Here is a 72089-nt window from a genome sequence, read left to right on the forward strand (position 1 = left end):
TACAGTGCCTTTTTGTCCCTTGTCACAAACGGTTTCAATGAAGGCAGTTCCAGACTGAGTTTGTGAAGTGAAACAATTCAGGTTGGATTGGAGGCTAGGCATTATGGGTAACACACTAGCTCAAGCACACTCCTCTTCCCCACCATGCCACTGTAACACCTTCTCACTCTGGTTCACCTCCTACTCCAACCAGAAAGCAACTAGTGGAGTGTTTTTATATTCATGAACTCCTTACACACGATGACACATAACGTGATTATCAGATGCTCAGTGATGCTGAAATCCTTTAAGAGGTCCTTTGGTGGATCTTTAGATGTGAGAGCTGCAGCTGCACACAGGCTTTGCACACTTTTCTCCACACTGCCCTTTCCCACCTGGACAAAAGGAACACCTATGTGAGAATGCTGTTCATTGCCTCCAGCTCAGCATTCAACACCATAGTGCCCACAAAGCTGATCTCTAAGCTAAGGACCCTGGGACTAAACACCTCCCTCTGCAACTGGATCCTGGACTTCCTGACGGGCCGCCCCCAGGTGGTGAGGGTAGGTAGCACATCTGCCACGCTGATCCTCAACACTGGAGCCCCTCAGGGGTGCGTGCTTAGTCCCCTCCTTTACTCCCTGTTCACCCACGACTGCGTGTCCAAGCACAACTCCAACACCATCATTAAGTTCGCTGATGACACAATAGTGTTAGGCCTGATCACCGACAATGATAAGCCTATAGGGAGGAGGTCAGAGACCTGTCAGTGTGGTGCCAGGACAACAACCTCTCCCTCAATGTGAGCAAGACAAAGGAGCTGATCGTGGACTACAGGAAAAGGAGGGCCGAACAGGCCCCCATTAACATTGACTGGGCTGTAGTGGAGCGGGTCGAGAGTTAAGTTCCTTAGTGTCCACATCACCAACGAACTATCATGATCCAAACACACCAAGACCGTTGTGAAGAGGGCACGACAACACCTTCAGAGGGTAGTGCATACGGCCCAGTACATCACTGGGGCCAAGCTTTCTGACATTCAGGACCTATATAGCGTCAAGTCTAGAACCAAAAGACTCCTTAACGGCTTAAAACTGGCATAACTGCTGAACAATTAATCAAATGGCCACCGGACTATTTACATTTGCCCCCCCCCCCCCCCCCCTTTTGTTTTTAGACTGCTGCTACTCGGTGTTTATCTATGCATAGCCACTTTACAAATGGCCTCGACTAACCTGTACCCCTGAACATTGACTTGGTACCCCCTGTATATAGCCTTGTTATTGTTATGTAATTTTCTTTTTGATTTTAGAAAAATGTTTTACTTTAGTTAATTCAATAAATATTTTCTTAACTCTATTTCTTGAACTGCATTGTTGGTTAAGAGCTTGTGAGTAAGCATTTCACGGTAAGGTCTACACCTGTTATATTCGGAGCATGTGACAAATACCATTTTATTTGAGGTAATCAATTACAGAGCACACCCACCCGTGTGTCATTTACTCCTCCACTCTACCATTCCTCCATCCTCTTTTCCTCCAGGGCCCAGGCTTCCATCTCTCCAGAGTGAAGCGCTGCCGTGGTAACGAGGGTGAATCAGTCTCGCCTGAATCAAATGAATGTTGAAGTGATTATGTGTTATATAAAAATGGATGTTCTCTAGCCCTCGTCCAATATTTCCCTGTGCTCTGTTGAAGTGAAACACTCCCCTCGCCCCCTTCACATTCCCTCAGATTACTTAGTGTATTCGGCTAATACGGTCTGTCACCTCTCCACTAGCAGAGAATTAATCTGGATTTCGTTCACTAAGGGAGAAAATGAAGACAGAGTGTAAATGTAGACAGGTAGAGCATATGCAGAGGAAGCTCTGCTCTTTTTTTCTCCTCACTCACCATCACGCTCTATGATGTGATGTTTTATTTCTGTTTGAATCCCAGGAAGAGAAGCTGCTGCCTTGGCAACAGCTAATGGGGATCCTAATAAAATACGAAATACTCTCGATTGCTCCATCTGTCCATTTGTTCCTCCTTTCCATTCTCTATTTTGACGTTCCATCCTCTCTCCCTCTGTGTGTGTGTGTGTGTGTGTGTGTGTGTGTGTGTGTGTGTGTGTGTGTGTGTGTGTGTGTGTCTGTGTGTGTGTGTGTGTGTGTGTGTGTGTGTGTGTGTGTGTGTGTGTGTGTGTGTGTGTGTGTGTGTGTGTGTGTGTGTGTGTGTGTGTGTGTGTAGAATGCATATGATATGGCCGAGCTACAGAAGTCTCTCCAGCCCAGTCCGGCCCAGTCTGTCCAGTACAGCCGCTCCAGGGCCATCCACCAACATCACCACCCCCACACCCAGCACCAACAGCCCCAGGACACTCTTAGCAGGTTGGGCGCCAGCACCGCCCCTTCCTCCTTCACCACCACCCTGCGGAGGGATGTGCCCCCCACCAGGACCCCCGCCCAGGGCCAGAGCAGGCCCCTCCTGCTGGCCAGAAAGAGCCTGTCCTTCTCCAGCCAGGACCTGGCCCGCTACCTGTGTGAGATCATCCGGGACGCTGACCAGGCCCCAGAGTCGGCCCCCTTCGACTCCCTGCAGGTGTTCTCCACGGAGGGGGGAGGCTCGCTGGCCGGGTCCCTCAGCTCCTTCAGCTCAGCCGGGCTGGAGGAGGACACGGCTAGGGGCCAAGACTCCCTGAAGGATTGGGGCCCACGTTTTGAGAAAGTCAAAGCCCTCTACGAGAAGACAGAGGCCAGCGACCTCTGAACGCTGAGGGAGACCGACCAAGCTACCGTGCTGCAGAGACCACCAAACAGCAGGAAACTACAGAGCTACAGGAAACTAATTGGAAGCATAGGAGGAGAGAGAGAAGTTCAGGAAGGAGAGAGAGACTGATAGAGAGCTTGGCCTCTCCTCTCTTGGAGTGACTTATTCTCCACAGGGTTTTTTCTCTAAACGGGCCTAGAGAGAGGCTGAGGCTGGGACTGATGTTAACCTAACCAGGCCTATAGCTGAGACTCACTGTTCACTGGATAATGGGAGCTGCCAATCAATGACACGGACAGATTAATTATGGCACTTACCGAGCATGGCACACAGACCTATTGCAGTGGCTTGCGGTTGACAATAATTTGGGTGAAAATGTTATTGTATTTGTCAGTGAAATGAATTGTGAGGATTGCCTCGCACCTCTTGGCCCTTGATATACCATATTCTGTTCTCTATGTCTGTGATACATCAGTGTTTTAAAAACTGCTTAGACATTTGATACAGGAAGATTTTTTCTGTGGCCTTCCAGTGGACTTTCTTTCCAAAATCTCTTTGCTGGTTGTGCAGTCACAGTTAACAGTTGTGCTCGTATGTTATACCTAAACTTCTCCTTACTTGATTTGGTTTTCTATTCACTTCACTCTCCCCTCCATTCATTAATATTCACCGGAGGAAGAGAGCTCCGAAATCAAGCTGGAGAGAAGAAAAGAAAGGACAGAGGAGCTGAGGAAAGGGCCTTTTCTGTTTCTCAGCTTTAACCTTCTTTCTCAGGAATACCAAACATTCTGAACACCACCATTGCAGCAGAGGACCATGCTATGAATACAAATGACAAATTCATCGTGAATGGCGGTCCAAGGTGAAAAAAGTGGAGAGAGGGTCGCGCCGAAGCCTCCTATAGAATTGACAGTGGACACCCTCTGACCCTCGCTGTTGTTGCCATGGCGTTGTGATAGTGGAGGCAGTTATAGTTGACTGTGTTCACTGATATATGTCTGGAAGGGAGTGTTTACCAGTTGTGTTAAAGAGGTGGTGGGGGCGTTCACAGTAAACAGTATGAGCCCAAGGGAAATGATCCAGCTACATGGGTATTCATACTAAGGATCTCACCCAGTGGGGCTCAGCTATTTATCTTCCCCAAAGCTGGAGGATGATGCCCCCACAAACAGTTCTCCCTCCCCTATCATATAAACCAGGACCAATCTGCCCAAACTAAAAACGCTTCAGAAGCCAGTGTTCACTGCATTTGTGTTGTTCACCTTTGAGAGAGGAGTGGAGAGTGGAGGTGAAATTAGCCAAAGAATGCAGAAGGGCGGAAAGGAGGGAGAGTTTGTGCTGAATCAAAGCACCTCCGGGACTCTGAGTTAAATGTGCTTGTGTGAGGAGCTGTGAAGCTCCATGGGGAGTAGAGAAGGGGACAAGAAAGGGTTTTGGAAATGGTTTGTTGCACAGCAAATGGAATAAATAAGAAGTAATGTTACCTTCCTCTGCGATAGACTAAACACCAACATTGTATTTAATGTATTTCGAGGTAGCATCAGCACACCCTTCTCATTATTTTGATTTAGTTTAAAAAAAAAATCAGTGCAGAGACGCTGCATGTTGAGCGTGACGGCACAACAGTAAAGGGTAGGAGTGTGTTAAAAACACATCAGCGCACTAATCCTAATGGGAGTTGATGGCGGCGCTGTCATGCTGTAAACCAAAGGATCACGGGAGTTTTAAAAGTCGATTGAGAAGTCGACATTCTGATTACGGATTTCAAACGTGCCAATTTTCTGAAGGCAGCAACAACGTGAGTTTAAAATAGGATAGGGAGGTGAGGGAACGGAGCGCTGCCGCAATGCAATGCTTTTTCATAGACATCAAAAGCTCCTCAAGGGATGGAGTTTTGATTCATCCTCCGAGCACGGTTGGCCAGGAACCTGGCTTATAGAGGAGCTAGTAAAAATAATAATGATTAAAATGTTAAGATTGTGTTTGGGATTCACAGGATTTCTCTCTGGGTTGGAGAGAAATGATTCTACTTTAATTTGTATCATAAATGGCTTCAACATTGTCTAATGGATACAAACATATTGTGGAATTTTATGTTTTTACCTCATTTGTATATTGGAAGATAAAGTCATTGCTTTTTTAATGTGTCAATGGAAGAACTATGGATCACGTACTGCTTCTTTAAGAAAAAGTGAACTTATCTTTTTTTAAATCATTATCATGACCGGCTTTGAATATAGATATCTTGGTGTTTTGTATTTGCATCAATCTTTTTTCTCAATAAAGATTCATTTATTTGAATTAGTGATTTTCCTGATTGTTTGCATTAAGCATGATGTGAGTTTATGGCAGGGTTCTCCAAATGGTGGCCCCCAGGCTGTATTTGGCCCGCGTGTGGTTTTATTTTTGTGCTCCAAGTTTTCTGAGCAAAAATGTCATTGTTTTACATAAAAAAAACTATAAAAACACCAGGAAATCAGCTCCAAATTATTTTAATTTTGGAAATCTATTCCCAAGTATCCCCACGCATAATAGTCTGTGATCGTATACAAATGTATGCAAGGTTTGAAATATATCTGTTTGGGCTTCTTGCAGTCAATTTGCAATTTACAAATTATTTGTCATTACGTTCCTGCCCCCTGACCATCCACTCAAGTATATAAATAAATAAAGTCCCGCAGCTGAATCTAGTTGATGATGCCTGGTTTATGCTATACAGGACTAGGAAAGAAAGTGAAAGCCTCAAGCAAGATATATTGTTTTTGGACTTCAAATAAATGCAATGACGGAGATTCTGTCTTGCAATGAATTTTTTGGTGTGAACATCAAAAGAACGGACAAATGATGACAGCAGAATACCACATGTGAATACATTTTTTTTTTCTTCACACAAAACAGAGAAAACAAAAAGTCCCTTTCGACGAGAAAATGGAACACTGATCAATGCCAAACTGCATTCACAAGGAAGATGAAACATCATAAAACATGATATGCTACCCCAACTAGTGCAATTTCTCCACTAGCACGTCAAACAGGACCAACCCGTTTACTGGGTGAACAGACAGACACAGAACAATAGGAAAGGAAATACCACAAACACCAGATTAGCAGAGGGGTGTCTTCTAGATTAAACACAGTGTTAAGTAATGAAGAAAATTGTCATCATGACTTTGAATGATTTCCAGATGGTACAATATCTGATGCGGTCGACAGAATATTGGAAACATTAATGTAATCAGTCTGCGTTCAATCCCCAAAATGATGCCTATTTGATATTTAAACCCCCCTGTAAGATTTTGCCCTGTAAAGTCTCAAGTTGACATGAAGCTTAAATCATGCAAACTACAACTATGAAAATGAGGTGTACATTTGTTGATTAATTTCCTTTTTCAGCACTACAAGCAACTGTTAGGTTCAATAACAGACACATTTGACATCAACACAGAGATGAAATAGACAACTTTGAAGGCACTTTCATACTCTAAAGTTGTTAAATATTTAAACAATACCATGATGCAATCCACATTGCCAATATGCCATAAAATAACACACATTAACCATTTACAGTATTGAATAATTTGACATTTCCCTGTTAAGTCTGAATTTTTTGACTACTGAATTTAGACTACAGTGCATAACATATCATCATTCCCCCCCTTGGAATTCTTCACATTTTATTGTGTTACAAAGTGGGATTCAAATGTTTTTTTTTTTTATCGACACAAAATACTCTCAATATATATACATATATACCTATATACACACACACACACACACACAGTTGAAGTTTTTAAACCACTCCACACATTTCTTGATAACTATGGTTTTGGCAAGTCTGTTAGGACATCTACTTTGTGCATGACACAAGTCATTTCTCCAACAATTGTTCACAGACTAGTTATTTCACTTATAATTACAGAGCATGGAAAACTCCAGAAAATTGTCATGACTTTAGAAACTTCTGATAGGCTAATTGACATAATTTGAGTCAATTGGAGATGTACCTGTAGATGTATTTCAAGGTCTACCTTCAAACTCAGTGCCTCTTTGCGTGACATCATGGGAAAATCAAAAGAAATCAGCCAAGACCTCAGAAAAAACATTGTAGACCACCACAAGTCTGGTTCATCCTTGGGAGCAATTTCCAAATGCCTGAAGGTACCACGTTCATCTGTACAAACAATAGTACGCAAGTATAAACACCATGGGACCACGCAGCCGTCATACCGCTCAGGAAGGAGACGCGTTCTGTCTCCTAGAGATGAATGTTCTTTGGTGCGACAAGTGCAAATCAATCCCAGAACAACAGCAAAGGACCTTGTGAAGATGCTGAAGGAAACGGGTACAAAATATCTTTATCCACAGTAAAACGAGTCCTATATCGACATAACCTGAAAGGCCGCTCAGCAAGGAAGAAGCCACTGCTTCAAAACCGCCATAAAAAAGCCAGACTACGGTTTGCAACTGCACATGGGGACAAAGATCGTACTTTTTGGAGAAATGTCCTCTGGTCTGATGAAACAAAAATAGAACCGTTTGGCCATAATGACCATCGTTATGTTTGGAGGAAAAAGGGGGATGCTTGCAAGCCAAAGAACACCATCCCAACCTTGAAGCACGGGGGTGGCAGCATCATGTTGTGAGGGTGCTTTGCTTTAGGAGGGACTGGTGCACTTCACAAAATAGATAGCATCATGAGGCAGGAAAATTATGTTGATATATTGAAGCAACATCTCAAGACATCAGTCAGCAAGTTAAAGCTTGGTCGCAAATGGGTCTTCCAAATGGACAATGACCCCAAGCATACTTCCAAAGTTGTGGCAAAATGGCTTAAGGACAACAAAGTCAAGGTATTGGAGTGGCCATCACAAAGCCCTGACCACAATCCTATAGAAAATTTGTGGGCAGAACTGAAAAAGCGTGTGCGAGCAAGGAGGCCTACAAACCTAACTCAGTTACACCAGCTCTGTCAGGAGGAATGGGCCAAAATTCACCCAACTTATTGTGGGAAGCTTGTGGAAGGCTACCCGAAACGTTTAACCCAAGTTTAACAATTTAAAGGCAATGCTACCAAATTCTAATTGAGTGTATGTAAACTTCTGACCCACTGGGAATATGATGAAAGAAATAAAAGCTGAAATAAATCATTCTCTACTATTATTCGGACATTTCACATTCTTAAAATAAAGTGGTGATCTAACTGACCTAAAACAGGGAGTTTTTACTAGGATTAAATGTAAGTAATTGTGAAAAACTGAGTTTAAATGTATTTGGCTAAGGTGTATGTAAACTTCCGACATCAACTGTATATATTGTTTAGATGAATTACTTTTTTTTAACCTTGATCAGATAAGTATTACAGCTGTGAGTCTTCTTGGGGTAAGTCTCTAAGAGCTCTGCACACCTCGATTTTTGAAAATGATTATTTTCTACAGTAAATTGTTCAAGCTCTGTCAAGATGTTGGTGATCATGGCTAGACAGCAATTTTAAAGTCTTGCCATAGATTTTCAAGCAGATTTAAGCCAAAACTAACTTGGCCACTCAAGAACATTCACTGTCTTCTTGGTAAGCAACTCCAGTGTATATTCGACCTTGTGTTGTAGGTTATTGTCCTGCTGAAAGGTGAATTCCTCTCCCAATGTCTGGTGTAAAGCAGACTGAAGCAGGTTGTCCTCTAGGATTTTGCCTGTGCTTAGCTCAATCTCATTTATTTTTATCCTGAAAAACTCCCCAGTCTTTGCCGATGTCAAGCATGCCCATACCATGATGAAAATAATGATACAGTTACTCAGTGATGAGTTATGTTGGATTTGCCTCAAGCATAAGGTTTTGCATTTAGGCCAAAAAGTGTATTCCTTTGCCGTGTTTCGGGTGGGTAGTCTGTAAAGCATCTGTAAATTTTCAACTAACTATCTACTAACCCTAACCCTTATTCTAAACATAACCCTAACCGCAACATAACACGAAGCCGCAGTTGCTTATCAACAGATAGTTTGACCTTGATAGCATATTGACAGTATGACTGTTTGTAGAGCATCTACAGATGGGACCATCCAAATAGGCAGTTTAACATGGTCACACTAATCACATTAGACATTTAGTAATGACAAATGCATTTGAAACGTCACGCACAGTAAAACATTTGTATGACTTAATACAATTATTTGATCAATAGGAGTGCGGGAAAAATGACTTGTGTTTATAACCACACCAAAGTAATAAAAAGACACCACTTCAAAAAGTCTATTGCACACGAAAGCCCGCTGAATTTATACCTTTTCTTTCATTTCGATTTCGGCACAAATGAAAATATGCCACCGACTTTCCCATGGATTGTTTCAGCGTTGTCTCAATGAAAAGTTTGGTGTTTGACTAGCCATGTGCAACACGCACACGAACTTTCAAGCCTGCTAGAGTTTGGTAGACGGACAAGCAATATCCCCCGTCGTAGTACAGACGAAGCCTGAGCTGGAATGGGAAAGTAACTGAAGCTGGCTAGCTTTAGAAAACCCTGAGTAGATCTACTGTAGCTTGCGTCATTGTATACCCCTCTGGTCTTTGTAGTTGAATCTGTACTTGAAATTCAATTCTTGACTGAGGGACCTTGTATGGGGGACAAAGGAAGGGGTAGTCATTAAAAAGTTAAGTCACAAGTTACATTATTTCACATGTATCTTGTGATTTGTTAAGCCAAATGTTACTCCTGAACTAATTTAGGCATGCCTAAACAAAGGGGGTGAATACTTATATGCAACAACTTTATTTTAGTCAATTAAATTTTATTAATCTGTATACATTTTATTTTTTAAATTCTTTTCACTTTGATGTTATTGAGTATTTTGTGTAAATCCATGACAGGAAAATGACAATTAAATCTATTTCAATCCCACTTTGTAACCCACCAACGTGAAAACATCCAAGGCGGTGAATACTTCTGATACCCACTGTATGTTAGCCAGTCCTACATAGACCAGTTGCCATGAATATGTTAACCATTCACCTAATTCAACATTGACCAGTGGTCATGGTTTACCCACAATGCAGTCCTTCTACATAATACTGTATGATTCTGTGGTGATGAGTTGTGAGCGAATACACACAGTTAATAAATTATCTGCTCTAGCATTTGCTCATTTAAAAAAATACTGTCGGTTTAAATGACCAATGCGTCTAAACTGAATTATTAATAAATATGAAAATGAAGAATGTCAATGCTCAAAAACATTACATTAGTATGCACTTATTAGACAAACATAATGAAATTAACTTCTCCCTGGTACATTTTTTTATTAGCCAATTCCTAAATTAAACATCCAATTTCAATGCAACGGAATGAACAAGCAAATACTCTTCACAGTGATAGGACTGTTATGCATCACAATGAGAACGCCACTTCCCCTTGATACACCACAACAAGACAACTTATGCAGAACTTTGTGTGTCTGTGAGAGAGCATCAAAAGAGGAATCCTCATTAACAAGTGGAGACGAGACATGGCACGGTTTAAAAAACAAGGAAATGGCACAGGGTGCAGCTGTGCAGTCAGGCTGCAGACGCAGCCACCAAAGAGACCAGACTGGCCTTCGCAATAATTACCCCCACTGCTCTATCTTTCAATCAGCTCCCTCTCAAAGGTCTCTCTCCTCTCCTCTCCTCTGCTCTGCCTTTAGTCTGGGTGAAAGCGAGAGAGAGCCGTGAATGTTGTTGTGATGTGCCGTCATCTCTCCTGTTTAAACATGAGCTTCCTGACACAAAGCCCTGGTTTGATATGCATGTGCTCATCTGCTCGCCCGCCGCAATCAGACGCTGCTCAAATCAGCGCCGTGTCAGCCGGCCGTGATTACCTGCCTCTGGCTGCCGTGGCGCAGGGAGGGGTGGAAGGAGGGAGGGAGAGTGCAGCCATGGTTCCAGATGAAGTCGAGTAGACCAGAGAGCAGGGAGCACAGAGCAGTCATCAGGTTATCAACATGACAGGGAGCAGGAGGCTGAGTCGGAGACGGGGCCGGCTGCTGGATATGGGTGGGCAGGGGTTGTTTATGGGGTCCCCAGGGTCTTATTACTGGTTTTTATCCTCCATGGCCACCGGCTCTTTGTCGGCCTTGGCTCTCTTCTTGCCCCTCTTCAGCTTGTAGACGTGGAAGGTCTTGTTTTGGAAAACGCGGGTGAAGAGGGCTGTGTAGGCAGGGCCGTCTGTCTTGATGGACTCACAGAAGCGAGGGTGGGAGGCGTGGACCAAGTCTGGGTCGTTGTCCCCAGGGCCATCCATGATCTAATCCAAAAACACATTAGATGCATTCAAATAGTACCCTCGAGTTAGATTTGTACCACAAGGATCCAGGGAATTCAATAATTGACAACAACAACAAAAATCTGTTTTTGTTATTCTCTCAATAAAGATTTCTGAGTTGAGCCAATCACTAGGTGATGTGGATGTGTGGTTCACATGCAGTGAAAGATTACTAACCCCACATTCACCACTCGGGAAGGATGAGACGGTATGCAAGGCAAGCATGCCTCCAGAAACCCAAATAACCAGTGACTCATTTATTCCTAGCATCAAAAGCGGGAGGAGAGAAAATACATCTTTCAACCAGCGGTGATACGCAGATCAGAGGAGGATGAATCTCCAGACCCGATGCTGCCTGTAATTGAGCCCTTTCAAAGCAATCATACTTTGATGTGTCTATGATTGACAGAAGCTGACAGACAACATGTGATTTAGAGAGAGCACATGCAAACACACGCACGCGCACACACCCAAAACAACCCTCCCCATCCCAGTCTCACAAACACCCAGAGAATCTATCCCTCCTTTCTCTCATTCTGAAGCAGTCCAATCAATGTTCCTCCTATCAGCTCTCGGTATTTTAACCAAACAATCTGCCTCCTGTTCAAACAAAAGCACATCAAAAACACTCACGCGTGTACATGCACGCACGTGCAGTCATACATTCGTGAAAGAGGTGGCATCACGTCGCAGAATCCCAACCCCTGCCAGAAACGACACCTACGTGTCCGTTGGCCAGGTCCAGCAGGTCTCGGAGCCTGCAGCCCCGGCCATGCCTCCTCTCGTAGCAGACGCTGTCCTCCATCACCACGAAATCAGCCCCCGCCGAGCGCAGGATCCCGTGGACCTCCTCCGGGGATTGCTGCGCGTAGATCTGATACACCTGAAACGACCAGGAGGAGAGAAACACACCCAGGGGACAATACACACACACACACACACACGCCTGTAAACATGGAGGGCACAGCACAACACAGGGCTCAGATAGACACACACACACAGGCAGGCATGACTTATTGATAGAGAGTTGGTTATGAGAGACCTTGTGATGAGTGTTAAGTGGGCCGTGCTGGTGCTGGGGGCTGACCCCTCTGTGGCGCTGAGTGGCAGACAGACGCGCAGCAGGGTGGTGTGGAGGGAGCATTCCGCTCACGTCCCCCAGGCAGAGCCAGAGCCCCCGAACCTGAGGAGCGAGCCCCTCCCCTCCCCTCTCCCTCCCACAGCTGCAGAGCTTCATTAGTCAGAGCTCTGCCTGCAGAGCTTCGTGAGGCCTCGCACCGCCGCACGGCACAGCATCACACGCCGTAGAGCACCACCCACAGAGTGGCAGAACGCTCTGTACCCAACCATCCAGCAGACGTGCACCATCTCCTCTCCTGTCTGCCTGCCTCCCCCGCACCTAGCCCCACGCGCTGCACTGTCTAACGAGCTTTAGCGACGGTTCACACCACCACAATTCATCTATGCATCTGACAAATTCTACTTGCCATCCCTGGGTGAGATGAAAACATGGCGTTGTCTGGCTGATAAAGTCGCACGCTTCTGTTAAACTGAGGGGAAAGCCAGACAGGAAATATAAGTGACTGATAGCATGCGCTCATGCTGAGGCTTATGGGACTCCATTTCCCCGCCGCGGTTGACGTCCCCTCCATGCTAATATCACAGCACAGGTATACGGAAATGGTGTCCTCTCCTTGATAGGATCATCACCCGAGTGGCGTCATGCCTTCTGAGTTCCATTACAATTGTGGAGACGATTTGAACACGGCCCTTTTCCTTTCCACGTGGACAGTTTTAATTCCCTGGTTGGACTGAATTTAAAACGGAATTGACCTCCGACCCTGGTCATCACATATTTACAGGTGTACCGTTTTCTCCATCTTACTCTCCTCTCAGGTCAGGTCTTGTGTAGACATACACTTTAGAAGAGAAGTGTATAGAAGCAGGAAAAGGATAAAAGGGTTTTGTTTTACCTGTCTGGTCCTCTCTCTCAGAGCTCGGTCTTCATAGTGTGGGTGATTAGTCAGGACTCTCCCTGTGCACAGTTTGATCCCAGCCAGCAGCTGCATGCTCCCAGCAAACACTGCCTTCTTGGGGGTCTTTGAGCTGGAAGACAAGGAAGAAGATATCGGCGTTTATACTGCTGTATGCTACACAGAGCAGCATTATCCACCACAGAAGATCCCCCGTCGGCATGCTACAGCCGCTTCTCAAACCTGGGTAGAAGATGTTAACATGCTGTAGAGCCGCTGCGTTTGTGTATTTATCAAAATGGGAAATGTGGTTGGTTTATCGTGACTCAGTAGCAGGCTAGTACCATACTGATGTCTGTACTTGGACACTGCAGGTATTCTTTACTCAATGCCATCAAGTTCTTTTACAATAACCTTTGCAGATGTCAAATACTTTTCTTCCTCACAGCTACAATGACACTTTCTTTTATTTATTTATTAAAGAACAAATACTGTACAAGCCAGCCGAAAGTTTTGCGGAGGAACAACTTCAAGGAGAGATTCTAAGGCTAGTGAAAGGACAGCCTTCTAAGGCTGCTCGGAACATAACATTGACCTCGGACAAATAAAGCATGTTTATCTTTCTTTCGCAAAGGAATCTTTCTCAAAGCGTTTCTAGAGAGGTGGTGAGTGAGGACTCACAGGAAGGACGAAGCCCAGTGTGGAATGTTTTACATTAGTACAGCCTAGAGAGCCTGACTCTAAGTAGAGCCTTGTTGTTACCACAGCCCAACCTCGGCCTTCTCATAATACTGATCTCTGCTCATCGACACAGTGACTCCACATGCCTGAGAGCCCCTCTGACCAGCTACACAACTTGGGGGCATTTTTTAATCTAACACGAGCCACAACACAGAGAACAGAACAATCGTTATGTTTACAATCTGGGCTGTGTACACTCTCCCTCAACCCGGCAAGTCTGATTGCATGGATACACTCGTGTGGAGAGAGAGCGCACGTTTCCACTCACGGCACCAATTTCCAGTAATAATTATATTGGTGGTAATTGTTGGTAACAACTGAGGAATCAGGTAATTTCAGGCAGAAACAAGCAGCACAGTGTGTGCATAGCTGGTTGAGAACCACCTGTCGAGCTGTTGTTCAGGTATTTCACAAATCAAGTAGGCAGACGAGAACAGCACAAAAGAGCATAAGAAAAAGGTTGTTTGCTCAAACACACACACACACACACAGGTAGAATTGAATTATTTCAGTTTAATTCCCTGAATTAAATTATTTCAGTTTCATTCCCTGGTGGAGGAGCCATTGTATTATCTATATTAGAGAAGGAAATCAAATCACTCTCTAACTCAGTAAGAGATCATAGCAGAGCCTCTTTCACAGCAGCTATTATTTTCTCCATTCCTCATGTTGATTTGCCCTTCAAATCCATGTTACAGAAAAAGGGGGATAGGTTGAGACTGCTGACTCCCTCTGGGCTATGGGGGGAGAGATAGGACGCCCCCGCTAGGAACATCAGCAACCTGCGGGGCTAATCGCCAGCCACCCGGGGCTGTGTGTGATGAGGTGATGGGGCTGACCTCTGACATGCTCTTCCGGGTCACTTCCTCCTCTCCGGGGGAGTGTGCATTTAATTACTGCATATTCAAGTGGGATTCCTCAGACCTCAGCTGATTTCTATTTCATTTCAGATGTATATTCTGGTAGCAAAATGCCTGTCGCCCCGGTGACATTACAAAAACATATTAATGCTGTTAATAGTGGGTGGAGGAGGATACGGATGGTGACTAAGCGTGAAATTGGTATGCATGAATGTGCCTGTGCGTTACTTCTGCTACATGCAGAGGTGGGACTATGTCATGCAGTAAATTAACAGCATTGTACACCTGTTGATGCACACTTTAAAGTGGTAGAGAGAGAAAGAGAACAGATAGGTGGAAAGTTTCAGTGTCTACCAATCAGAGACTGGAGGAGGAGGATAGCCTAGTAATGTCTGCACATCACGAGTCCAAGAGAGGCAGGTACGGGAGGGAGGTGGATGCTAACAGCTCTGAGATGCTAACGGCTGGGATTTGTAGGGAGCTCAGGTACGGCAGAGATGGAGATAGAAACAGAGATGGGCCTGTCACGTCCATCCTAAGATCCTACAGCTCCGCTCATCCTATCTGACTGGTCGATCTGCTCTGCTCCCAGCTAGAAGAGATGGATCACCACAGATATCGGCTGTTACACCAACCAGCCACTATAATGGCCAATTCAACCGCCACAGAGTTCGGAGACTGAGTGGAGGGTGATGATGATTGATTGACTGACTGATCGGTTGAGAGAGGGAAGGTTGGCAAAATTTCATTATAAGCAATTTCACAGTGGGCGAAGTTACAAGCTTTCTATCGATAATATCCTGAGGAGGGGAATAACTGTGGTTCATACGAGGATAGACAGAGTTTTACTTACTGCTACTGACATCCTCTGGAGACTATGTATAATAAGGGGGAAACTTCTAATTTCGACAAATTATAAGGAAGAGAAAAGTCAAGCTGACAGAACGACAATTAGCAAGGAGATGAAAGTAGAGGATATGAGAGTGTGAAAAGACACGAAGAAATCCACAGTTTACAGCGTGAAAACGTCCTCTTTGTTCCAGTAGTGAACCGAAATTACAGCCGCTCTTACAGCTACAGAAGTTTCCCTGGGAAAACAAAAGCGTCATTTGTCTTCATTATTCAAAAACAAGGCAACATTCTGAAATTACTCAGCTTTCCAGAATCAAAGGATGGCGCGACAATATTAACCACCGAACAAAAGAGGGGAAATGAATGGCATGGCAGCCAATGCTCTAAATGATAAGGGTGTCTGATGACGGTGCCTCACAACGCTGTCCAAGACAGTAATGACAAGGCACCAGCAGAACTTAAAGGGCACCATCAAGCGTGGAGCCAGCAAAGTCAAGAGAGAGAAATGATCAAGCATATTCACACACAATGGCGAGCTTCCACTGACATCTGAATGTGCATTTAGCAGGAGGAAGCTGGAGGGACTCACAATTACAGACTCAGCTTTAACTGAAAAAGAAACCGTCAGCAAACCAGTTTCATCAAGGAAGTCCAGGCTGCCAGAAGAGCTGCTAGACAAACCGTGATGCCCACGAATGTATTGATGTTTTAGCAGGAGTACATCAGTATTCTGGAGCTGTACGTTCTGTTGCTTCTTTTTCTCTCCTTAATGTCTCTTGATTAAATCTCCTGAACTCTTCAGATTTATTACAATGTAACTATTTAAAAAGCGCCCATGGACACATGGTATGTTCAAGTACATTCCCCGGCAAGATTACCATAACAAACCAATAAGTACTTCGTGTAAATACTGTGAATGAGACGGAAGTATATTTCCCCCGTTTTTTTGTTCACATTCCCTCTGAATTTGTGATAATCTACAAACAAGATCAGCTTTGCTATGCCCAAGTCTCATGAAACACGATCACTGCTTAACTCTTTCATGTTAAATGTAATTAGCGCATGGCAAGAGGCTTAATGCGCTAGCACCAGTGAAGGTAACTCGACACGCTAAACCTCCGAGCAAATTGGATTTTCTCTGGAGGCAGAGAGCCTGTGTTATTTCACAGAGTGTTTTTAAGGTCTGTCCTCCCAAGTCAGTCTCTCTCAAAGCCAAGGAGCCACGCCAAATTCACCTCCATCTCCGATCATCAGGACTGATTGGCTTGATAAAACCCTTCCACAGGGGCCCGGGGCCACGGGCTGAACCGCTGCCAACAGCTGGGTCCTCTCCAGACCTCCATTACTTATTCATGCGCCACAGCTCACCAAATCTACATTTCACATAAACACATGCAGTCACAGGCAACGATGGTGGAACTTGGATCTGTGGAACAAAGCTAACCTGATTTGCGTTTGTTTGACATCTACGCACGTGTGCATGTATGTCTGCGTATGTGCGCACATTAAAGCAGAAATACATCGGATTTTACCTAATCCAGGTCATCAGCTCAACGGTGTCAGGGTCGTAGAATTCTCTCAGTTCTGATACTTCCGTCATCAGTTTGGGCCAGAACTATGAAGAAAAAGACTCTAAATAACCAAACTCCACAGAAACACATCAGCTCACAATAATCACTTCCATATAAACCAAACACATCCATTCACACATCCCGATGACTGCCAATGTCTCTGTACAGTTGATAGAGAGAGCCAAAGTCCTTCACACACTAGTCACCAGCCGGTTGCTGCTTTCATTTTTAACTCCATTTCAGTTCACAGTTACTGCAATTTCTGTGGGTGAGAAAATATTGTACTGCAAATTGTGATGAAATAGCAAGGCAAATGTCTCACCTTGTAATATAGAAAACACAGAATGACAAGTGGAAGCGTGTACCTGATCAGCCTCAGCTGCAAAACGAGAGAGAAAATTACCAGGGTGAACATTGCAATCTGTTGTGATATTTAGTTTCTCTGTTCTGACATGTTGGTGTTAGTTGGTTGACACCACATTGCCACCTACTGGATGAGGTTGGAACTGTTCAGCGCAGTATAAGCAAGCTACCATTCCAACATGTTCCTACTGCCTCAGTGTAGGACTGGACCATCTCATGGTGGAACACAGAACCTGCTAACAGGTACTGTGCTCATACTTCTGTAAAATAAACCTTTGGGATCGGAGCTGTTGCCTTTACCTTTGTTTTAGTGTTACAGTGAATCATGTTCAGGCAGAGGGACCACAGCTCCTTGCCACACACGCCATAGGCAGCAAAGGCACACATATGGCCAGTCCACAGATATTTCATTCTGGAGAGAGAAGAACAGTGTCTTTAAAAGATCAGATCAACCTTATTTAAACTTATTTTCTGAACTTTGCTAAATGTACTTTGCATTATAAGGATATTATCAGCAGCGTTCTCCTCATATTATGGGGCAGCAAAATAAACATCACAAATTGGAAATGGTGTGTAATCAAAACATTTGACAGATAAGGAAAGAGCGGTTTGGAGAGAGCAAGAGTGGAGGGAAAAAACTCCGAAAGACCTGGGGAGGGCCACTCACACAGAGGACAGATGGGCAGATGAAACAGGAAGAATAAGATGAAGAGAGAGATAAAGAAAGTCGATGTTGGTTATTCAGCATAATTCCAGACCTGTCGGGAGAGATATCATCTTGAACAAGCAGCGGTGCTCACCTCATGGTGCCGAGCGCCAGGAGGCCGAAGAAGACGGTGTGTAACAGATTGTAGGCGACATCTGCCCGCATACAGATCGGCCGAGCCTCGCATCGGCCTTTCGGCGGCCGCCCGACCGCTGAAGAATCACTGAGAATAACATTGATGCATAATACATAAAGGCGAGGGCTGGAGACATTAGGCAGATTATTCAGTTTGTCTTTCGCTCTCCTCCAAAAGGTTAACTGGTGTATCTGAAATGAGCCTGTAATGATTAGCTTGTGCGAGGGTTGAGTGCCTGGGGGTCCAGACTGGGTTCTGATAACTGGAATGAGAACAGGACAAAAGGATAGGAGCAGGATTCTCTCTCTCTCTCTCTCTCATCAAACAGGGACAGAACCACACAGTGAGACATGACATGCTCAGATACTCACAGGGAGAGGACTCTGAGGATTGTTGTGATGCTGCCTGCCACCCACTACCTCAATACATTCTATTAGGTCTCCACACAGCTGGAGAATTACGGAACTAACTGACAGCGGTGGCATATGAGTGGCTAAATCATTATTATATGTGCAAAGACTGTGGTTGAGTAGTAGGTGGGCTCTAAGTACATACTGTACTACGACCCTAGAGACGGGGGTTCAATTCCTGGGTGGTGTTCAACCCTCCTACGGTGTCTCCTCATCTACCTCCCTGTCAGTTGCTAAACTGTCTAAATAAAGCATATACAAACACAAAAAGGAGATCGTCTTTACTAATTATTAAGAAGAATTAATGAATTACTAATTAAAAATAATAATGATGTGATAGATGTGTGGGCTACCAACAAGCAACCTCTTGAACTCTACTCTGTCTCAGTGTTTTGCCTTGATAAGACAGGCCTCAGCATGACAGATGGTGAAGGAATTTAAAGGAAACAGAATGAAGAAAATAAATGACATCACAACAGAAATGTGGATAAGGGTTGTAATATGCACATGGGATTAAGGCTGATGGCGCTTGAAAGCCAGAGACCCGTTATGTACGGGGCATGACTCAACCATATGTAGGCTGTATCTGAACGTCATTCTCAGTCCACAGCCACGGGAGGATATCCAACATACCAGAGGTTGGCCAGTGTTACCAGCGCCAGCATCACCAGGAGCACAATCAGGGTGACGAGGTAAGGGTATGCCAGCAGAGTGCCAGCCAAGCGGTCAAACGTGTCCAAGGGAAGCAGCCCAAAGGCTTCCTCACATAGGTACAGACTGGCATCGAAATCTCTGAGAGAGAGAAAGACACACACGAAGACAGAGAGAGAGCGAGAGAGATAGAGACAGAGAGACAGAGACAGAGAGAGAGAGAGAAAAAGACACAGAAAGAGAGAGAGAGATGTTGGCAAGCTCTTGTAACACTGGCTTTGAGTATTGACATAGCAGTTGTTTCCCTCAGTTTGTTGTATACTTAATCTGAAATACTACAGCACATTTCCTCTGTGTGTATAAATTACATTTAATATGCGATCAATGAAAGGGGTTTTATCATCTCAGGATTCTACACTAAGTAAGTGTCAGTTAGTGAATAATTAAAACACGATGAAGGAACTCAGTGTATACTACCTCGTAGGGCCCAAGCCAAATTTGGACTTTATGAATTTAAAGATGTGTTCATCAGAACGGAGCTGCAACGCTTGCTGTGCAAACATGAAGATACACAAGGAAAAGAGATGTCTGAGTCAACATGAAACAGCCAGACATTTAAAAATAACATTCCTTAGAGGCAAGTTAACATAAAGTACATTACAGACGCATAGTTATTCCCATGTAAATTTCAGTTATATGCCGTATTTTGAAACAGCTGGAAATACAGTACCGGTCAACATTTTGGACACCTTCTCATTCAAGGGGTTTTCTTTATTTGTGCTATTAAGTACATTGTAGAATAATAGTGAAGACATCAAAACTGTAAAATAACACGTATAGAATCATGTAGTGACCAAAAAAGTGTAAAACAAATCAAAATATATTTGAGATTTGAGATTCTTCAAAGTAGCCACCCTTTGCCTTGATGACAGCTTTGCGCACTCTCGGCATTCTCTCAACCAGCTTCATGAGGTAGTCACCTGGAATGCATTTCAATTAACAGGTGTGCCTCGTTAAAAGTTAATTTGTGGAATGTCCTTCTTTCTTAATGCATTTGAGCCAATCAGTTGTGTTGTGACAAGGTAGGGGTGGTATACAGAAGATAGCCCAATTTGGTAACCCAGAGTTACCTCTGCTACAGAGGATAAGTTCATTAAAGTTACCAGCCTAGCCTCCCGGGTGGCGCAGTGGTCTAGGGCACTGCATCGCAGCGCTAGCTGTGCCACCAGAGACTCTGGGTTCGAGCCCAGGCTCTGTTGCAGCCGGCCGCGACCGGGAGGTCCGTGGGGCGACGCACAATTGGCCTAGCGTCGTCTGGGTTAGGGAGGGTTTGGCCGGTAGAGATATCATTGTCTCATCGCGCACCAGCGACTCCTGTGGCGGGCCGGGCGCAGTGCGCGCTAACCAAGGTAGCCAGGTGCACGGTGTTTCCTCCGACACATTGGTGCGGCTGGCTTCCGGGTTGGAGGCGTGCTGTGTTAAGAAGCAGTGCGGCTTGGTTGGGTTGTGTTTCGGAGGACGCATGGCTTTCGACCTTCGTCTCTCCCGAGCCCATATGGGAGTTGTAGCGATGAGACAAGATAGTAATTACTAACAATTGGATACCACGAAATTGGGGAGAAAAGGGGGTTAAAAAAAAGTTACCAGCCTCAAAAAAAAGTTACCAACCTCAGAAATTGCAGCCCAAATAAATGCTTCAGTGAGTTCAAGTAACAGATACATCTCAACATCAACTGTTCAGTGGAGACTGCGTGAATCAGGCCTTCATGGTCGAATTGCTTTTTGAATTTATGAATCCAGGCTGTTTAAGGGCTAATTGACCAAGAATGAGAGTCATTGAGTGCTGCATCAGATGACCTGGCCTCCACAATCACCCGACCTCAACTCAATTGAGATGGTTTGGCATGAGTTGGACCGCAGAGTGAAGGAAAATCAGCCAACAAGTGCTCAGCATATGTGGGAACTCCTTCAAGACGGTTGGAAAACCATTCCAGGTGAAGCTGGTTGAGAGAATGCCAAGAGTGTACACATTTTTAAAATGTATTTAACAAGGCAAGTCAGTTAAGAACAAATTCATATTTACAATAACGGCCTACCCAGGCCAAACCCGGACAATGCCGGGCCAACTGTGCGCTGCCCTATGGGACTCCCAATCACGGCAGGATGTGATACAGCCTGGATTCGAACCAGGGACTGTAGTGGCACCTCTTGCACTGAGATACAGTACCTTAGACTGCTGCGCCACTCGGCAGCCCAAAGGGTGGCTACTTTGAAGAATATAAATTCTAAAATATATTTGGATTTGTTTAACACTTTTTTGTTACTACATGATCCCATATGTTTATGTCGTAGTTTTGATGTCGTCACTATTATTCTACAATGTGGAAAACAGTAAAAATAAAGAAAAACCCTGGAATGAGTAGGTGTCTCCAAACTTTTGACTGGTACTGTAAATGTTTTCACGATGTCCTCCTGACTCCTGTGAGCCTTCCTCCTGGCTTCTCCACAGCTCATAACACACATAGATGACTTGTTATTCATTCCTGGTGACAGGAGGGAGGGGGGGTTGGGGGGAAGTAGTACAAGTCTCAGGGCTCACCTTGGCTAAATAATGAATGGTGAATGTTAGTGCAAGGACGAGGACGGTGTGAAGGAGCAGCTTTCCCAGCCGCGCTGCGACACCTCCGGTCTTCAGCCCTCTCTCCATGGAACACAAAGACAAAGAGCTTTCAAAAATACAAACAGTATATCAGTGACCACTGATATTACACTTATCGACTATCAAGACTGTAAAATAAACCAGTCAAATCCCTGGGGTTTTAAGAGGAACATATGTTATGTGTTTGGTCTCACCTGGAAGTGCTTGACAAAGAGAGCGGCCACAATGAAGCTGAGAGCCAGAGAGCCTAGGATCATGGAGTTACAGAACTGCAGCAGCCACACGGACAGCAGGCTGCTTACCTGGACTAGGTACAGGCAGGTCACCTGGAGAGAGGAATCGGTAATAACATATGCCATTTAGCAGACGCTTTTATCCAAAGAGACTAACAGTCCTGTGCGCATACATTTTACGTATGGGTGGTCCCAGGAATAGAACTCACTACCCTGGCATTAAGAGCACCCTGCTCTACCAACAGAGCTACAAAGTCCATACCATGGCTCAACCCTAACCATAGCTCAAAGATTTGGCATGGGCCCTCAGATCCTCAAAAAGTTCTACAGCAGCACCATGAGAGCATCTCGACTGGCTGCATCACCGCTTGGTATGGCAACTGCTTGGAATCAGACCGTACGGTGCTACAGAGGGTAGCGCGTCCAGCCCTGTACATCACTGGGGCCGAGCTCCCAGCCATCCAGGACATCTGTACCAGGCGGTGTCAGAGGAAGGCCCTAAGAGTTGTCGAAGTCTCCAGCCACCCAAGTCATAGACTGTTCTCTCTGCTACCGTACGGCAAGCGGTACCGGAGCACCAAGTCTGGGACCAAAAAGCTCCTGAACAGCTTCTACCCCCAAGCCATAACACTGCTGAACAGTTCATCAAATGGCCACCCTGACTATTTCCATTGTAACCATTTTTTTGGGGCACTGAATCTCTTGCACTGGCTCTATGCACACTCAATGGACTCTACTCACACGTTACACTGACACTCCAAGACACGTACACACACTGCTGTTACTCCGTTTTTTATCTATCCTGATTGCCTTGTCACTTTTACCCCAATCCACATGTACATATTACCTCAATTACCTCATACCCCTGCACATTGACTCGGTACAAGAACTCCTTGTACATACTATGTTTTTAAAAACTTTTTAACTCTGCATTGTTGGGAAAGGGCTCACAAGTAAGCATTTCACAGAAAAGTCTACACCTTTTTTATTTGGCATGTAAAATTGTATTTGAACCAAAACCATGAACCTAGCTTCATGTGCACATCCCGGCTCAACTCTAACCCTCAATTGTGATTGCTTTAGCTGCCATCCACAGGGAACGTGGTCTCTCATCATGCAAAGGTCCTTAATCTGTGACGGATTGAATCTCGGCCCAGGAACAAAATAACACAACACACATACATATATATATGTCTGAATGCTGTGATGGTGATGTGCATGATGAGAGAGGAATGATGTCACAGACCTGTTCTGTGGAGATGAGGTCCAGACAATCCAGGGTGAAGATGATGAGAGCCTGAACCAGCAGGATGAACTGATTAAACTGCCAGGTGAGGCAGAAACACAACGTGGCCAGGAACATCAGCCACAACACCACCTTCTGCTCACAGGAAAGGAGTGGACGGACAACACAGATCCCATTATAACCAGCCACTAGACCTCAAAACAACTTATAAGATACTTAGTTTGATAGTGATTCATTGTCTATTTCCACAGATTTTCTCTTCATTCTCCTATTCTAGTCTAATTGTATGTGTGTGTGTGTGTGTGTGTGTGTGTGTGTGTGTGTGTGTGTGTGTGGAGAACAGAGGAGATGATGGTGTCCTCTGCTAGGTGAGTGTCTACCTGCTGGATGGGTTTGAGGTGAGGCCTCAGGTAGCAAGTGATGGCAGCTATCTGGAGAGCGAAGAAGGGCAGGGACCAGTTCTCCCTGAGCGAGATGGTGAACTCCACCCGCGTTGTGTCCACTCTGGAACACAATCACAGACCCACACCATTTAATTGTCCATTCAGATCTTAGGTCGAAGTGGGCATTTTAAGATTGGCCTTGTGACAGCTTGCAGTAGGACATCAAGTTTGTCCAGTAGCTATAATTGTATAACCTGTGATCGAGTCTGTTTCTGCTCTCTTGCCAACTCCTTATGGACTTGAGTCATGTTTAGCTTGAGAATGACAACGGAGCAGGCAAAAGCACCAACAGATCTGGGACCAGGCTAATACGTCTAGCCTTTCAATGAATCATTAGTTGGGTGTGCATGGTGAGATGTATACCTGTTGAGGATGTACCAGACTCCAGTGAGAGCCCCTGCTAGCCAGGAACCACTGAGCAGCCAGCTGGTGATGAATAGGGCTATGACATACACCGCTTGGAGGGAAAACACGGTGTAGATATAGAAATACACTGGCTCCAGGTAGGCCTGAAACAAACACACAAACCATGAAATAATGACCAATCATCTCATCAATCATCTCCATTATTATTTGAAATGGCATGTTAGTAGACGTGGGCTCTCTGTATTACCTGTATGGGTAGAATCCTATAGAGAACACCTAGGAACACCTCCTGATAGATGTTCATGCGTCGCAGGAGGTTGATGGTTCTCTTGGATTCAGTGGCATTATCATTGATGAGCTCTGAAAGACCTGATCACATACAGACAGAAATGAGGTTCTTTCTTAAAGTAACTGTCCCATGTTTCCAGATTTCTATGAATGATGACCTATAATTACTTACAATAGAAGTGAAATAGTTCTCCTTCCAAAAAAAAATGGTACTTAAGTATGTTAATAGGCAGCTTTTCTGTGTTGGAATGGTATAGGTGTACACTAACAACAGAACAAAGTGGTGAGGAGGAGGAGTCTACCGTGTCCGGAAGTGACTTCACCATTCATTTCTGGATTCAGGTTCAATCAAACATCATTTGAAGCTTTGTTTCACTATTGACAGTGACAGCTGATTCCGGGATTGTATATCGATTCGCTCTCCTTAAATATTTGTCATCTGATGTATTCGTTTCAGTCTCTGAATTGTTCAAACTTTTGGCCGCCAGCTCCTGATATCAGGGCATAAAAACTACAATCTGTGCCCTGCAACAGTATATCCTGTCCCGGGCTCGTTTTCCCCGGTTTTCCCTGGCTAAACTAGCTGAAGTACGCTACTAGTTTTTGTCCTCATTGCCAAATACTGCACCCTCAACTTCAAAACGTACAATCACGTAACTAAGAAATTCGCTGGAAAGAAATTTGAAACTGATTTATTGTTTTGTTGAATAGTCATGACTGGTTTGAGCTACCTGTTGTGTTGTAAAACAATGGCGGCGAAGGATATCATTGCTACTTCGCACGGATCCAAGTTAAATTTTGGCGTAGGGTTAGCTGGACGTTTCTGACTGGTCTTGCAACCGTGACAACGGGCAGCCTCTCCCCGCTTGGCTCGATGGGATATGTAGTGATTTTGCCAACACAGCCATATATGTATACAGTCTTGTACCCTTAACCTTTTCTAAAATGACTATCGTATTTGTTGATTAAATTTGACTTTCTTAGTATAATGAGTAATCCAGGAATGTCACAAGATAATTGACACAAGAAAATAGAGAAATCGCAACTCTTCAGAGTGCCAATGGCTACAATGAATGGCTAAATGACTTGGGACACGAACGGCCAGCGGAGCTCCTCCTCACTACTCTATGGTGTGTGTATAAACCGGTCATTCAAAATGTGAATGTAAGTAGACTACTGATTGGCCAGCTCATCCTCCTCAGGAGGATGTCATCATCCTTTACGAGGAAATAGCAAGCATTTTTTGGGACGGTCTAACTTTTTAAAAGTGAGATTTTCACTGGACAGTAACTTTAAACTTTCTGTGACTGGTCCACTTTCAGTATGTAGTCTAATACAGCAACTCATTCAAAAATAAATAGGCTCTAACTTCTCCAGAGTTATAGGGTCTGAGATACTAATGTCACATTTGTGATCTTACATAAACTCTGCTGAGTCATAATGCTGGGATAAGATCACTCTAACTTGGGCAGATGGAGTCATGTAAACAAAGTGTGATCATGTTTCCAGTCTGCTGGGCAAGAGCGTTATTGAATTATGTTTGGTTTCAGCAAACAGTACCTCGAAAATAGCAATAAAGATCTGAGGTTTCACTCCAGCCCTGGCAATGTCATCACAACTTTGAGTATGCCTTTTGATTAGAGCCAGGCAAAAATGACTGAGCTATATCCATGCATAAATACAACAGCACCCCATCCTGAGAGGTCCTGTTAAAAGATTAAAGTATGACTAAGGTCACTTACAATGCCATTTGCCATTTCATTGTCTCCATTTTAACTAGCTTTGTTACCATGGTTACATAACAAGCCATTGGTCAAATACCTCTCCCATTACATAATGATGAAGGGACCCGACCAGACAGACATGTGGATTGAGGGGTATGCCAATGCCCTCTGTCTCACTATTTAAGGACCTTTATTTCAGCAAATGCTGCATAATTAAAACAGGGGGAATTAATTTCATGAGGGCGAAAAGATGACTGTCCAGTTTCAGAGCGAAGGAAATGTTCGAAAAGTGAATGGGCTCATTTCCAGGGCATTGAGTTCTGAAAGAGCACTTGTGACCATAAAAGGTTATGATTCTCAGTGGCCTTTGTGTTCTTTCCCCTGAGATGACCAGTAGAATATCCTGAGGGGAATGTGGGAGTAGGGGGGGGGCTAGCCTATATCTACTGTGGCGTGCAGGGAGTAACGGTCATCGTACCATACCTTGCTGTATGGAGGGAGCTCTCAACATCTGTTTATAGTACGAGTAGTACAGGCCACATTCTGTCCGAAAGGAGATTTCACGCTCAACTTCCTGAAATATAAGTAGAGATGGAAATACATTTACAAAACATGAAACAATATAAAAAAAACAAAAGATGAGTTCCTCATATGAAAAACAGGTACAGTACATTTGGAAAGTATTCAGGCCCCTGGACTTTTTCCACATTTTGTTATGCCTTATTCTAAAATGGATTAAATAGCCCCCCCCCATCAATCTAAACATAATACCCCACAAAAACAGTTTTTTATAATTTTTTGCAAATGTATAGAAAATAAAAAACTGAAATATCACATTTAAAGTCAAGGGGTCTGAATACTTTCCGAATGCACTGTATATGGCAAAACTTTACAGAAAAATGTTCAATGCATGTACAGCCGTTAATACCGTCTGGGCCATAAACATTTTGACTATAATAGACAGGTGCAGTAAAAATGTTTGGTTAAGAATGAGAAAGTGAAATATAACGTCCTCCCCTGAGACATCCTGCTGGATACGCAACATTACTGCTGTCCTGTGGGAAATGACAGATAGTATGAGGCCTGCTAATGGACGCACACGGGAAGCATATAAAAGAACCTTATAGAATTCAAAAAAGAAAAACTGAAAACGTAACCACAATACAGCCCCTCCAACATTTGCAACATTGAAACAATCTCCAGCGGCCACATAGTAACGAAAATACTGGGAGTCGGGATGACAGACATGAGACAGCCTAGTTAAATAAAGGTTAAATAAAATACATTTAAAAAGACAGGCAGGGAACTTCTTTTTTTTTTTCTCCAGACAGTCGAAATCATGAATCAGCATCATGATTGTGGATATATACAAAGAACTATCAATAGAGTGATTGTGTTAGCTGTGTTGTTTGCTAGCTCCTCTAAATAACAGTGTCCTGAAGAGAGAGCACATTTTCTTTGCCAGCTGAAATCAAGCATCATTAGCTCCATGTTATATGATGTATCCAAATAAATGTCACTAGAAAACAGCTTAAACAAACGAAAATGCAGCTACTTTGCTGTTACTATGGCTACACTGTTTGACTTGACTGTAAATTTGCCGTAGTTTGCTAGCTAGCAAGAAAAGGATAAGAACGTTGCCAGCCAGTATGGCAACCGAACCGATAGAACAAACAACCAGCAGGCTTGAGTAGCAACCCTAGATTTGTGTCGGGACTATATCTTGTGGAAGGATGAAATAGTATGAATAAATTCATCAAAATAACATTTTAATGAAAATATGTAAAATTATTATTTGAATATGTTGGTAACCCGTTGTATAAAAGTGATAATGCCCTCAGAGCCGGTGTTTGGGGGGATATATTGGCACCGTTTGCCAGCCTTCGACTTCGTCTCGGGCCTAACAACACCCGTGCCAATATATCTCCCAAGCACCAGCTTTTCTGGCATTATCACTTAAATAAATGGTACCGCAGTCGAGTATCTGACCAAATCGAGCGTCTAACCACATTTCACAATATTTTAGTTCTGGGTTAACAAAGATTATCTTGCCAATGACCATTTCTTCAACAGTTTAATATTTTAAAGAATGTTAACCTGTATTGCAAGTACTTTTCAGAAAAGGCAACATCATCCCATTATACAAAAGGGGTGTACCGGGCTCCCTGTCAGGGTTGATGACATCAGCAGAGCACAGCTTACCTTGAGGTGAGAAAACCACAGCAGGTTCTCATGTATGGAGTAAACACACCAGGCATGAGCCAGCCCAGTCAGCACAGCCAATACCAACCCTGCTGCTATGACAACAGTCTGCCAAGGCCACAGAGGTGGAATGCTCAGACGGTACCAATTCTGGGAATCTCTCCCAGAGTCTTCTCTTTCACTGACCCTTAAACCCCCTCTTGCTTCACCACAACTTTCAGCAGACACATCATCCCGAGAGATGCCCCAGTAACTCGCCAGCTTGCTCAGTCCTCTCTTGCGTATTTCCATGTCTGGATGCAGGGTTTCTCATGCACGTCTTGTCTCTAACATTCAGCAGTCACCCACTGATGAGAACGTACCCAGGTGGAGTCACGATAAGAACCTCTCCATGTGACCAAGGTTTACTCCCAAGCTCACTCCTCTCACGGTCCAGCAAACAGTCTGAGAAAAACAGGCCACTCACTCTGTTTCTTTTTTCCCAGTCACTCTTTTTAACTGCCCAATCTGTCTAATAACCAGTTGATTTAAAAAAAATAAAAGAAAGCAATCAGATTAGTTTTACAAGGCCATTAAAAAGCCCTTAAAAGCAAAACAATCTGCAGCAAACACGTCAGAGGGACCAGCTCGGTCCGTGATCTAGAAGAAAACTGATATTGCCGGATAGGGAAGGCGAATCAACCCACAACTTGTGACCTCTCGGCACATCTATAAAAAAAAAGAGAGAGAAAGGAAATAGCCATAGACAAAAAGCCTGGAACACCATTTGGAAAATGTTAAGATGTTTTTTCAGACCGCTTAAATATTTCCAAAAGCGGAGTGAGAGAGAAGTGGACTGAAATAAGCTCCGGTAGGTGCTATAACTGTCACCGACATGACTTCACACGTGATGAATTTAGTAGGCCTGGACGCAGCTGCCTCTCTGTGAACAGCGATGTCCCATAGGAAATAACTAAGTGACACGCCTGCATTTCAGAAACACTACCGTAACATTCAGTCAACGCTGAGCCAAAACTGACCCAACATGTGGACTGTGCTTAAAAACCATATGGAATCATTAGACTCGGTCTCTTTCAAAACGAGTAGACTCCCAAACAAAGCAGACATGGCCGGCATTCTCCCATGCAGCCCTCTGAAGTCACAATAGATTAACTGCAACAATCACCACTGACTCCACTGGCACCAAGAAATGGAAATGAATCATCAGCATGTTTTAGTCCCCACTAAACCCTGATTCAGTCAAGAGGGATTGTTCCTGAGGAAAGCTGATGAAACATAAGGAGAGGATAAAAGTGGATCATGTCTTTATCGCATTGTTTATCCCGGTCATGGTCATCTCTACCCGACGTCAGAACAAAGCATGAATCATATAAGGTAGTCCCGGTAGTCATAGGATACCACTGTCGTCTAGGCTGTTCAGTGTTGTTGCTTTTTCCACAGTGTGGATTTAATAGAAAGCCACAACTAGAATAGCATTAACAGGCATCAGGCGTCACACACACACACACACACACACACACACACACACACACACACACACACACACACACACACACACACACACACACTTTTCTGGGAAACTGCTAGGCTCATAATGTGCAGTGATGTCATCCTCCTGAACACTGTGTTAAATAAACACATGGAGTTTGAATAGAGGGGAGTCGCTGCTGCCAGCTCTGTAAAGTGACCCGTATATATTATAAATGAGAACATCTGTCTACCTTCTCTACCTTCACAGATAGACAGAGGCAGAGAACTGGAAAACAACACAAAGACAAGAAACCGAATAGAATCAAATGTGTGAATCCCACGCAGGTTAGCTCAATTAGGTGTGCGCTTTGATTTCCATGACACACTGGCAAATTATTCACAGCTTGGATGCGTGTGTGAGCTGAGTCGGGCTGTGCATTTGTGTGGGAGGTATACACCTGGACTCTCAGAGAAAACACAGCACCGGGAGAAGAGAGCAACGTGATGGAAAACCTGTTGAATACCATTGCCCATGACAAAATCAACACCCGGGAATTATTGAGGGAGGCCTGACAATAAGCTCAAAATGTGGTCCATCTAATGACGTCCCAGACCACAGGAAAGGCACTTCACGTCAGACTGAACATGACATACTAGCTTTGGACAGAATCATATGTTCTTTTATACTGTTCTGGAAGGTTCTTTTACCGGCTCAGGGTGGATTTGGTAACAACCGTTGGCTTGAATTTCATGACTTTGGTTATGAAAGGTGTGAAAAGTCGATCTGATTTGAAAGACGTGGAGAATCCATCTGTCTGTTTCAGCATGAGGTGCTTACGACATTAGGAAATCCAACGAAGGACATAGATCATAACTCATGATTTATCATATAAGTTACACTTCATCAAGATCTCTTCCTTTCTAAACCAAATTCGTTATTGCTAACAACTTGACTATCTGATTTCCAACGTGAACTTGACGAGGGGTGGGCTGCAGGACAGTCAAGTAACAACGGTCATACAGAGAGGCCATCTTCGGGGTAATCTTCGGGGATTCTCACCTTAATGTTGGAAAACCACAGGTCATTTTCGTGCAGCGTAGCCACATAGATGCAGCACAGCATGCCAAGACTAATTCCCACAATCCAACCTATGGCAACCCATAGCACTGTCCTCCATGTCCATACGCCTGAAGAGAGAATAACATAACACAAAACAATATTAAATGTCTCCATTGATAGCCTAAACAACTTTGTCTAAACAAGGTTCTCGTCTGTATGCATGTTACGTTGACCAATGTGACACCCTGCCTAACAGGGTGTTAGGGATGACCGAGGAGGCAACAAGAGATACTGAGATACGGTGCAGAAAAACCAAAGTGCTTTAAAATAGAGACAAATTATAAATTAATTGAAATGAAAAATGTCTCAACTTTAAAAAAAAAAAAAAAAAAAAAGGTGCAGGAAGAGAGTGTGCATATATCAACTGACAAGAAGGTGTTTGACAGAGAGAATATAGGGAGTGGCCAGTGCCATTCTCTACCTGAAGCCAGGTTTGCAAACATTCATTTTAAATACACATGATACATGATATGAAGTGTGAATGTACTGATCAAATTTGAAATACATAAAGTTATTTTAGCATTAGCAGTACACAAAATCAGTGAATGAAAAGGTACGTTGCTATTTAAACACGTCAAGGGAAAAGAGTTCCCCCGCAGTGAACAGGGGGTGGCATTTCCCAACGCCTCTCCAGAAATATACTTGAGTATCAAAATTCAGCTCGGACCTCCTTTAACAGAACACAACCGGCATCCATGATGCGCAGACATGGAGCCGGTAACCGCAGAGACACGCACGGAGGTAAACATGACATTATATAGAACCTTTACTGTTTGTTGATAATGATAATGGTTCACTGATAAAAGTTAGATGGAGTGAAATTACACCAGTGACAATGTAAACCATGAAGCATGCATTCAACAGAGAAACAATGATAACAAATGGCAAGATCGTATTTCTGCATCTCTGCAATGAAGTTATGTATGGTATATAAGAAACAAAAGCAATGTGTCACGTCCTCATTTCTATATTATGTGTATCACCATGTGTATAGTGTAAAGTGAGTGCTAACGTGCATAAATTATAAAGGATATATGTTCGGCAGGAGTTTTTACTGCGCTGTCCTCGGTGCGGCCTTCACACACTCCCCCTCCAGCTGTCGGGCCACCGGGGGAAGGAAATCAGCCGTGGCATTGTCCTTGCCAGCGACTTGGCTGATTGTGAACCTGTAGGGCTGCACGGAAAGGTACCAGTGGGTGATGAGAGCATTCGAGTCCTTCATCCTGTCCATCCACTGCAGAGCCTGGTGGTCCGTCTCCAATGAGAGCTCCAAGGAGATGGAAACTAAACGAATCCAGAGCCAACTTGACTGCCAGGCACTTCTTCTCCACTGTCGAAAACAGAACCTCTCTCGAGAACAACTGATGTAGGCAATAGGATGGCAGTCTCCCGGCTCACCCTGAATATCAGCTCCTGCACCACACTCAGAGGCATCGGTTTGCACGGTAAAAGTATTGTCAAAATCAGGACTGTACAGCCCAAGTTGCTTACTCAGAGCTTCATTGACATCCTTGAAGGCTGTCTCCACTGGACCTTGTTTAGACAGGTTTTCTTTGTCAGATCTGTAAGAATGGCAGTTCTGGCAGAAAAGGTAGGGACAAATCTGCGGTACCAACCTGACATTCCATGGAACTACCGGAACCAGAAGGTCTTGGTCTGGGGGAGAGGACATATCTCAATGGCCTGGACTTTCTTCACCTGGGGCTTGATGATGCCATTCCCGATCACATACCCAAGGTACTCAGTCTCAGTCTTGGCAAAGGCACATTTGGATGTGCTGCCTGAATGTGCTGAAAGACCACCTTCAGATTAATTTCCCAGGTGGAGCTGTGGATGACAACATCATTGATGTAGGCAGAAGCAAAATCTGACAGACCGGATAGTACCTGATTGATGAGCTGCTGAAAGGTGGCAGGGGCTCAGTGACATCCAAACGGCATGTCAAAAACACAAAAACAGTTAACACTTTCGGGAGTACAGAAAATGGGGCGGCAGGTAGCCTAGTGGTTAGAGCGTTGGGCCAGTAACCGAAAGGTTGCTGGATCGAATTCCCGAGCGGACAAATTAAAAATCTGTCATTCTGCCCCTGAGAAAGGCAGTTAACCCACTGTTCCCCGAAGACGTGGATGTCGATTAAGGCAGCCCCCCGCACCTCTCTGATTCAGAGGGGTTGGGTTAAATGCAGAAGATACATTTCAGTTGAAGGCATTCAGTTTTACAACTTAAGTGGCGAAAGTAAGATCTGCCGAAAACGCACAGAGAGGCTTACTAAGACAAAAGAAACGTCACAGTGTGTAAATGATAACACTTTAGTGCAGGAAATGAAGAATTTGATTAAAATGCTGGAAGTGAATTCTGGAATTCAACGATTAACTAAACAAATTAGCAAAAGCTGTGTGCATTGAGGAAATAGACGCCTGGCTCAAACAGAAGCCTGTCTGCAATAACACTTGTGTTCAGTGATTTAAGCAAATAAATGCCTGCACTATTAATTGAAGTTGTATGGCACCACAATTTGGTCCTATGGTTCATGTGAATAAGTATTTTTAGCATATTATAGTATGTGCTAATATGCATCTATTGGTATAGCGGAATGCGTCATTTTCTCAAACTCTTTAGGGACTATTGTGATGAGTCCAAAGACCACATTTGGAGTGAATATTACTTTTAGTCCATGAGAATACGTTTGAATTTTTTTATATTTTAAGCATTAGTGTTATAGTCAAAAAAGGTTCATTCTTAATAGTTTCCTTATTTTTTAAAGATATCAATGCCAAACTTAACATGGTTCATCGCGGTAGTCTTTGATGACCTTTACACGTTTCAAGTTAATAGGCCATTGTGAAGTGGATTTACATGTATTTATTGGTGTTATTTGGACTTACGGTTCATGAGTTTTTAAAGGTTTTCCAAAATCTATCCCAACGCACCTTAAGGCAAATGTGTGGATCATGAGGAAAGACACCTACATACTAAGTTTAAAGTCTATAGGTCTAACAGGGTGGCAGATATGAGGGTTTAAGTGAGACTGCATATAAACAGCACCACGTATAAGGCCAACCGGTGCCATTCTGACCAAGTCACTCATGGTCTCTAGTTTGTGTGTGCCAAAAGTAACCAATCTATGTTTGAGATATTTGACCATGTCAAGGGAAAATAAAATCTAAGAATAACAATAGTTATTAGCAATGTTATTACCTAAATACACTGAACAAAAATATAACAACAACATGAACAACATGTAACAATTTCAAAGATTTTACTGAATTACAGTTCATAAGGAAATCAGTCAATTGAAATACATTCTCTAGGTTCTAATCTACTGATTTCACATGACTGGGAATACAGATATGCATCTGATGGTCACAGATGCATTTAAAAAAAAAAGGCAGGGGCAGGGATCAGAAAACCAGTCAGTATCTGGTGTGACCACCATTTGTCTCATTCAGCGCGGCACATCTCCTTTTTTTTGTTGTTGAGTTGATCAGGCTGTTGATTGTGGCCTTGTCCCACTCCTCTTCAATGGCTGTGCAAAGTTGCTGGATATCGGCGGGCACTATAACACGCTGTCGTACACGTCGATCCAGAGCATCCCAAACATGCTCAATGGGTGACATGTCTGATAAGTATGCAGGCCATGGAAGAACTGGGACATTTTCAGCTTCCAGGAATTGTGTACAGATCCTTGCGACATGGGGCAGTGCATTATCATACTTAAACATGAGGTGATGGCGTTGGATGAATGGCATGACAATGGCCGTCAGGATCACATCACGATCTCTGTGCATTCAAATTGCCATTGATAAAATGCAATTGTGTTCATTGTCTGTAGCTTAAGCCTGCCCATACCATTACCCCACCATGGGGCACTCTGATCACAACTTTGACATCAGCAAACCGCTCGCCCACACAATGCCATACACACTGTCTGCCATCTGCCCGGTACAGTTGAAACTGGGATTCATCCATGAAGAGCACATTTCTCCAGCGTGCCAGTGGCCATCGAAGGTAAGAATTTGCCCCCTGAAGTCAGTTATGACGCCAAACTGCAGTCAGATCAAGACCCTGGTGAGGACGACCAGCACACAGATGAGCTTCCCTGCTTCCCTCAAAATTCTTTGGTTGTGGCTGGTCTCTGACAATCCCGCTGGTGAAGAAGCCGGATGTGGAGGTCCTGGGCTGGTTACACGTGGTCTGCGGTTGTGAGGCCGGTTGGACGTACTGCCAAATTATCTAAAACGACGTTGGAGGCTGCTTATGGTAGAGAAATTAACATTAAATTCTCTGGCAACAGCTCTGGGGGACATTCCTGCAGTCAGCATGCCAATTGCACGCTCCCTCAAAACATGGAGACATCTGTGGCGTTGTGTTGTGTGACAGACAAAACGGCACATTTTAGAGTGTTTTTTTATTGTCCCCAGCACAAGATGCACCTGTGTAATGCTGTCTAATCAGCTTCTTGATAATCCATCCACCTGACAGGTGTGGCATATCTTGGCAAGGAAGAAATGCTCACTAACAGGGCCGTAAAAAAAATTTTGCAAAATTTGAGAGAAATAAGCTTTTTGTGCCAATGGAACATTTCTGGGATATTTTATTTCAGCTCATGAAACATGGGACCAACACTTTACATATTGCGTTTCATATTTTTGTTCAGTGTAATATCAATAAGCAAGATCAGGTAGACAGCAGTCTAAAACATAAGCAGCAGAGACATCCAAATAAATGTCTGTAGTTAAGCACAAGGAACTGAATCACATGAGCCTATTAGGCTATAGAGACATATTCACTGAGTATACAAACATTAAAAACACCTGCTCTTTCCATGACAGACTGACCAGGTGAATCCAGCTGAAAGCTATGATCCCTTATTGTTGTCACTTGTTAAATCCACTTAAAAATCAGTGTAGATGAAGGGGAGGAGACAGGTTAAAGAAGGATTTGTAAGCCTTGAGACAATTGAGACATGGATTGTACAGTGGCAAGAAAAAGTATGTGAAACCTTTGGAATTACCTGGATTTCTGCATATATTTGACATAGATGAAGATCAGATCAAATTTTAAAAAGTCACAACAATAGACAAACACAGTGTGCTTAAACTAATTTCTTGTCTATATTGAATGCATCATTTAAACATTCACAGTGTAGGTTGGGAAAAGTATGTGAACCCCTAGGCTAATGACTTCTCCAAAAGCTAATTGGAGTCAGGAGTCAACTAACCTGGAGTTGAATCAATGAGACGAGATTGGAGATTTTGGTTAGAGCTGCCTTGCTCTATGAAAAACACTCACAAAATTTGAGTTTGCTATTCACAAGAAGCATTGCCTGACGTGAACCATGCCTCAAACAAAAAAGATTTCAGAAGACCTAAGATTAAGAATTGTTGCCCTGCATAAAGCTGGAAAGGGTTACAAAAGTATCTCTAAAAGTCAGTCCACGGTAAGACATTGTCTATAAATGGAGAAATTTCAGCACTGTTGCTACTCTCCTTAGGAGTGGCCGTCCTGCAAAGATGACTGCAAGAGCCCTCCTTCAGAATTGTTTTATTTTACCTTTATTTAACTAGGAAAGTCAGTTAAGAACAAATTCTTATTTTCAATGACGGCCTAGGAACAGTGGGTTAACTGCCTTGTTCAGGGGCAGAACGACAGATTTTTACCTTGTCAGCTCGGGGATTTGAACTTGTAACCTTTCGGTTACTAGTCCAACGCTCTAACCACGACTAGGCTACGCTACCGCCCCATCGCATGCTCGATGAGGTTCTAGTGTGTCAGCTAAAGACTTACAGAAATCTCTGGAAGATGCTAATATCTCTGTTGACGAGTCTACAATACGTAAAACACTAAACAAGAATGGGGTTGGAGGACACCTCATTGGAGGACACCATGGAAGAAGCCACTGCTGTCCAAAAAAAACATTTCTGCACGTCTGAAGTCTGCAAAAAAGCACCTGAATGTTCCAGTAGCACTAAATATTCTGTGGACAGATGAAACTAAAGTTGTGTTGTTTGGAAGGAACACACAACACTATGTTTGGAGAAAAAAAAAGGCACAGCACACCAACATCATTCCAACTGTAAACTATGGTGAAGGGAGCATCATGGTTTTGGGCTGCTTTGCTGCCTCAGGGCCTGGACAGCTTGCTATCGTCGATGGAAAATTAATTCCCAAGTTTATCAAGACATTTTGCAGGAGAATGTATGGCTGTCTGCCAATTGAAGCGCAACAGAAGTTAGGTGATGCAACAGGACAAAAGGACAAAAGCCAAAAGTAAATCAACAATAGAAAGGCTTGAACAGAAGAAAATACGCCTTCTAGAGTGGCCCAGTCGGTCCTGACCTCAACCCAATTGAGATACTCAAGAGAGCGGTTCACACCAGACATCCCAAGAATATGTTGGAACTGAAACAGTTTTGTTAAGAGGAATGGTCCAAAATTCCTCCTGACTGCTGTGCAGGTCTGATACGCAACTAGAGAAAATGTTTGGTTGAGGTTATTGCTGCCAAAGGAGGGTCAACTTGTTATTAAATCCAAGGGTTCACATACTTTTTCCAATCTGCACTGTGAATGTTTACACGATGTGTTCAATAAAGACATGAAATATCGTACATTGTGTGTTATTAGTTTAAGCAGACTGTGTTTGTCTATTGTTGTGACTTAGATGAAGATCAGATAATATTTTATGATCAATTTATGCAGAAATCCAGGTAAATCTAAAGGGTTCACATACTTTTTCTTGCCACTGTATGCGTGTCATTCAGAGGGTGAATGGGCAAGACAATAAATGTATGAGCCTTTGGTAGTAGGTTGAAAATGTCCATGAAGACACCTGCCAGTTGGTCAGCACATGCCCGGAGCACACGTCCTGGTAATCCATCTGGCCCCGCAGCCTTGTGTATGTTAAAATAAGGTGTGGGACCAATTTATCACAATATACTCTACTTCAGGCGAGCAAAATCTAGAGACTTCCTTAGATTTTGTGCACCAGCTGTTGTTTACAAATATGCACAGACCGCCCCCCCCTCGTCTTACCGGAGTGTGCTGTTCTATCTTGCCGGTGCAGCGTATATCCTGCTAGCTGAATATCCATGTCATCATTCAGCCACGATTCCGTGAAACATAGAATATTACAGTTTTTGATGTCCCGTTGGCAGGATATTCGTGATCGTACCTCGTCTAATTTATTGTCCAATGATTGTAAGTTGGCAAGTAGTATTGACGGTAACGGCAGCTTTCCCGGGCGCCTTCTCTGGGTCCTGACCAGGCATCCGGCTCTTTGTCCTCTTTCCCTGCGTCGCTTCCTCTTGCAAATAACGGGGATGTTGGCCCTGTGGGGTGTTTGGAGAATGTCTTGTTGTAGAAAAAATCTTTGTCTAATCTGAGGTGATATCGCTGTGCTGATATCCAGAAGCTCTTTTTTGCCGTAAGATACGGTTGCAGAAACATTATGTACAAAATAAGTTACAAAAAACGCGAAAAAAACCACATAATAGCACAATTGGTTGGACGCCTGTAAAACTGCTGCCATTTCTTCCGGCGCCATTTTATTCTCGTGGACAGTCATGATAGTGGGAAGCATTGGAGTCAATATGGACAAGCATCCCTGTGGAACGCTTTTGGACACCTTGTAGTCCATGCCCCAACGAATTGAGGCTGTTCTGAGGGCAAAAGGGGGGGGGGCGCAACTCAATACTAGGAATGTTTGTTATACTCACTGTATAGAGTTAAGCCAGGTTTTAGAACGGCCGCCATGTTAGTGTCCATATAGAACATTATTCTTGAAATGTTGGTGATGTAACAACACAATACATTTTTATTGATTAGCATTCGGGATGATGTGTATCCAAGTCTTCTGTTGTAGTGTCAACAAATTGCATATCTGCTTTCACTGGACATCTTCTTATGTTTAGAAAACTATCAGAAGTAAACAGTACAACGCGGAAGCATCACTTAGCAATGGCTATGGAGGAGAAATTGGCGCTCTCAGAACGTTCAACCGCATTGGCTGAACTCTCTCTATATACTGTATATTAGAGATGCACCGGAATTACATTTTTGGGCCGATACCGATATTTTCCTTGCACAAAAAAAAACGATAACCGATATATATATTTTTAAATGCGGCCTTTTAAGCATTCTAGTTCAGTTAAATATTTCACACACACACACGGACACAGCGGTCTAAGGCACTGCATCTCAGTACAAGAGGCATCACTACAGGCCCTGGTTCGAATCCAGGCTGTATCACATCCGGCCGTGATCGGGAGTCCCATAGGGCTGCGCACAATTGGTCTAGCGTAGTCCGGGTTTGGCCGGGGTAGGCAGTCATTGTAAATAAGAATTTGTTCTTAACTGACTTGCCTAGTCCAATAAAAGGTTGCACACACACACACACACACACCACACTGACCAAAAAGTTATTTTGTTGGCATTTACGTATGTCCCCATTACCAGTAAAACATCATCAAAACCTATTTCTTTCACTTACTTGCTGTGCTGTTTCGTTGTTCATTTGTTCAGTCGTTTCATTCTCAACCAGGATTTCATCATACATGTCAAGCAGTGAGGTTTCAGCTATGTCGGTCCGTGGCCGCTCTTCCTCAGTGCGCACTGTCACTTGTGTCCGTTTTCATATTGTCCAGCTGTGTATGTAACATTTCAGGTAAACCCTGTTTCTTGTCTGCATCGAAGTAGTGACACAGTAAAGCGGCCTAGCGAGAATGCCATGAATAGCTTGTTCACAGGCTCAAATACATTTCTAAGATTTAACCCCACGGTCTGTGTCGGCAGTTTTGTTGAGCAGGCGTTTCAATGCCATGACAGAGGGTATCACGTCTGCTGCAGACGCAGTTGATGAGCTTATTTCTCGAGTCAGTTGTTTGGATGGTGCTAGGAGTGTGTTCATGTTTCAAACATGTTCTCTAATGCCATTGAAATTGTAGCAGCGGTATGAGAACCAGCACATTCTTGAGCATGCAATATGGCTTTCCTCAGTACGAAATCCTCGTCAACTCACTGTGCTGTCAGACTCAGCATGCTCATGGGGCTGACATCGCTGGTCCAAATGTCAGTCATGAAGCTAATAGCAGTGACGCCCATAGCAAGTAGCTCATGGATGTGCTTCAACAATACTGTGCAACTCCGGTAGGGCAACATCTGAAAAATAGCACCTACTTGGTAGTGTGTACCGGTGCTCGACCAGTCGGCAAAAGCCAACATCATCCACGACAGAGAACGGTTGATTGTCAAGGGCAATGAATTCCATTATCTTGGCGTTAATGGATTTCACCTTTGAGTTGTCTCGCTGAAATGTTCTTACTCTTTCAAATGACTGCTGGACTTGAACTTGTTTAGTTGTTGGAAGTGTGCGCTTAGTATTTTTCTGCTTTTGTTCTGTGTAGCGCTGTATTTTTTACGTCATCTACCTATGTTATACAGGTATGCACGTCAGCTTTGACTTCGGTTTTGCACATTGCCGTTAAACTAGACATCGGGCCAATGCCGATGTTGGCATTTTTAGCTAATATCTGCCATTTCTGATATGCTCACCGATATATCGTGCATCCCTACTGTATACAGTTGAAGTCGGAAGTTTACATACACCTTAGCTAAATACATTTAAACTCAGTTTTTCACAATTCCTGACATTTAATCCGAGTAAAAATTCCCTTTCTTAGGTCAGTTAGGATCACCACTTTATTTTAAGAATGTGAAATGTCAGAATAATAGTAGAGAGAATTATTTATTTCAGCTTTTATTTCTTTCAACACATTCCCAGTGGGTCAGAAGTTCACATTACACTCAATTAGTATTTGGTAGCGTTGCCTTTAAATTGTTAAACTTGGGTCAAACGTTTCAGGTAGCCTTACAAGCTTCCCACAATAAGTTGGGTGAATTTTGGCCCATTCCTCCTGACAGTGCTGGTGTAACTGAGTCAGGTGTGTAGGCTTCCTTGCTCGCACACGCTTTTTCAGTTCTGCCCACAAATTTTCTATAGAATTGAGGTCAGGGCTTTGTGATGGCCACTCCAATACCTTGACTTTGTTGTCCTTAAGCCATTTTGCCACAACTTTGGAAGTATGCTTGGGGTCATTGTCCATTTGGAAGACCCATTTGCGACCAAGCTTTAACTTGCTGACTGATGTCTTGAGATGTTGCTTCAATATATCCACATAATTGTCCTGCCTCATGATGCCATCTATTTTGTGAAGTGCACCAGTCCCTCCTGCAGCAAAGCACCACCACAACATGATGCTGCCACCCCCGTGCTTCATGGTTGGAATGGTGTTCTTCAGCTTGCAAGCCGCCCCCTTTTTCCTTCAAACATAACGATGGTCAGTTCTATTTTTGTTTCATCAGACCAGAGGACATTTCTCCAAAAAGTAAGATCTTTGTCCCCATGTGCAGTTGCAAACCGTAGTCTGGGTTTTTTATGGCAGTTTTGTAGCAGTGGCTTCTTCCTTGCTGAGCGGCCTTTCAGGTTATGTCGTTATAGGACTCGTTTTACTGTGGAAAAAGATACATTTGTACCTGTTTCCTCCAGCATCTTCATAAGGTCCTTTGCTGTTGTTCTGGGATTGATTTGCACTTTTCACACTAAAGTACTTTCATCTCTAGAAGACAGAACGCGTCTCCTTCCTGAGCGGTATGACGGCTGCATGGTCCCATGGTGTTTATACTTGCGTACTATTATTTGTACAGATGAACGTGGTACCTTCAGGCATTTGGAAATTGCTCCCAAGGATGAACCAGACTTGTGGAGGTCTACAATCTTTTTCTGAGGTCTTGGCTGATTTCTTTTGATTTTCCTATGATGTCAAGCAAAGAGTCATTGAGTTTTAAGGTAGGCCTTGAAATACATCCACAGGTACACCTCCAATTGACTCAAATGATGTCAATTAGCCTATCAGAAGCTTCTAAAGCCATGACATCATTTTCCGGAATTTTCCAAGTTGTTTATAGGCACAGTCAACTTAGTGTATGTAAACTTCTGACCCACTAGAATTGTGATACAGTGAATTATAAGTTAAATAATCTGTCTGTAAACAATTGTTGGAAATATTACTTGTGTCATGCACAAAGTAGATGTCCTAACCGACTTGCCAAAACTATAGTTTGTTAACAAGAAATTTGTGGAGTGGTTGAAAAACTAGTTTTAATGACTCCAACCTAAGTGTATGTAAACTTCTAACTTCAACTGTATAGCTCTGGTTCAACATAATAATCTAATATTGAATAAACTACTTTTGCTTTCAGATGCCATTTTTAACAGAAATAAGCTGTAGAAACAATAACAAAGTGATCTCTCTGCCCGTTTCAGTAAAAAGCTGATGGATGGAGCTGGAGAAATGTAACCACTCTCAAAGTTATGGATGCAAGGACTGACCATCCATGATATCAACATGAAAGTTTTAACCATGTTTTGAGGTTATATAGTGTTTGTTCATATTCACTGTATCACATTAAAAATATATATATATTGGGTTCTAACAGGGTACGGCAGTTGAACTAAACTCATGAGGCATTCATAAGTTGTATTCTTTAAGAATCAAATGGGTACATATCATTAATAATTTATAAATCCCAAAATGGATGTAGCAACTGCTGATTGCCCCATTAAAAAAATAAGTTACAGGGAAAAACACTACAGTAAGTCTGCTCACCAAACAGATGTGTTGTGTCATGGGGTAAAAGGTCATTCATGCGCATTCAAGGAATGGGCAATGTATTGACAATTTAACATTTTGACATTTCCAAACAGGCAGAACCTAATCCAAACTAACATCAATATATTTTATTGAAAAGAAAGATAAGAGGAGATAAGACTGCCCCTGCACTTTCAAGTAGACCTCTGCTGTGGGGTAATGTTTCTCGTCACCATGGACATACCGGATAGCAACTTTAGAGTCTTGGTCCCACATGTGGGTAGGAACCCAACCTATTTTGCACCAGTCTGCCGGTGTCTACCAGTGCCCTGACAGCCTGGACATTGAGTGAAACAGCAATGTCCTGCAAAGGGGGATTCTCACCCTGCTCAATGACCTTTGGCCTTGGCACAACACACGTGGGCTACTTTGGCATTGTTCCTGGGGCAGAAGGGCTTAGTATGACCTTCCTGACCACACTGGTAACACATGGGAGCTCTGCCTGGGGGCCTAGAGATAGGGCCTTGACTAAAATGACTATCCCCAGGAGTGATAGGCTTGCCTATGGCTGGAGTAGTCTTTAGGTTCTGGAAGTTCTTTGGCTGCTTGCCACTTACATTTACATTTACATTTAAGTCATTTAGCAGACGCTCTTATCCAGAGCGACTTACAAATTGGTGCATTCACCTTATGACATCCAGTGGAACAGCCACTTTACAATAGTGCATCTAAATCTTTTAAGGGGGGGGGGGGGGGGGGGGGGGGGGGGGGTCAGAAGGATTACTTTATCCTATCCTAGGTATTCCTTAAAGAGGTGGGGTTTCAGGTGTCTCCGGAAGGTGGTGATTGACTCCGCTGTCCTGGCGTCGTGAGGGAGTTTGTTCCACCATTGGGGTGCCAGAGCGGCGAACAGTTTTGACGGGGCTGAGCGGGAACTGTACTTCCTCAGTGGTAAGGAGGCGAGCAGGCCAGAGGTGGATGAACGCAGTGCCCTTGTTTGGGTGTAGGGCCTGATCAGAGCCTGAAGGTACTGAGGTGCCGTTCCCCTCACAGCTCCGTAGGCAAGCACCATGGTCTTGTAGCGGATGCGAGCTTCAATTGGAAGCCAGTGGAGAGAGCGGAGGAGCGGGGTGACGTGGCATAACTCCAGGGTTGGTCTCGGCATCGGGCGACCACAAAGGTGTCAGCATGGGCTGCAGATTCAGCAGTGGTTGCCGTGTCATGCTCCCTGGTCCACGCATAAAGCTCCAGCATGCGGAGGTGCTGTTCAAGGATAATAGTCTTTCCTACTTGCGTCAGTCTTGTTAGCGGGCGGCACCCATTAAAGTCCTTCAAAAGGACATAGAGCTCCTTGGACGTCTCCTCTGCCTCTACCTCCAGGGAGCGGAAAAGCTGTCTGTAGGTCTCTGGGTTGATACTGTACTATGCTAGGACAGCCTTCTTTAACTTTAGCATTGACTAGTGACTCAGTAATGTCCATGTGAACATAAGCACTCCTAGCCTTACCAGTAAGCAATGTGATCAATCTGATTGCCCTGTCTGCTTTTGTCCACCGACATAGTATTGTAAATCTCTCGAAAGTGGTTAGATAATGTCATCATTGTCATTTAACTGCTTTAACCTGGACTCTTGGACCCGATACGGACCTGTACGTGGACTTGGGTGAGATGGGGAAGGATACTGGTCAGTCTGATCGGGTTTAAGGTCATCAGGGCCCAGAGGGCCACCAGGGAGGGAGCCTGCAGCTCCTAGGTCAGTGTCCCTGCCATCGACCTCAGAAGAGCCACCTAGTGCCTGGTCAGGGACAGGGGTCATCCTGCTCTATTCCTCCAGCTGCAGAAGCCTGAATTGGTGCTGCATTGCTTTCCACCTTTGCGCCTGTCGATCGGCCTCCCGTTTTAGCCTGATGTCGCACACCTGAACAGGAGGGTCAACTCCTCCAATGAGGTCCCACCTGGATTGTCTGGTATGGGCTCTCCTCATTCACCTCCGTCTTTGGCCACACCTTCCACATGGAGAGGTGGTGCCGGTCCTGGTTTGTCCCTTTTCGGTCCCATGGTTTAGTTCTCTTGTTTTGTCAAAAACAAAAAGAGAAACAATGTATCTAAGCTAAACTACCTCTACTCAGTGCCTTCTACTGGTCGTCCCACCACTGCCACCATGTTAGGGATGACCAAGGAGGCAACGAGAGACACTGAGATAGGGTGCAAACAACGTAAGGGTTTTATTTTTCAAATTTGCTAAATACAAATGATGACTAGAGAAAATAAACCAAAGTGCTTTAAAATAGACAACCGGATAAATTAAGTCTCAACTGTTCTAAAGTCTCAACTTAAAAAAAGAAAACAGCAGATCTAAGGTGCAGGAACAGAACGTACATAGCTTAACTGACAAGGGACAGAGAGAATATATGGGGAGTAGCCAGTGCCATTCTCTACCTGAAGGGAGGTTCGCAAAACATTCATTTTAAATACACATCGTCATGAGCTAAAGTTTAAAACGTATTGATCAGATTTTAAATAGTTATTTTAGCATTAAAATCAATGAATGAAAGGTGCTTTGCTATTGCTATTTTAACACGTCAAGGGAAAAGAGTTCCCCCGCGGTGAATAGAGGGTTAGCATTTCCCAATGCCTCTCTGGAACCATACTTCAGTTTTGGAATTCCGCTTTGACCTTTACCAGAACACGGCCGGCATCCATGCTGTGCAGACATGGTGCTCGTAACTACAGCAACACGGCGGTAAACAAGACATTATATTAGAACTTTTACTGTTTGTTGATAATCACGGTTAAATTAAAGTTAGATGGAGTTAAATTATACCAGTGACTGTTACAATGTAAGCTATGAAGCATGCATTCAACATAGAGAAATGATGAGAACAAATGGCAAGATAGTATTTCAGCAATAAAGTTATGTATGGGTTATAAGAAACAAAAGCAATGTGTCATGTCCTCATTTCTATATTATGTGTATATGTAACTGGGATCGTTGTGCTGCTAACAGCTTAGCTTCCTCCACTGTCTGACTGCCCCATACTGGTCTCAAACCAGTGAACCTCTGCTTCGCAACACATGTGACCACCCTCCTTGACAACATTCAAATGGGTGGAGACACGCAAAAGGTACCAGTTGGATGGCTCCATCAGCAAAATGTAAACACTGAGCATGACACTAACCATCTGAAGACCTCTCTAAAGGCTCTGCTGAAGGGTTGAACCTCTGGTTCAGGACTTCTGGACCAGGCTCCTTACTTCCTTTGCTGCCCTTCCTCTGCCTAAGGGCAGTCATGGTGGCTCACTGAAAAAGGAGGGGCAGCTATTAGTCTTTCACACAAGATAGGGACGTACACACACAGCCAAGTACCTGAACTCCTCCACGGAGTTGAGACCAGACTAGATTTCAAAAATATATATATATCTCTGACTCCTTCGATTCTCTAATTGCTATGCGCTGATACATAAACATGTTTAATTCTTAAACCCTTACCTATGTTTATCCTGTTGTTGAATGCCTTTGTTTGCTGAAATCCATACTTTTTAATAAAACGTTAATCAAATACAATCAGGCTGTTTCCTCATTGCTGTTGCTCTAAGATAGCAACTCGGCACACCTGCGAATTGACACTCAACTCAGTTGTATTTGATTAACATTTTATTAAAAAGTATGGATTTCAGCAAACAAAGAAAGGCACACAACAAGAGGACAAACATAGGTACATAGTAAGTGAATGTACATTTACACCACACACAGAGAGAGAGAGGGAGCATAACGTACATTTAAATGCCTAACATGCGAAGAGGGAACCATCCATTCAAACACAATTTTAAAAAAAGACCAGTTAAAACAACATCAAAGTGTGATGCTGCGAGACTGAATGTGGCTCATTGCCTCCTTCAGTAGGCTATTGTCCAATGATATCCCATCCTATATAGGCTATGGATTTGTATAATGCAAAGCATCTGTCATATTTATCATGTGTCATTGTATAGGTACTATTGACTTAATTTGAACAGCAAACAATGTTTACACCGTTACCCCATGGGTCGGACTGCAAATTCAACGTGTCCCCCGATGTCATCTATCGAAAGTGTGTCGCGTCTCCATCGTCCTATGCTACCGTTACAATTTTGCAAAAAGAAAAACAACTAAACACAAAAAAAATTGTGGTAAACCATGAAAATCCGCAAAACAAACTACACAATTGTCTCATGCTTTTCATTCATTCGCTGTTTTCATTCATTCACACAGGCCTGGGTTGCAGCGGCATTTCCTACTCACGCCGCTGCTAGAATGTAATGAAATATCAGATCCCATCACTCGCTAATCTCGGTCTCTTCGAATGGACAGCATCAGCATCGGTTTCATGCTCGCTCGATAATGAATTTCGCTTTTGATAGCAACAAAAAGGATTTGATTACACTTGTTCATACATTTAAGCCTCACCCTCGACAGTGCTTGCAATCCCTTATCGGATGTCCAAAGGTTTCTACTCTCTCCCTCCCACGGACACTCGATACATGCGTAGAGTCTCTAGTTTAGTCGAATACAGGCTTGAAACAACGAGAGAAACTTGAAACAAAGGGGGGGAAATATTTGGTTAATATGCAGAGACGACAAACTGCTACTTTTTTATGTATAATGAATAAATAAATATGTATAATTCTGGTCCTACAAAAATCGATACACAGAACACACAATAGCACATTATTAACCTGAATGTCAACATCAATTAAAAAAGACAGCAACTCACACAGTTGTAAACCGTTTGTATACATCTTACATCCAGAATGTAGCCTAAGTACCACCACCACTAAACAAATCAAAATATATTTTATATTTGAAATTCTTCAAAGTAGCCACCCTTTGCCTTGATGACAGCTTTGCACACGCTTGGTATTCTCTCAACCAGCTTCAACTGGAATGCTTTTTCAACAGTCTTGAAGGAGTTCCCACATATGCTGAGGACTTGTTGGCTGCTTTTCCTTCACTCGGCGTTCCAACTCATCCCAAACAATCTCGATTGGGTTGAGGTCGGGTGATTGTGGAGGCCAGGTCATCTGATGCAGTACTCCACTCTCCTTCTTGGTCAAATAGCCCTTACACAGCCGGGAGGTGTGTTGGGTCATTGTCCTGTTGAAAAACAATTGATAGTCACACTAAGTGCAAATCAGATGGGATAGCGTATCGCTGCAGAATGCTCTGGTAGCCATTTTGGTTAAGTGTGCCTTGAATTCTAAATAAATCACAGACAGTGTCACCAGCTAAGCACCCCCACACCCCCTCCTCCATGCTTCACGGTGGGAACCACACATGTGGAGATCATCTGTTCACCTACTCTGCATCTCACAAAGGCACGGCGGTTGCAACCAAAAATCTCACATTTGGACTCATCAGACCAAAGGACAGATTTCCACCGGTCTAATGTCCATTGCTCATGTTTCTTGGTCCAAGCAAGTCTCTTCTTATTATTGGTGAAACCTCTAGTAGTTGTTTCTTTGCAGCAATTCGACCATGAAGGCTTGATTCCTCATGAGAGCCAGTTTCATCATAGCACATGGTTTTTACAACTACACACTCAAAATTCTTGAAATGTTCTGTATTGACTGACCTTCATGCCTTAAAGTAATGATGGACTGTCGTTTCCCTTTGCTTATTTGAGCTGTTCTTGCCATAAAATTGACTTGGTCTTTTACCAAATAGGGCTATCTTCTGTATACCAACCCTACCTTGTCACAACACAACTGATTGGCTCAAACGCATTAAGAAGGAAAGAAATTCCACAAATTAACTTTTAACAAGGCACACCTGTTTATTGAAATGCATTCCAGGTGACTACTTCATGAAACTGGTTGAGTGAATGCATAGAGTGTGCAAAGCTGTCATCAAGGCAAAAGGTGGCTACTTTGAAGAATCTCAAATGTTGATATGTTTAACACTTTTTTGGTTTCTACATGATTCCGTATGTGTTATTTCATATTGTTGACATCTTCACTAATATTCTACAATGTAGAAAATAGTAAAAATAAAGAAAAACCCTAGAATGAGTAGGTGTGTCCAAACATTTAGACTTGTATGGTATGTGTAAATATTGTACAGATAACAGGTGATGATAATAGTAGCAAATAAATGTATGCTTATGGTTGTGAGGCATATGCTGATACTAATTATTTATGAATAGTGCAACGAATCCCTAATATTATATTATTGAATTATTTATTTTTACAGGGAGAGCATGTGTTTTTATTTTAGGTGCTTTAAATGTCAGAATTATGCAGAGAACATACACACGTACACACTCACACTTTGTCACACATTTTTTATACATTGATTTGTTGGTTGCAAAGGGCAAGTTTTTCGGTTTGATATTGATATATTTTGTGTATTGTATATTGTTGGGTAGTTATTATTAAATACTGTACCAGTTCCTTATGAAAATAGTTAATTCAATTGCATGTCATCTTTATTATCCTTAAAATGAATACATCCCCATTGGTGGAAATGAATTCCCCATAAACCCCAGGACAGCGCATAGCCTATTCTTTGGCCTGGTTGTTATTTTAATCTGAAAGTCCCCATTAGAATACATCTCATACAGTGAGGGAAAAAAGTATTTGATCCCCTGCTGATTTTGTACGTTTGCCCACTGACAAAGAAATGATCAGTCTATAATTTTAATGGTAGGTTTATTTGAACAGTGAGAGACAGAATAACAACAAAAATATCCAGAAAAACGCATGTCAAAAATGTTATAAATTGATTTGCATTTTAATGAGGGAAATAAGTATTTGACCCCCTCTCAATCAGAAAGATTTCTGGCTCCCAGGTGTCTTTCATACAGGTAACGAGCTGAGATTAGGAGCACACTCTTAAAGGGAGTGCTCCTAATCTCAGTTTCTTACCTGTATAAAAGATACCTGTCCACAGAAGCAATCAATCAATCAGATTCCAAACTCTCCACCATGGCCAAGACCAAAGAGCTCTCCAAGGATGTCAGGGACAAGATTGTAGACCTACACAAGGCTGGAATGGGCTACAAGACCATCGCCAAGCAGCTTGGTGAGAAGGTGACAACAGCTTCTGCGATTATTCGCAAATGGAAGAAACACAAAGGAACTGTCAATCTCCCTCAGCCTGGGGCTCCATGCAAGATCTCACCTCGTGGAGTTGCAATGATCATGAGAACGGTGAGGAATCAGCCCAGAACTACACAGGAGGATCTTGTCAATGATCTCAAGGCAGCTGGGACCATAGTCATCAAGAAAACAATTGGTAACACACTACGCCGTGAAGGACTGAAATCCTGCAGCGCCCGCAAGGTCCCCCTGCTCAAGAAAGCACATATACATGCCCGTCTGAAGTTTGCCAATGAACATCTGAATGATTCAGAGGACAAATGGGTGAAAGTGTTGTGGTCAGATGAGACCAAAATGGAGTTCTTTGGCATCAACTCAACTTGCCGTGTTTGGAGGAGGAGGAATGCTGCCTATGACCCCAAGAACACCATCCCCACCGTCAAACATGGAGGTGGAAACATTATGCTTTTTCTGCTAAGGGGACAGGACAACTTCACCGCATCAAAGGGACGATGGACGGGGCCATGTACCGTCAAATCTTGGGTGAAAACCTCCTTCCCTCAGCCAGGGTATTGAAAATGGGCCGTGGATGGTTATTCCAGCATGACAATGACCCAAAACACACGGCCAAGGCAACAAAGGAGTGGCTCAAGAAGAAGCACATTAAGGTCCTGGAGTGGCCTAGCCAGTCTCCAGACCTTAATCCCATAAAAAATCTGTGGAGGGAGCAGAAGGTTCGAGTTGCCAAACGTCAGCCTCGAAACCTTAATGACTTGAAGAAGATCTGCAAAGAGGAGTGGTACAAAATCCCTCCTGAGATGTGTGCAAACCTGGTGGCCAACTACAAGAAACGTCTGACCTCTGTGATTGCCAACAAGGGTTTTGCCACCAAGTACTAAGTCATGTTTTGCAGAGGGGTCAAATACTTATTTCCCTCATTAAAATGCAAATCAATTCATAACATTTTTGACATGCGTTTTTCTGGATTTTTTTGTTGTTATTCTGTCTCTCACTGTTCAAATAAACCTACCATTAAAATTATAGACTGATCATTTCTTTGTCAGTGGGCAAACGTACAAAATCAGCAGGGGATCAAATACTTTTCCCCCTCACTGTACTTACATTACCCAATATTCACTACATCGATCTGAAATAATGACCACTCCATAATTTATTGTGACATATACATTTTTAAAGATCAAGTTATGTCACTCCAAGATGGGGAGTAAACAAGTCCAAATTGAATCATTACATTGTATGGAGACCCCATAGAATTTCTTTGAGATATCAGACATTGTAGAGGACAAGAGAGAAATCTCTGGGCATCCAGATGGAAAAAATAGAAAGTGCAGCTGCTGACATGAAAGGGCTGAAGATTATCAAAGAGATTTAAGAAAATAAATTGGCTTGCCGCTTGTAGGAGCACAGGATTATGGGGGAAGAAAGGCGTAAATGTTTAATGGCTATCCTTTTTTTCATGGAAGGTGCTTGTTTGTCTTGGTTTCTTTCTTGATAAGCACAAAGGAAAAGTAGGTTGCGCACTCTCTCCCTTGCTCATCTTCTCTCAATTCCCCAACTCACTCATGCCATCTCTGGGAAGTTCAAGAAGTAAGACTGCGAGTGAAAGGCCTTGGCCTATAAAAGTTAAACCTTCATCTTTCCCAGAAGACCCTATTGGAATGCTTAAGCCATGGGATAGAACATTCTCTGTGATTTCTTCTTTTTACTTACTTGAACACAAAAGAGAGGTTTTAGAGCTTGGCAATTTGGGACCTAAACTGTAAAGGCCTAAAAGTCACTTGAATTGAGTGTGAATCCAGAGTCCTTCTTTTCTTAATTTTTTTCAATTTTGTCTTGATCTCCACTTTCACGGGGCCCATTAAAGGTTTAGGTAAAAGCTTGATCTTGTAAACGAGTGAGTTGGTGAAATTATTTTTCTTAGCTGCTCTGAGAGGTGGTCAGGGTTTCATGTAAAATGAAGGGATTATAAAAGCAGACATTCTGATTCCCAATGAGGAGAATCCATCCTCTGCTTATCACTACACTAGCAGCCCGGGGTTACAGCACTTTAGAGGGGAGAAGCACAACCATATGAAAAGAAAGCTTCCCTTACCATATTGAGTTCAATTCCAGATCAATTTGCTATGCTCATCTACAGTTTAATATTGTCTGGATACCCCCACACTGTCTGTGAGCCTAGGATTGAATTAGCCTAAATGTGAACCTGAAAATAACACTGGTAGCACCTTGCAATACAGTCAGCTTGCTTCTTCCCTCTGTAGTGCAAAACTAGTGTTACCACTATGAGATGGGGAACACCCATGTTGATGGATGTGCTTATCTAACATGTAGCTTCTGTGGTAGAATTTAAAAAGACAGTCTGCAGTAGAAACAATAACAATGCGACACCCTGCCCCTGTTTTGGTAAAAAGCTGAGGAAAGGGGCTGGAGAAATGAAGCCACTCTCAAATTCAGTGGTATGGAGGCAAAGACTGAAAATCCATTGTATCAAAAGTATAGTTTCAACCATGTTTTGAGGCAATGCAGTGTTTGTTTACAATTACATTGTTACAATATTATATTTTGGGTTCTGATGGGGTAGGACAGTTGAACTAAGCTCATGAGGTATTTACAAGTTACACTACATGACCAAAAGTATGTGGACACGTTGAAAATCATGGGCATTAATGTGGAGTTGGTTCTCCTTTTGCTGCTACAACAGCCTCCACTATTCTGGGAAGGCTTTCCACTAGATGTTGGAACATTGCTGCGGGGACTTGCTTCCATTCAGCCACAAGAGCATTAGGGAGGTCGGGCACTGATGTTGGGCGATTAGGCCTGGCTCACAGTCGGCATTCCAATTCATGACAAATGTGTTCGATGGGGTTGAGGTCAGGACTCTGTGCAGGCCATTCAAGTTATTCCACACCGATCTCGACAAACCATTTCTGTATGGACCTCGCTTTGTGCACGGCGGCATTGACATGCTAAAACAGAAAAGGGTCTTCCCCAAACTGTTGCAACAAAATTGGAAGCACATAATCATCTAGAATGTCAGTGTAAGCTGTAGCTTTAAGATTTCCCTTCACTGGAACTAAGGGGCCATCCCGAAACATGAAAAACAGATGCAGACCATTATTCCTCCTCCACCAAACTGTACAGTTGGCACTAGGCATTGGGGCAGGTAGCGCTCTTCTGGAATCCGCCATACCCAGATTCGTCCGTTGGACTGCCAGATGGTGAAGCGTGATTCCTCACTCCAGAGAACGCGTTTCCACTGCTCCAGAGTCCAATGGCAGTCCCCTTCTTTGTGGCCTACCACTTCGCGGCTGAGCCGTTGTGGCTCCTAGACGTTTCTACTTCACAATAACAGCACTTACAGTTGATCAGGGCAGCTCTAGCAGGGTAGAAATTTGACACACTGACTTGTGGGAAAGGTAGCATCCTATGACGGTGCCACATTGAAAGTCACTCACCTCTTCAGTAAGGCTATTCTACTGTCAATGTTTGTCTATGGATATTGCATGGCTGTGTGCTCAATTTTATACACCTGTCAGCAATGGGTGTGGATGAAATAGCCAAAAACCACCCATTTGAAGGGGTATCCACATACTTTTGCATGTATAGTGTATATTCTTTAAGAATCAATGGGTACATGTCATTCATTTAAAAGTACAAAATGCAATTCCCACTTTAAGGCAGGAGGTCCAGTGATGAATGAAACCTTCCATACATGTTTGCCCATGGTAGAAGTGGTCAGAAAGTGACATGTTGGACCTGAAAACATTCAGGATTAAAGGTGCTCAAAGTTGACCCATTTGCATACCCCACCCTACCATGACACATCCATGTCTTCATTACTGAAAAAGATAAACAGTTGAGTTTGATATCATTGGAAAACTTACAAACAAGGTTGTCAAACTATTTTATAATTTAATGAAAAAACGTTTTTTGAAGGCCCAGTGCAGTCAAAAACATGACTTCTGTTTTTTTTTTTTATATATATACTATACCAATCAAAAGTTTTGACACACCTACTCTTACAAGGGTTTTTCTTTATTTTTTCTATGTTCAACATTGTAGAATAATAGTGAAGACATCAAAACTATGAAATAACACATATGGAATCATGTAGTAACCAAAAAAGTGTTAGACAAGTCAAAATATATTTTATAGTTGAGATTCTTCAAAGTAGCCACCCTTTGCCTTGATGACAGCTTTGCAGTCTTGGCATTCTCTCAACCAGCTTCACCTGGAATGCTTTTTACAACAGTCTTGAAGGAGTTCCCACATATGCTGAGCACTTGTTGGATGCTTTTCCTTCACTCCGCGGTCCAACTCATCCCAAACCATCTCAATTGGGTTGCCGTTGAGTGATTGTGGAGGCCAGGTCATCTGATGCAGCACTCCATCACTCTCCTTCTTGGTCATAGCCCTTACCCATTGTTTCCATTGAGCATCTCTGAGATGTTTCTACAACTTGGAGTCCACCTGTGGTAAATTCAATTGATTGGACATATTCCTTCAGACCACTCCAATTTAGCAGGTACACTGTTGAAATTAAAATTGAATTGAAATATAAACTTCCAATTACTACCAGAAAGATGGCTGCTGGTACACCCACCGTCAAATGTCAACTTGAAAGGAAATTGATATATGATCTATATTTCCATTATGTCAATAGGTTTCCTAAGGAAGAGTGACAGTATAATTTAAACAATTGATATTCTCACTCAAGTCAACATTATCTGACGTTTGGACCTCCAACCATCTTTGTGATATCATTTGAAAGGTAACATTTTTGTGCTCACATTTTAGTATTCATCATGCAGAACATGACACCCACCCTGTATTCAAGAGCATGCTGTGTCTAAAACGAAGGTAGGGGCAAAACAAACACCTCTGACGATGTAAAATAGGGTCTAAGCCATGACAGACTGATCAGGGGTATGCTATGATCCCGTATTGATGTCACTTGTTAAATCCACTTCAAATCAGTGTAGACGAAGGGGAGGAGACAGGTTAAAGAATGAATGTTTAACCCTCGAGACAGTTGAGACATGGATTGTGTATAATGTGCCATTCAGAGGGTGAATGGGCAAGACAAAAGATGTAAGTGCCTTTGAACGGGACATGGTAGTAGGTGCCAGGTGCACCGGTTTGAGTGTCAAGAACTGCAACACTGCTGGGTTTTTCACACTTGGTTTCCAAAGGACATCCAACCAACTTGACAACTGTGGGAAGCATTGGAGTCAACATGGGCCAGCATCCCTGTGGAACTCGTTTGACACTTTGTAGAGTCCATGCCCCGACAAATTGAGGGTGTTCTGAGGACAAAAATTGGTGCAGCTTAATATTAGGAAGGTGTTCCTAATATTTTGTACACTGTGCATATGATTATAAACAAATTTTTTGAAGTTTAGTAACAATTAACAAAAAAAGGTAAAAAAATGACAATTTTACTAAAAACTTTTTCAATAAATAAAATAGTTTGACAACCTTGTTTGTAAACTTTCAAATGATATCAAACTCAACCGTTTATATTTTTCAGTAATGAAGACATGACTCTCATGGTAGGGTGGGGTATGCAAAATGTTCAACTTTTAGCACCTTTAACTCCTGAATGTTTTGGTATGCAGGTCCAACATGTCCCTTTCTGACCACTTCTACCATGGGCAAACATGTATGGAAGGTTTCGTTCAAATCAAAAGGGGTACAGTCAAAAAGTGATTAAAAAAATCATATGGAATGACCCATACACTTGTCCAATAGAAAAACAACCACAGTTCATCCACAAAGTATTTATTACAAAAATACATTGGCAAAGTTATGACATAATACTGTCTATGATGCACAAAATAAATAGATAGCAAGCATCGCTCTGTGGCCTACGGAGCAAATACACACAGAACTTGAAACAAGTTAAGCACTGAACATCGTTAACAGTGTAAAAGTGAGAGATATCACCTTCTCTCCTTTGGCTTGAAATGCATGCAGCTCAGTGTAAAAAATAAATTAAAATATCACTCCCCGCAAATACATTATAGCCAATTAAAAAGCACACCCATTTTCCAACATTTTAGCAAATGTATTTATTTCAACAACAAAAAAACATGGACTTAGTGTTTTTTCTTTACAATATATTTAAAAAATAGATTATTAAAAAAATGTCAGTTTGCAATACTACAGTATTTCAACTAATTATGTACAGATCCATTCCACTGGGCACTGACGTCAATTCAACATCTATCCCACGTTGGTTCAATGTAATTGTATTGAAATGTGGAGACAACGTTGCTCCAACCAGTGTGTGGGATACATCACAGAGCAAGGGGTGGCGTTACAGAGGCTATTCAGCTTTGACTGAATAACACCCATGACCTCCTTGGATTATCATTCTGAACAGATGGGCGCACAACAGCACCCACGGGCAGACATAGCCTATAACAAATAGCTAGCTAATGACTACGAGAGACTCTCTTAGAGACTCGAATCAAAAAAAGGCACAAACGTTGACAGGATGAGCAAAAATAGCACATTAAAATGTCTTTGAAAATGCACAATCTATTGACGGTTACCCATCACATGGCACCCTGTAGTTGAATGAGTAGGGACCTGGGGATAAGGGTTGGTTAAGTCAAACAAAGAACATGTCAAAGTCATCCACATCAGATGTCACAGACCCTATAAGAACTTTTCCCTCCCATCCAGGTTCTCATGTCAGTTCATCACCTAATTTCTGAAATGAAAGCCAGAGTGGTAGACTCACATGGATGCATCACCATCTGAAATCTAACATTTCCAAATCAAATAGACAAATAACAAGTAGTATAAGAGATTAATAAGCATAGTAGTATATCTAATTGAGTATGCAATTTCGCCAGCAGACTGGACATAAACTACCGAACAAATGTATTAGCACAATTTAGTCATGGATTGTGTATGTGTGCCATTCAGAGGGTGATTGGGCAACACAAAATATTGAAGTGCCTTTGAACGGCGTCTGGTAGTAGGTGCCAGGCGCACCAGTTTGAGTGTTAACAACCGCAACGCCGATGTGTTCTTCACACTCAACACTCATAAAATGAACAGATTTAGTCCTGGATCTAAGGCTTCAAGTTCCTACATGTGACAACGTAAATAGTGAACAAAACAAACAAAAGATAAGCCCTCCTGAAAGATTAAACTGGCTTCACAAATGACATTTTGCCAACTCTGCATGGGTAAAATGAACATTAAAATAACCTGAAGCTTTCCCACAAGAAATACGATGTCAGATCTATCCAAAACTATTTGCACATCTGACCCAAAACCACCAATCAATTCACTTAGGCCCATAGTCACTTCCCTTTCCCCACTGTATCCCCTCTGTCTCATGGTCTGCATCGGTAAGAAGATCATTAGGCCCTCAGAAAGATACAGTAAGAAACTGCACGACAGTACGTCAACTAATAGAATCATATGAAGCTGCTGTCATAAACCCTGATAGATTATACGTAGCAGAAAGTGGCCTATGATCAGCATGAGGTTCTGCTTGCTTGTCTCTTACTTTAATTCACTGAACCACTCATTAAAATGCAAACTATGTAAATGGGGGGGGGGGGGGGGGGGGTTAAGTGCGGTTTAAATGCAGACCGTCACGGTCTTCCTGTCATTAGTACTTTGAATTGTAAATTAACGTGAGAATAATCTGCCATTATAATGAGAATTTCAGCGTGCAGAAGATAATGATTTCATTTATTTGATACACTGAGCTACACAAACGCAATCCAGAAATCCCATGAATTATGGATATTTAATTTGATCATAATTCCCTACACCTATCTGTCTACATAAAAACAGTAAGGGCATGGAAATGATTTCCAAGTCACCACTCTGCATACCAAGCATGTTTAGTGTGAAACTAAATGGAACGGTGAGTGAAGTTTGGAAATACTTTAGCAGAGGTAGTCAAACGGAAAACACCTTTTCAATGTCAGTCTACAGTCACATAGGCCCATCACTTGAAAAGCTGTTCATATACAGTGGGGCAAAAAAGTATTTAGTCAGCCACCAATTGTGCAAGTTCTCCCACTTAAAAAGATGAGGCCTGTAATTTATTTATTTGCAAATTATGGTGGAAAATAAGTATTTGGTCAATAACAAAAGTTTCTCAATACTTTGTTATATACCCTTTTGTTGGCAATGACAGAGGTCAAACGTTTTCTGTAAGTCTTCACAAGGTTCACACACACTGTTGCTGGTATTTTGGCCCATTCCTCCATGCAGGTCTCCTCTAGAGCAGTGATGTTTTGGGGCTGTTGCTGGGCAACACAGACTTTCAACTCCCTCCAAAGATTTTCTATGAGGTTGAGATCTGGAGACTGGCTAGGCCACTCCAGGTCCTTTGAAATGCTTCTTACGAAGCCACTCCTTCGTTGCCCGGGCAGTGTGTTTGGGATCATTGTCATGCTGAAAGACCCAGCCACGTTTCATCTTCAATGCCCTTGCTGATGGAAGGAGGTTTTCACTCAAAATCTCACGATACATGGCCCCATTCATTCTTTCCTTTACACGGATCAGTCGTCCTGGTCCCTTTGCAGAAAAACAGCCCCAAAGCATGATGTTTCCACCCCCATGCTTCACAGTAGGTATGGTGTTCTTTGGATGCAACTCAGCATTCTTTGTCCTCCAAACACGACGAGTTGAGTTTTTACCAAAAAGTTCTATTTTGGTTTCATCTGACCATATGACATTCTCCCAATCTTCTTCTGGATCATCCAAATGCTCTCTAGCAAACTTCAGACGGGCCTGGACATGTACTGGCTTAAGCAGGGGGACACGTCTGGAACTGCAGGATTTGAGTCCCTGGCGGCGTAGTGTGTTACTGATGGTAGGCTTTGTTACTTTGGTCCCAGCTCTCTGCAGGTCATTCACTAGGTCCCCCCCGTGTGGTTCTGGGATTTTTGCTCACCGTTCTTGTGATCATTTTGACCCCACGGGGTGAGATCTTGCGTGGAGCCCCAGATCGAGGGAGATTATCAGTGGTCTTGTATGTCTTCCATTTCCTAATAATTGCTCCCACAGTTGATTTCTTCAAACCAAGCTGCTTACCTATTGCAGATTCAGTCTTCCCAGCCTGGTGCAGGTCTACAATTTTGTTTCTGGTGTCCTTTGACAGCTCTTTGGTCTTGGCCATAGTGGAGTTTGGAGTGTGACTGTTTGAGGTTGTGGACAGGTGTCTTTTATACTGATAACAAGTTCAAACAGGTGCCATTAATACAGGTAACGAGTGGAGGACAGAGGAGCCTCTTAAAGAAGAAGTTACAGGTCTGTGAGAGCCATAAATCTTGCTTGTTTGTAGGTGACCAAATACTTATTTTCCACCATAATTTGCAAATAAATTCATTAAAAATCCTACAATGTGATTTTCTGGATTTTTTTTCTCATTTTGTCTGTCATAGTTGAAGTGTACCTATGATGAAAATTACAGGCCTCTCTCATCTTTTTAAGTGGGAGAACTTGCACAATTGGTGGCTGACTAAATACTTTTTTGCCCCACTGTATCACCCTCCGCTATTGGTTAATACAGCACACAGATTTAGGAATAGCAGGTTCGTGAATAGGTTTAGTATACTAGCACACCGCTCTGTGCTAGGATGTCAATCACTCCAGCCATCCATTATCTACAAGTGCTAGGCCTATATGGAGAAACTTTGGAAACTGCTTAACATATTCAAGTGATCAACTATGCAATTATTTTGCTAAAACATGAATCTAGAAATGATTATCGTAATCAGAATAGTAATACGTTCACTAAAGTAACTACAAGTAGCCTAAGCTAAACACAGTTGGGTGTTGGCTGCAATCAAAGTTCAATGATTGTCCATTTACCATCTCTCCACCATAACACCTGGGTCTAATATGACCATAACACCTGGGTCTAATATGACCACTAATATGCACCATAATTGACTGATCATACCTTAAAAATTCCTCCCTAACCTAGTTCTGCCTCAAGAAGCCTTGACGCCGTGGTGAATGTTGGTAAAACAATAACTTGTTACCAGCCTATCTATCCTACAGCTTTAGGAAACCACTCTCAAGTGACCCATCATTACCATAACGTACCAGAGGTCCAATAGGTCAAAATAGAATCAAACAGTGAATTAAATAAAAATAAGTATTTTCCTTTGATTCGACATAACGGAAACCAACAGCATAGGCCTACATTGATACATAGTATTAACCAGCCTGGTCTCATAGACTAGACGTAACATCGTAAACGTAAATCCAGGACACTCAAATTGGTATGATATGTTACATTTCGTATGGTATGTATTCATTTGTGGAAGTCACACATCCATTCGTAATAATATGTTAACTACAATTTGTATTCAAGGTTACGAATTTGCAAAACACACAACATGTTATGAATTTGCTAAACGTACGCAATGTTACGAATTCTAGCTAGGTGGCTAACGTTAGCCGTTACAAATTTGCAAAATATCGATCGTCTCAGATTTATGTACAGAATAATAAGAAATGCTCTGAGACCAGCTTGTATTAACCCATTTTGAATATAGCTATGATGAACACAACATGCAAGTAGATGGCAGCTCTGTATAGCCTAGTGCAGGTGCCACAGATACACTACAAATGTGAAGGATTAAATATATTAAATTATATTACAGTATTTTAATACAAAAGCTGCCATGTGGTCAATATATGTTTGCTGAGTAGAATGGACTGAGCTCCATTTGAAAATGTCTGTTTTCTGAGGTATTAAATGTGTCTGAACTTGTTCAGGTTGAACATTTTACTGCAACGCCTTGAAATTGGAGTTTTCCAATTTTCTGTATGTCTGAGCTCCAACTGATACACTTTTTGTAACCTTCTGTTAAGTACATAAAATTAAGAACCAGAAAACAAGATGCGCGGTATAGTACTTCCCTTTTAAATCAGACTCAGTGTAAGTGATTGGATAGGTTCCTGGTTCTTTGTTGGGGTAAGGGGAGGGGTAGGTGGGGGGTAAATGCTGTCTCACTGTGCTGTGCTGCCCTCTGCTGGTTGGGCTGCTCCCTGCTGCTCCTTGTTCAGGATGATGCTGATGATGTCTCCCTCATGTTCCTTCATGTGCTCCATGAGTCTCTCCTTGCTGGTAGACTCAAAGCCACAGATACAGCAGCAGAACAACAGCACACAATACTCCATGCCGGCCCGGGACTGGACCCCCTCCTTCCCTTGGGGGGTGTCGCTCTGTGGGGCCTGCTCTCTGGAGGACCACTGGATGAGCTCCGTTGTTGGCCCTGAGCCACCGCCAACCACACTGTCCACAGGAACCTCTGCTAGGGGGGCTGGGTCCACAAAGACCCTCTCCTTCTTCCCACCCTGCACCACACCAGACTGCTCTGCCACTGCTGAAACCTTCTGCGGGGCACTGGGGGAACTACAGCCAGGGAGAGAGCAGGCTCACCATCAAGACAGAGACATGACCCTACACATCCTGGTTCACTGGGACCCAAACATAGGCTTCAGTCTGACTAGAAGCTTTACAGATGGTAAAGGCAGGCCGTTAAAACTCCAAACCCCCATCACCCCCTACTCACCGGACGCTCTGGGAGATGGCCTCGTTGATGGCCTTGTTCACCTGCTCGTAGTTGTAGTTCTGATCGCCAGCGTGCTTCCACATGTGAGACTTGAGGGACGGAGGGTGACTGCACACATAGCCACACAGTGAACACCTGAAAAACGAAAGGAGTACGTGAGAGGGGGAAAGAGGGAGGGAGAGGAAGAGAGAAAAGAAAGGGATCAAGTCTGTAGCAGAAGCAGCTGATTTAATATGCTGCTTGGGGTCCACTAATCCCCTCAACTCCATTATATCAAAAGGGATCAGCAGCACTAAAGACTCCTCAGGGAGAGACCTAGTGACACACATGCTCTGATACCGCTTATCTGTACTGCTCGACATCATGCTCCAGCCAACTCTATATACCCAGACATCCTCCATATTGACACTAAAAGGAGAGTTCATTAGGAGTTCTTTCTGATGGTCGATGAGATGGGTTCTTCTTACACTTTAGATTTTCCTCCATCCCCAGACTCTTTCGAAGCACATAGGCCTACTTTCTCTACCTCTCCCACTCCCCTGCCCAGGTCTCCCCTCAAACCCCTGAGCTGGTCCTCACCTGTACTGCTCCAGAAGCTGAACCCTGACCCGGTCCTCACCTGTACTGCTCCAGTAGCTGGACAGCCTGGTGCTCCTGGGGATGTCTCCTCATGTGGCTCTTCAGGCTGTTCATGTTGGTCGTAGCAAAGTCACAGCTGCAGCACCTACGGTACCAGAGAGTTGGCCAGAGTTAGAGGGAATATCTCTGTACAGGCCTAGTTGTTAGACAGTTCATGTTGTGCTTGGCTGTTTATGCTCTGTTTACTATTCTGTTTTGGCTGGTACAGCAGGAAAAGCCCGGAGGGCCATATTGTTGTCTTGACGGCTATTTTGTTTCGAGGCTAAGCTGAAAGTGTAGCTGGCAGCACAACGTTCAGAGATGCGATACACTGTGTGGCTCAAATGGATAAGATGGCCTTAGTTAAAAGGCGGGTGCTTCCCTGTGGAACGGTTTGAAGTGAGTCAAGGATACTAAAGCACAAGAGTAGAAAGACTGCACTCCCCTGCATGAAAGGGCTCTATTGAGGGTCTATAGTGGGAAAAAATGAAAACAAACTAGATGTGTGTGGCCTTAGAGAATAAGATCCCCCCCCCCACTCAGACATCAGACGCCGCCTCGAGAGTGTGTGTACACAGAGCAGGGCCGATCCGCTTACATGGGTGCTGCGTTGAGAGAAATACTCCAGCTGTAGACTGCAGCCAAGGTTGATCTTTACTTAACACTCACTGGCCCCCGCTGGAGATCTTTATCATAACATCATGATTCTATATTTTTTTTAAATTTAACTAGGCAAGTCAGTTAAGAACAAATTCTTATTTACAATGACAGCCTACGCCGGACGATGCTGGGCCAATTGTGCGCCGCCCTATGGGACTCCCAATCACAGCCGGATGTGACGCAGCCTGGATTCGAACCAGGTAGTGCAGTGACGCCTCTTGCACTGAGATGCAGTGTCTTGGTTAATGGATTTGAGTAAGCAACAGGATTACGTCATCGGTAACATGGAAAGAAGTGAATTACTGGATAACTAAAATGAACCTAATCTAGTTTAAGCGGTATCATCTGTCGGACAGCAAGAGCATGCAGCTCTCAACTGGTTGTCGCGTGGAGCACCTCACAGAAGAACGACGCCGGTAGGGTAGGTAGGTAAGATATTTCTACTTATATCTACCTGTGACTGCTAACTTAGGCAGCAATGGGTATGCTAACAAGGTTTGAAGTCTTGGTTGAATCCAGTCATTATGGGCTGTTTGAATTTGAAAAAAAAAAACCTTCCCAATTAAAATGGTGACTGCAAAGTAGGCCTACCTGGCAGAATGATATCATGATGATTAGTATCAATCGGGATGGCATTGGTTTTGCAAACTCTGCCATCACGTGCAGGCTACACTGGAGGCCTACAGTGTACAGTACAGAAATACCACTAGGCAAACAATGGTCTCTTGTTAGATGCACAATTGAATAAAAGGGCAACTACACCCTCCCCAAAAAATTTACCAGACCTGGTTTAGTCATTGTTGAAAATGGAATGTCCAATTGTTGTTGTTTCTTCTATTTAAAAAAAGTGTGATCTTGAGAGTGAAAACCCGAACAAACTCAGAAACCCGGAAAAACAAAAACGATATCAAGCAAAATATTAAACTGATTTTACAGGGCCCTACAACTGTAGCCTGCTGACTGTTCAAAATTGCTAACAATAACACCCTTCTTGAGATTGATTGTTTTCAGGGAAAAAATAACTGTGCAATGTGAACATGATATTGTTTGGAAGTTAAAACTGTATTATTTGTGTATGGAGGGTGGGTTATTACAGGCTAGCTTGCTCATGCCACAAATGAAAGATAAAATCACCTGATATTGTAATTATGCACACATCATCCACTATCCTGTGAGATCTTGACCCAGGCCAGTATTTTTCCCCACCCAATTCGGGCCAGTAGCTTTTAGATGGCACTGGCCTGGTGTGCCACTGGCAAATTTACTTGAATGTCAAGTCCTAAGGAATCCAGAATGCAATCACGATGAATCCTATTGACATGATTAAAAACACAGACCGTAGACACACAGCACCAACCTGTAAGGCTTGTCAGAGTTATGGATCCTCCGGTGGTTCCGAACTCCAACATACGTGGAGCTGCTGTAATCACACACGTCACATCTGTACACCTTCTGCGATCTGACGGAATCTGGAGAGCGGAACAAAAGTACACTCATTAAATATTGTGGATAAAGGATGAGGTGCCAATAAATGAAACGATCAAAATGGGTAGTGGAGAGGATAATAAGTGAGAAACAGTCTTTGATTTAGAGTAAAAAGACAGGTCGTGTTTGGTCAAGTTGAAAAGCACACTTGGCGCAACGTTCACCATTAAAATTTGATTCAAGCTTTTTATTAAAGGCTTGACGGTTCTGATGAAGGCTGAAACATCAAGCTTTTAATAGTCGCCTAAATAAAATGCATTTCTAATGGTGAGCGAGCATTGCCCTTTTAACTTTTCAATTAATAAAACATTTTTTGGGGTTGCACCTCGACTCACGTTGGTCGAGCGCCCTCCACTTCTTTCCATTGAAAAATACATTTGACAAATTCCTCACCGTCATTTGTCATCTTTTCAGATTCCTCCATGGTTGCCGTGGTTTCAGTGACAGGGGTTAGTGTTGCGTTGGTGTCGCCCAAACCGTGCTGGTCTCTAACGTGGTTCCTCAGCTGACTCTGTGGAAAGGGTCAGTAATAAAACCAACAGTAAAAAAAAAAAAAAACTTAACGATATCTTCTGGGGCTAGAAAAAAAAACACAGGCTACCCTCCCCTCTCTAAAAAAATTATCTCTGATATCTATGGAGTCCGGAAAAACCCACAGAATGTTATGACGGACTTAATGACGTCTGCAGAAATGGACGAGGTGTCTCATGAAAGTAATGAAATCAACAGGCTAGTTCTCTGCTCCCTGAATCAAACTAAACTTCTTCAACTGCACCTACCAGACAAACATCCATCTCAACTCTCACTTCAACAATCAGTTCATCTTAAATGACTGTCATTTGGGTCATGGAGAAACAAAAACTCAAGAGCAATATTCTCTCCTAGAGGAGGAGCCACTTCAATAATACATTCCTGCCCAGGGACATTGAGGCACAGTCTGTCCTAATTCCGCTCTCTTCAGTCCTTCTACTCACTTTGTAATAGAAGGCCTCAGTACACTGCTTGCAGTGGTACACCCTGGTCTTGCAGTGGTTGATCATGTGGCCCTCTAGATCTTTGCTGTCCAGGGCGATGTGTTCACAGATGGGACACTGGTAGGGCTGTCTCTGGCGGTGTACTCGCAGGTGCTGCTTGATGTAGCCCTTGTTCCCACTGCTGTAGCGACAAAGGCGACAGCGGTAGGGCCTCTCGCTGCCAGGGATGTAGTCCACCAGACCCCCACCAGGGTTACCCGGGTCCCCCCCTCCACAGTCGCTGACCTCCCCAGCGTGCTGGCTCTGGGCGTTGTCCTGTAGCTCCTTCAGGATGTCCTCGTCTGAGGCGTTCTGGTCCGAGCGCTCCTTCAGCCTCTCTATGACCGTCAGCAGGGACAGGCTGATGCCAGCCTTGGTGGGGCCCTCGGCCAGCCCGTCCTCTCTGGACCCCTGCAGCTCCAGGTCTACCAGGGCTGACCCCACGCTTGCCAGCTCCTCTACCGCTGCAGGGGCTCTGTCGGCTGCAACTGCTGCAGCCGTGGCCATCTCCAGGAGCCTCTGGCCCGTGTCAGGGCTCTGGGAGCATTGGCCCACGATGCTCCTGATGTGCTCCGCGGTCCTCATGGGCATGGCCACCAGGGCTTCAGCAGCCAGGGAGTGCAGCCTCAGAGACTCAGAGTGGGTCCTCCTGCGGGCTGGGGGGGCATTCTCGTCACGTGGAGGGTCCGTGGTGGTCTGCTGCCTCTCACTGTTGCTCCAGCCAATCACCACCTCCTGCTGCTCGTCCTTGTAAGCAAACATTGGCTGGTTCTCCACATGGCCCGCCTCCTCTGCAGCCAGCAGGCTCTCGTCTCTGCCCACCTCTGGGCTGGGGAGGAGGGGCTGGGTGGCCACGGGTTCCTCTGCGCACGGCAGTCGCTCCACTATGACGTTGACATGGCCGGCACTGTTGGGACTGCAGCTGATGATCTTCTGGGCTGATGACAGGAGGCTGTCTGTTGTGCTTGTAATTTGATGACAGTCCTGCACAAGTTCCACCTCCGTCTCTGTGGTCACCTGTACCTCCAACATTGGCTCTGAGTCTTTAGATAGCCTCTCCACTGGGCTCTCCTCTGTGATTGGTTCTGTCCTGGCCTCATTCCTACACTCCGCCACAGGGGCACAGAGGTCGATCTGGAAGGTGGACATCTTGTTGAGGTTCTGGGAGTTCTCTGGGACCGGGGTGAGGACCACTATGGCTTCCTCTGCAGGAGGAACTACAGGAGGTGCTGGTGCTTCTTGTCTGAAAGGTGCCACTGCCTCGTCCTCAAAGATCGGGTAAGAGCAGTCCACCAGACCTGCGTGCTTCCATGCATGAGTCTTTAGCATTCGCTGCTGTCCACACACATAGCTGCATATCAGGCAGCGGTACATCCCAGACTCCTCATAGCTGTACCACTTCTTCTTAGCAGGGATCTCCTCAGCACAGTCCATGGCAGTTTTGAACACAGCCTCCTCCACACTACCCCCCATCCCTAACCCTAAGTCCTCATTTCCCTCGCTGGCCTGCTGGCTGGATACAGGGTTCTTGTTAGAGTTGCTGCCGTCAAAGTGGAGCCTGACGTGGGCCTCTAGCTCCTCCTGGTGGCTGGAGGTGAAGCGACACTCAGAACACATGAGGATGAGGTCACTGTGCTGCTCATCGTGCTGCCGCAGGTGCTCCTTCAGCAGGCTCAAGGTCGGGGACAGGAACCGACACAGGCTGCACTGGTAACAGGTGATGGTCCTACTGCTGCCAGCAGGGGCACTGTTGTCTGGCTTGATCTCCTCCTCTTTCACCTCTTCCTCCAACTCCCGGACTCTCTTGCAGGGGGAGGACCCACCACTGCCCTCCCTGATCTCTGGGACTCTGATGGAGGCACATGACATGAGGGCTCTCTTCTTCCCAGCCAGGGTACATCGACGTGGGCGCTTCTCCACGATCTTGCTGAGCTTCTCAATCACCTCGATGAGGGAGTCTGCGGCCTGCTGCTGCCTCTGGTCATCATCCCTAGGCTCCATCAGGGTACCAGGGGGCGTTTCCACCCTTTCAGGGATGAAGACAGTCTCCTGTTGGCCTCTAGAGAGGGGGAGCAGGATGGCAACTCCACTGCTGTCCTCCATGCCTGGAGGAAGCAAACCAAGCTTGTTAAACTACCACAATCAGCGTGGCATGCATAGCACAGGAATATGATCCCGGCTAGTAAACTCTTAATGTCTCTTACAAATATCGTATTGCTCTCTTTGCAAATGTGCTTCTTTCCATCTTAGACACACACAAACAAATGTTGACTAAATCTGTTTAGGCCTAGACTGAGAAAGAAACCTGTTGTGTTACTAGGTTCATGACCTGGCTGGGGCCAGTGTGCAAAACATAGCAGGGGTCACAGAGTACACACAGAGTACAGTACTGAACTTTGAAAGTCCCAATCAAAGTCCTAATTTAGTTTTACCCTTCCTAAATCCAATAATTACATTTGATAGAAAACATTTGATAATTTATTTGATAATTCAGTCAAGCAGATCAATGATAATTTAATAAGGATGAATGATTATTTACCAGTGCCACATTAGAGGAAGACATTCCTGTGGTTAAGCACATTAAGTCTGCAATTGGTACCACACTTTCCCCTTTCTGACCACAATCAGGTTCCCTTTTCTTTGGGTTCTGCTTTTATGGAATAGCCTATGCCTAAATATCCCTGAACTTTCTCCAGTACTGTACTACCTAGTGTTCATTCTGCAAAAGTGACAAAGGTCTTGGGTAGGCAAGTTCCAAAAACTTCGTAAATAACAAGGTTGTCAACAAACAACGCATACAAAGTTGTATAGCGGCAGAATAAGATACCAGGTATGGAGTGGGCTATTTAAATACGTTTTTTTCACTCACTACGTTTATTCGGGCAAATGCATGTCCTCACACTGGTAGCCCATGGACAAAACATTAAGAATAAGCTACGTGGTGAGTTGATGCCTATTTGTCAACTAGTTCAACGTACTTTACGACGTTTTTGGAACAGACTCCTGTTGGAACGATCCACAAATTATACCCACCCGTTTGCACAATCCACAAACTAATGTAAGTTAAGTGATTGTTAGACTTTCAAGAAATATTAAGGTTTTAGCTTGGGTTTGGTAGCTGACCACTTTGGCTTAGTAGCTAGCTAACTAGTTGAACAGGGATATCGATATGTGTGCATGACTAGGGGGACTGCCCTCTGACATAACCGGCTAAAAATAAAATGTCATACACCGAGGCGTGGATGGTTGACGAAAGCAAAATAATGATCTGTAAAACCTTATAGCTAGTTAAATGCCAGGTAACATAGCCACAATAATCGCGTAGGTGTGTCGATAAAATGGAGTCCAAAGCTAGAGATATACATTCCTAATCTGGAAAAAGGGACAGGACATGCACTGTACATGACAACAAGCCAACCACTTGAAGCTAAGCTAGCACACGAGTCCCTCACACACACTGTAAAAGACATCTAGCTATTTAATTGGCTTCTCGTTTAATAAATGGCAACGGGTCATGCGACTTTTATGTGTCGGTTAGCTAAGTACTTACTGATCCGGCAATTCTGAGTGATCTTTGGCCTCAAAACATAAAAAAAACTGTGCTTTATCCTTTAGCAGTAAAAAGTGGCCTCTGTCTCTCACACTGCAAAATGGCGAGGATGGAGAACGGATCACGTGACTCACACCCAAATGGTCAGGTGGCCAACATGGAATCTGTGTTTTGAGACAGAACCATCGGGTGGAACCAGGACCCCCCAAAAAATCCACTGAACAGTTACTGACAGAATTGGTTTATGAGTGTGTAATATGTGTAAATTCACAAGTAATATGACTTAGTATAATGCAATTAAGCACAAAATGTAAACGCATATCAAACGGAGGTAAAGTGCAGGTGCAACTCTGTCACTGAGGAGTTTATGTTCAATGTGCTATGTCGTGCATCATGCCCTTCATTTCTCTTCGAAATATATTTTAAATCTAAAACTTGCTCTTCAACTTCTATTCATCATTCATCCCACTAGTTTGTGTAAATCTGTAATTGTATAGCGCGCAAAGGTGTTAACATGATAAAATGCTGCCATCTGCTGCATTTTAAATGACATTGAAAAGCTTGTGCAATTGCGTGCATGCCAATAGGTCAGATTTACCAATTAATTTACCAATCGCATAATGTTTTGTTTGTATTTACCATTGTGATTGGTGATTGGTCCTTAACCCAGGGTTTCCTAAAGTCTGTCCTGTGGACCCCCCTTGGTGCACGTCAAGCTTTGAATATTTTAATCAGCTGTGTAGTGCTAGGGCAAAAACAAAAACATGCACCCAGGACCGACTTTGGGTAGGCCATTAAAATATATAAAAACCTCCTTCGTTAATTTCTATGAATAACTTGACCACCTTGACATTGTTTGCACACCGCCATGAAACACAAAAAAAGAGGAAGATTACTTTGAAATCCTAGGGCCGAAACGCAAACGTGTTGATTTTACCTTTAACAATTGGCAAACTTTTATCAATTTTCACTGTCCTCCAAGACCTGCTGAATGTCTTCAATTCATAGTTGTAAAGGTAGGCTACACAGTTTTATATCAAATTAAATTATCTACATAAATAATTCTCATTTTTTATATATATATATTTTTTTTATATAAACAAACATACGATAATGCCCTTCATGAGGGCGGGATCACATTTGCATGCTCCTGACAGGAAGTAACAGGTGAGCAACATGGCCATCCTGCCACTTCCTTATATATAATTTAAATACTTAATTGACACTCAAGGCTCTTGAAGCTGATTTGTTTTCAGTCTTAATAATGCTAAATATATGCTAATATATCCATCATTCGACAATTATTGATATAAACATTTTAATTATCAATATCAATAATATATTTTTTTTTTCAAAAATGTTATTTCCGGTATCAAAAATTTGAAATATTTGATACCAAACTATTTTTGATACAAAATATTTGAAGTGTTGATTTAAAAAACAATCTAATATCGATATAAACATTTCAAAACTCAATTATTGAAACAAAAAATACAATTGATGTAAAAAATGAAATTAATGTAATGTTAAAACGGCTTTCCATACAAAGTTATCCTTACTCATGACTCCAATTCCATTGAAGCCATTATTGGACTGAGGGGAATGGCCAGACGCTCCGACCCTGCCCAAATGCTCTGTCGAAACGCAAATGGCCTACTACGCCACGCACACAATACAGTTTTGGAAACATTTGGAACTTAACTTTCATATTTAATATATGTCATACTTATTTATTTAAAAAATACACTACCCAGTTTAGGAGAATCACGTGATTCAGCCAGAAATGTGGAATGGAATGGTCCAATGGAAATGCGAGGGCAAGGTGAGAGGTAGTCATTAAACGTGGCAATGCCTTCAATTGTGTAGGAAACAACACGCACATTTACAAAAAACCTAAACGTCCCTTGTCTGTCACAAATGTTGAATACAATACAAATGTTGAATACAAATTAATATTTGAACTTACTCCGCCGATTGTCCGTGGTCTTGGTCCTTCAGCTGGTCAAAAGTTTTGATTAATGTCCACAGGAAAGTGGATATTTCTACTTTAGAGTTGTCTAAAATACTAGTTAACCTCTCTTTTTCTCCATGACATTAAATTACTTTTCCTCATTTAGGGTCATGAACCTAACTTCAAAATGTGGCCATACTGATGTGTTGTGGAATGTCTGTGTAGATTTTGTATACGAACATGATGTTGTGGGTCATTTTGACCCAGAGGCTTTCATGTGTATAGATATTTGCACAGGTCCAAAATAAACACGTGGCTTTGATGTATTTTGTTTGACTGGTTCTGGTTGCACTTTTATAATTATGTTTGGGTGAAAGGAGCTTTCCCAAGCTTCTCCTTCTCAGTGCGAGAGCAGCAGATCTCTGACACAGACATGCAAAAATGAGCTCCAAACAGAAAACGCTTGTTTGTGAGAAAGGAAATATGTTCAACAAATAGTTCTTAAAAATAGAGTTTTTGAAATGAAATATTCTTGTATTTCTTCTATCTGAAAAGTCTGACAAGACAAAATGAAGTTTGGGCTGTTTTTACTTGATTCTTTTAGTGTGCGGGTCAATCTGACCCATACCACAATGACATACTTTATTTTCAGCAAAGCAGAAGGGCTAAAACACAGGTCTATCTATGTGTGTGGCAATTAAGATGTGTTTGCTCATGACTGAAGGCACGTGCGCAAGACGGAAGTACATGCACGCGATGCAGGCATACTAACAGGTTTTTAAATGGTTTTGTGCATATGCCAGGTGATAGAAATTTCAACTTCGAGCTGCTAAAGGACCAACCGCACAGACGAAGTTCCAACATAATGTTTTTTTAAACATTCTGGCTTGTAAGGAAAATGTCCATGATTTTTGCAGTGCTTCGTTTCAGACTGTGTACCAAGAATCTGTATCAAAGTTATTAGGCAAGGTGAGAGGGTGTCATAGCCGAGGCGTTTTGTGAATAAAGCCCGTTGTACCTTTGCTAAACTGCACTCAGTAAGTGTATATGTTGTTTTTGAAAGATTCTTTCAAGCTTATATAAAAGTTAAGTTCCAAAGGTTTCCAAAACTGTATTGCTAGCGAGGATTAATGCAGTTTCTAAATGTTAAAACAATGCATCGGGATTGCAGTCCATTGATCCAGCTGTGGTCCGTACGTTCAATTGAGAACTAAAAGGCTGGGTATACCCCCCTTGGGTTCTCGAGAGCTAGCTACCCATGTACACCACTGTCACATATATTTGCACATGAAATAATAGGCCAATCTCATATCGATGTGATACCAGAACATGTTATATGATAAATATTATTCTATTTCAAATATGAGATGGCCTGTCTGACAAAAATCATCTCGATTTTAAAATGAGGAAATAAGAGGGAAAGATTCAATGGATTTGTTATTAACTGCAATACTATCAATAAACAGAGTGGCTGTG

General features: G+C 43.2%; 3 protein-coding genes across 3 annotated transcripts; 1 reads left to right on the forward strand and 2 right to left on the reverse strand.

Annotated features, from left to right (window-relative positions):
* Positions 1 to 2219: 2219 nt before the first annotated feature.
* LOC120025269 (B-cadherin-like) lies at positions 2220 to 4915 on the forward strand. Its single transcript, XM_038969764.1, has one exon. The coding sequence runs from the start codon at positions 2220 to 2222 to the stop codon at positions 2724 to 2726; it is 507 nt and encodes a 168-aa protein (XP_038825692.1). The 3' UTR covers positions 2727 to 4915.
* A 3503-nt stretch (positions 4916 to 8418) lies between these two features.
* LOC120025290 (probable C-mannosyltransferase DPY19L3) lies at positions 8419 to 31091 on the reverse strand. The gene is made up of 17 exons (XM_038969778.1): positions 30969 to 31091; positions 26720 to 26810; positions 24472 to 24593; positions 24222 to 24367; positions 23796 to 23919; positions 23416 to 23550; positions 22131 to 22262; positions 21877 to 21978; positions 19755 to 19828; positions 19260 to 19418; positions 18175 to 18303; positions 17675 to 17786; positions 17334 to 17390; positions 16973 to 17055; positions 12988 to 13120; positions 11739 to 11897; positions 8419 to 10996 (listed from the first exon to the last, which is right to left on the reverse strand). The coding sequence occupies exons 1-17, from the start codon at positions 31029 to 31031 to the stop codon at positions 10784 to 10786; spliced, it is 2034 nt and encodes a 677-aa protein (XP_038825706.1). The 5' UTR covers positions 31032 to 31091; the 3' UTR covers positions 8419 to 10783.
* Positions 31092 to 59273: 28182 nt separating this feature from the next.
* On the reverse strand, positions 59274 to 68748 carry LOC120025367 (zinc finger protein 507-like). The gene is made up of 7 exons (XM_038969910.1): positions 68663 to 68748; positions 65074 to 67217; positions 64493 to 64610; positions 63972 to 64083; positions 61956 to 62060; positions 61337 to 61471; positions 59274 to 61176 (listed from the first exon to the last, which is right to left on the reverse strand). The coding sequence occupies exons 2-7, from the start codon at positions 67213 to 67215 to the stop codon at positions 60771 to 60773; spliced, it is 3018 nt and encodes a 1005-aa protein (XP_038825838.1). The 5' UTR covers positions 67216 to 67217; positions 68663 to 68748; the 3' UTR covers positions 59274 to 60770.
* Between the last annotated feature and the right edge of the window lie 3341 nt (positions 68749 to 72089).

The sequence above is a fragment of the Salvelinus namaycush genome, chromosome 30 (genome assembly GCF_016432855.1).
Source record: "Salvelinus namaycush isolate Seneca chromosome 30, SaNama_1.0, whole genome shotgun sequence".
Lineage (NCBI taxonomy): Eukaryota > Metazoa > Chordata > Actinopteri > Salmoniformes > Salmonidae > Salvelinus > Salvelinus namaycush.

Coding starts and splice junctions, on each gene's coding strand:
- LOC120025269 (XM_038969764.1), top strand. CDS start 2,220: ATGGCCGAGCTACAGAAGTCTCTCCAGCCCAGTCCGGCCCAGTCTGTC.
- LOC120025290 (XM_038969778.1), bottom strand. CDS start 31,031: ATGCTGTGCTGCATCTATGTGGCTACGCTGCACGAAAATGACCTGTGG. Junction 17,787..18,174: donor CTGGCGCTCGGCACCATGAG/GTGAGCACCGCT, acceptor TTCTCTCTCCAG/AATGAAATATCTGTGGACTG. Junction 13,121..16,972: donor GAGCTGATGACCTGGATTAG/GTAAAATCCGAT, acceptor CTTGTCTTCCAG/CTCAAAGACCCCCAAGAAGG.
- LOC120025367 (XM_038969910.1), bottom strand. CDS start 67,215: ATGGAGGACAGCAGTGGAGTTGCCATCCTGCTCCCCCTCTCTAGAGGC. Junction 64,611..65,073: donor CTGAGGCCTTCTATTACAAA/GTGAGTAGAAGG, acceptor CCCTTTCCACAG/AGTCAGCTGAGGAACCACGT. Junction 61,472..61,955: donor CAGCTACTGGAGCAGTACAG/GTGAGGACCGGG, acceptor TTCGTTTTTCAG/GTGTTCACTGTGTGGCTATG.